The 72,089-nt window shown below is 43.7% G+C and overlaps 1 protein-coding gene across 1 annotated transcript; it reads right to left on the bottom strand.

Moving 5' to 3' along the window:
• Window positions 1-33,027: 33,027 nt before the first annotated feature.
• Window positions 33,028-33,951, bottom strand: LOC141167486 (olfactory receptor 11L1-like). The gene has a single exon (XM_073654887.1). The coding sequence runs from the start codon at window positions 33,949-33,951 to the stop codon at window positions 33,028-33,030; it is 924 nt and encodes a 307-aa protein (XP_073510988.1).
• Between the last annotated feature and the right edge of the window lie 38,138 nt (window positions 33,952-72,089).

Raw genomic sequence — 72,089 nt, forward strand, 5'->3', positions numbered from 1 at the left:
AGATGAGCGGTGTTCGACTAGAACTGTTCGCCAATCTCAAATTCGAGCTGTTTTTGGCGATGTTCGAGTTGTTCGACGAACCCGAACGATTTGCAAAAAATTCGGCTGTTCGAGGTTATGTTCGATAACTGTTCGTGCACCAAAAGCGTGTCCTGCATGTCTGGCGCTATTTAGAGCACCAATCATGCAGTGATTGTCTGCCACTCACTGTAATGCCACAGCCATGGTGGTTGTGGCATTACAGTGATTGCCCAAATCGATGGGAACAGTGCCAACAGTGAAACATGAAAAGCCGGCAATTCATCAGCGGCATACACCGGTACCCGACAATTTAGAACCGAAAGAATAGAGCTTCACACATAGATTAGATAGATAGAAACATGTCAGTCACACATATAAGAAGCACAGTGACAGTGTTGATTACTGTACTTGTCATTTAGTGTAAAGGATTTATTAAAAAAAATAATAGTGTTTTCATGCACCGTCTCTTTAAAAAAGCCGGCAGGCAATTCAGCAGCGGTACCCGACAATTTATAACAGACAGAATAGAGCTTCACACATAGATTAGATAGATAGAAACATGTCAGTCACATATATAAGAAGCACAGTGACAGTGTTGATTACTGTACTTGTCATTTAGTGTAAAGGATTTATTAAAAAAAATAATAGTGTTTTCATGCACCGTCTCTTTAAAAAAGCCGGCCGGCAATTCAGCATCTGTACCCGACAATTTAGAATAGAAGGAATAGAGAATCACACATAGATTAGATAGATAGAAACATGTCAGTCACATATATACGAAGTACAGTGACAGTGTTGATTACTGTACTTGTCATTTAGTATAAAGGATTTATTTAAAAAAATAATAGTGTTTTCATGCACCGTCTCTTTAAAAAAGCCGGCCGGCAATTCAGCATCTGTACCCGACAATTTAGAATAGAAGGAATAGAGAATCACACATAGATTAGATAGATAGAAACATGTCAGTCACATATATATGAAGTACAGTGACAGTGTTGCTTACTGTACTTGTCATTTAGTGTTAAAATAAAGGATTTATTAAAAAAAAATGGGCGTGGGGTTCCCCATAATTTTAGGCTCTAGCGGAGGTTAAGCAGACGGCTGGGGCAGATGTTTGAAGCCTGGGAAGGGGGTAATACCCACGGAGCTTCCCAGGCTACTAATATCAGCCCCCAGCGGAATACCTAGCCTTTACTAGCTATTAAAATGGGGGACCCCCCCAAAAAATGACGTGGGGTCCCCCCTATTTTAATAGCTAGCAAAGGCTAGGCAGACAGCTGGGGGCTGATATTAATAGCACAGGAAGGGAGCCATGAATATTGGCCCCCTCCCAGGCTAGAAACACCAGCCGTCAGCCGCCCCAGAAATGGCGCATCCTTAGGATGTGCCAATTCTGGCACTTAGCCTCGCTCTTCCCACTGCCCTGTAGTGGTGGCAGTGGGGTAATAGGGCTGGGGTTGATGTCAGCTTATAATGCCAGCTGACATCAAGCCCAGGTTAGTAATGGAGAGGCGTCTATAAGACACCCCCATTACTAACCCCATAGTCAAAGTTAAAAGAAACACAAACACCCAGAATAAAGTCCTTTAATTGAAATAAAGACACAATCCTTTATTGTTCTAAATTAAACCATACTTACCATCACGCCCATTCCAGCTGAAGCCAATGTCTTCTGCAATAAAAGTAAAATAATAAAGCAACCTCATCCTTACCTTTCCATGGTTCCCAGGACAGCTTCAGCTCTGCTACATCGAGATGACAGGCTGGACCGCAGCAGAACGCTGCCATCCAGCCTGTCATCCCGCAGACACTGAGAAGCGCAGGCATGCTTGCGCTCTGCAGTGTCTGGCTGTGACGGCATCCAGATGAGCCGAGTTCATGTCCAATGATCTCAGCTCACCTCATGCACGTCACTGACAGCGTGGGAGAATTCTCCTGCACTCAGCACTTCAGCGTGAGAATTCTCCCACGCTGTCAGTGACGTGCATGTGGTCAGCTGAGTTCATTGGACATGAATGAGCTCACCTCATGCACGTCACTGACAGCGTGGGAGAATTCTCCTGCACTCAGCACTTCAGCGTGAGAATTCTCCCACGCTGTCAGTGACGTGCATGAGGTCAGCTGAGTTCATTGGACATGAATGAGCTCACCTCATGCACGTCACTGACAGCGTGGGAGAATTCTCACGCTGTAGCGCTGAGTGCAGGAGAATTTTCCCACGCTGTCAGTGACGTGCATGAGGTGAGCTGAGATCATTGGACATGAATGAGCTCACCTCATGCACGTCACTGACAGCGTGGGAAAATTCTCCTGCACTCAGCGCTATAGCGTGAGAATTCTCCCACGCTGTCAGTGACGTGCATGAGGTGAGCTGAGATCATTGGACATGAATGAGCTCACCTCAAGCACGTCACTGACAGCGTGGGAAAATTCTCCTGCACTCAGCGCTTCAGCGTGAGAATTTTCCCACGCTGTCAGTGACGTGCATGAGGTGAGCTCATTCATGTCCAATGAACTCAGCTGACCTCATGTACGTCACTGACAGCGTGGGAGAATTCTCACGCTGAAGTGCTGAGTGCAGGAGAATTCTCCCACGCTGTCAGTGACGTGCATGAGGTGCGCCGAGTTCATTGGACATGAGCTTGTCTCATCTTTATGCCGTCACAGCGAGACACTGAGGAGCGCAAGCATGCCTGCACTTCTGAGTGTCCGCGGGATGACAGGCTGGATGGCAGCTTTCTGCTGCGGTCCAGCCTGTCATCTCGATGTAGCAGAGCTGAAGCTGTCGTGGGAACCATGGAAAGGTAAGGATGAGGTTGCTTAATTATGTTACTTTTATTGCAGAGGACATTGGCTTCAGCTGGAATGGGCGTGACGGTAAGTATGGTTTAATTTAGAACAATAAAGAATTGTGTGTTTATTTCAATTAAAGGACTTTATTCTGGGTGTTGTGTTTTTTTAAATACTTTACTAGAAATTCATGGTGGTCATGTCTAATATTGGCGTGACCCCATGAATTTCGGGCTTAGGGCCAGCTGATAATGACAAGCTGGCCTTAACCCCTTTATTACCCAGTGAGCCACCGCACCAGGGCCCTGGATGAGTTGGGTACAGCGCCAGAAGATGGCGCTTCTATGAACGCGCCATTTTCCGGGGCGGCTGCGGACTGCAATTTGCAGCGGGTGGGGCCCAGAAAGCTTGGGCCTCCCTGCGCTGCAGATTCCAGCTCCCAGCTGCCTAGTTGTACCTGGCTGGGCACAAAAATAGGGCGAAGCCCCACGCATTTTTTTTTTAAATTATTTCATGAAATTCATGGAATAATTAAGAAAAAAAGGGCTTCCCTATATTGTTGTGTCCAACCAGGTACAAATAGGCAGCTGGTAGTTGGGGGCAGCCCATCCCTGCCTGCTGTACCTGGCTGGACACAAATATAGTGCGAAGCCCCACGTCAATTTTTTTTTAATTATTTCATGAAATAATTTTTTTAAAAAAGGGCTTCCCTATATTGTTGTGTCTGGCCAGGTACAAATAGGCAGCTGGTGGTTGGGGGCAGCCCGTTCCTGCCTGCTGTACCTGACTGGACACAAATATAGGGCGAAGCCCCACGTCAATTTTTTTTAAATTATTTCAGGAAATTCATGAAATAATGAAAAAAAAATTGATGTGGGGCTTCGCCCTATATTTGTGTCCAGTCAGGTACAGCAGGCAGGAATGGGCTGCTCCCAACCACCAGCTGCCTATTTGTACCTAGCCGGACACAACAATATAGGGAAGCCCTTTTTTTCTTAATTATTCCATGAATTTCATGAATTTAAAAAAAAAATACGTGGAGCTTCGCCCTATTTTTGTGTCCAGCTAGGTACAACTAGGCAGCTGGGGGCTGGAATCTGCAGCGCAGGGAGGCCCAAGCTTTCTGGGCCCCACCCGCTGCAAATTGCAGTCCGCAGCCGCCCCGGAAAATGGCGCGTTCATAGAAGCGCCATCTTCTGGCGCTGTACCCAACTCATCCAGGGCCCTGGTGCGGTGGCTCACTGGGTAATAAAGGGGTTAAGGCCAGCTTGGCATTATCAGCTGGCCCTAAGCCCGAAATTCATGGGTTCACGCCAATATTAGACATGACCACCATGAATTTCTAGAAAAGTATTTAAAAAAAACACAAACACCCAGAAAAAAGTCCTTTAATTGAAATAAACACACAATTCTTTATTGTTCTAAATTAAACCATACTTACCGCCACGCCCATTCCAGCTGAAGCCAACGATCTCCTGCAATAAAAGTAAAATAATAAAGCAACATCATCCTTACCTTTCCATGGCTCCCACGACAGCTTCAGCTCTGCTACATCGAGATGACAGGCTGGACCGCAGCAGAACGCTGCCATCCAGCCTGTCATCCCGCAGACACTGAGAAGCGCAGGCTTGCTTGCGCTACTCAGTGTCTGGCTGTGACGGCATCCAGATGAGCCGAGGTCATGTCCAATGAACTCGGCTCACCTCATGCACGTCACTGACAGCGTGGGAAAATTCTCACGCTGAAGCGCTGAGTGCAGGAGAATTTTCCCACACTGTCAGTGACGTACATGAGGTGAGCCGAGTTCATTGTCGGCTCATCTGGATGCCGTCACAGTCAGACACTGAGGAGCGCAAGCATGCCTGCGCTTCTCAGTGTCTGCGGGATGACAGGCTTGATGGCAGCGTTCTGCTGTGGTCCAGCCTGTCATCTCGATGTAGCAGAGCTGAAGCTGTCCTGGGAACCATGGAAAGGTAAGGATGAGGTTGCTTTATTATTTTTCATTTATTGCAGGAGATCGTTTGCTTCAGCTGGAATGGGCGTGATGGTAAGTATGGTTTAATTTAGAACAATAAAGAATTCTGTCTTTATTTCAATTAAAGGACTTTATTCTGGGTGTTTGTGTTTTTTTTTAACTTTGACTATGGGGTTAGTAATGGGGGTGTCTTATAGACGCCTCTCCATTACTAACCTGGGCTTGATGTCAGCTGGCATTATAAGCTGACATCAACCCCAACCCTATTACCCCCTGCCACCGCACCAGGGCAGCGTGGAAGAGCGAGGCTAAGTGCCAGAATTGGCGCATCCTATGGATGCGCCATTTCTGGGGCGGCTGACGGCTGGTGTTTCTAGCCTGGGAGGGGGCCAATATTCATGGCTCCCTTCCTGGGCTATTAATATCAGCCCCCAGCTGTCTGCCTAGCCTTTGCTAGCTATTAAATTAGAGGGGACCCCACGTCATTTTTTTGGGGGGTCCCCCATTTTAATAGCTAGTAAAGGCTATGTATTCAGCTGGGGGCTCATATTAGTAGCCTGGGAAGCTCCGTGGGTATTACCCCCTTCCCAGGCTTCAAACATCTGCCCCAGCTGTCTGCTTAACCTCCGCTAGAGACTAAAATTACGGGGAACCCCACGCCAATTTTTTTTTAATAATAAATCCTTTATTTTAATACTAAATGACAAGTACAGTAACCAACACTGTCACTGTACTTATTATATATGTGACTGACATGTTTCTATCTATCTAATCTATGTGTGAAGCTCTATTCTGTCTGTTATAAATTGTCGGGTACAGATGCTGAATTGCCGGCCGGCTTTTTTAAAGAGACGGTGCATGAAAACACTATTATTTTTTTTGATAAATCCTTTACACTAAATGACAATTACAGTAACCAACACTGTCACAGTACTTCATATATATGTGACTGACATGTTTCTATCTACCTAATCTATGTGTGATGCTCTATTCTGTCTGTTATAAATTGTCGGGTACAGATGCTGAATTGCCGGCCGGCTTTTTTAAAGAGACGGTGCATGAAAACACTATTATTTTTTTTAATAAATCCTTTGCAGTAAATGACAAGTACAGTAAGCATCACTGTCACTGTACTTCATATATATGTGACTGACATGTTTCTATCTATCTAATCTATGTGTGATGCTCTATTCCTTCATGTCTAAATTGTCGGGTACCGGTGTATGCCGCTGCTGAATTGCCGGCTGGCTTTTTTAAAGAAAGCGTCTTCTGAGCAGTTTGTGAGCTTTTGGACACCTTTGAAGGTGTTTTCTATGTGTTCCTATGTGTTTTTGTTTGCCTGCCATTGGTTTTAACGGTGTTCTAAGGTGTTCGACGAACAGTTCGACGAACAGTTCCTCGAACATCCCGGTGTTCGACGAACCGAACCGAACCCGAACACTACGGGGGTGGCTCAACACTAGTTAACAGCAGCTCAGATTAGAGAACAGGTCAATGCCACACAGAGTTCTAGCAGCAGAAACATCTGTTCAACAACTGTTAAGAGGAGACTTTGTGCAGCAGGCCTTCATGGTAAAATAGCTGCTAGGAAACCACTGCTAAGGACAGGCAACAAGCAGAAGAGACTTGTTTGGGATAAAGAACACAAGGAATGGACATTAGACCAGTGGAAATCTGTGCCTTGGTCTGATGAGTCCAAATTTGAGATCTTTGGTTCCAACCACCGTGTCTTTGTGCGATGCAGAAAAGGTGAACGGATGGACTCTACATGCTTGGTTCCCACCGTGAAGCATGGAGGAGTAGGTGTGATGGTGTGGGGGTGCTTTGCTGGTGACACTGTTGGGGATTTATTCAAAATTGAAGGCATACTGAACCAGCATGGCTACCACAGCATCTTGCAGCGGCATGCTTTTTCATCCGGTTTGCGTTTAGTTGGACCATCATTTAATTTTTCAACAGGACAATAACCCCAAATACACCTCCACGCTGTGTAAGGGTTATTTGACCAAGAAAGAGAGTGATGGGGTGCTACGCCAGATGACCTGGCCTCCACAGTCACCAGACCTGAACCCAATCGAGATGGTTTGGGGTGAGCTGGACCGCAGAGTGAAGGCAAAAGGGCCAACTAGTGCTAAGCATCTCTGGGAACTCCTTCAAGATAGTTGGAAGACCATTTCCGGTGACTACCTCTTGAAGCTCATCAAGAGAATGCCAACAGTGTGCAAATCAGTCATCAAAGCAACAGGTGGCTACTTTGAAGAACCTAGAATATAAGACATATTTTCAGTTGATTCACACTTTTTTGTTAACTATATAATTCCACATGTGTTAATTCATAGTTTTGATGCCTTCAGTGTGAATGTACAATTTTCATAGTCATGAAAATACAGAAAAATCTTTAAATGAGAAGGTGTGTCCAAACTTTTGGTCTGTACTGTATATTTATAGTGTCTATATACATGTATATAAGACATATGAATCTCACAGTGATCATTACACGTGAGTTAGATATAAGTTTATAATTATATAAATAAACTAGCTATTGAACCCGCTCTACGCCCGGGTGGTGAGCATTTTTATTGGTATATGGTCTCCCATGCAGGTACATGCTGTTCCCCTCCTGGCATTTGTGCTGCCCCATCCTTTCCCCACCATCCTATCCTGGTATGCATGGCACCCCTTATCCCCATCCTGGTATGCATGGCACCCCTCATTCCTATCCTGGTATGCATGGCACCACTCACCCCCATTCCTGGTATGCAGGGCACCCCTCACCCCCAATCCTGATATGCATGGCACCCCTCACCCCCAATCCTGGCAGGCATGGTACTCCTCCACCCCCAATCCTGGTATGCATGGCACCCCTCAACCCTAATCCTGGAAGGCATGGCACCCCTCATCCTCAATCCTGGTATGAATGGCACCCCGCATCCCCAATCCTGATATGTGTGGTACTTCTTATCCCTATCCTGGTATGTGTGGTATTCCTCATCCCTATCCTGGTATGCATGGTACCCCATACCTTATACCTATCCTGGTATGTATGGTATCCCTCATCCTGCTATGCATGGCACCCCTCACCCCCAATCCCAATATGCATGGCACCCCTCATCTCCAATCCCGGTATGCATGGCACCCCTCATCCCCAATCCCAGTATGCATGGCATCCCTTATCCCCAACCCCTGTATGCATGGCACCCCTCATCCCTAATCCCTGTATGCATGGCACCCCTTGATTCTTAAAGTTACTGTGTGAGCACTAATAATGCGTCCACACTCCTAATGAGTCCCCAGCCTATTGCTGTTAGTCACTGGATACTTAAACCCCCTCCACCCAGTAGGAGGTGCCTGAGCAACACTTTCAGTGTGCTCCTTGCATCTGAGTTGCCAGGTCCTGTACTTCTGTTTGTGAGTTTTATGTCCACTCGCTACTTCATTGCATGTACCTTGTGTATATCTGGTTCTGCTCATTCTGTTTCCCTGCCTCCGTATCTACCTTCTGTGTTCTAGCTATCTTTGTGTGTTTCCCAGTCTGTTCCATGTGAACAGAGCCTTGTCCTGTCTGCCTGCGGCTCTGCTCCGCTCTGCTTGTCCACTGCATTGGCAGTTTCACTTTGCTCTGCTTGTCCACCGCACCTGCGGTTTCACTCTGCTCTGCCTTGTCCATCGCGCCTGCGGTTTTGCTTTGCTCTGCCTTGTCCACCGCGTCTGCGGTTTCGCTCTGCTCTGCCTTGTTCACCGCACCTGCGGTTTCGCTCTGCTCAGCCTTGTCCACAGCGCCTGTGGTTTCGCTCTGCTCTATCTTGACCACCGCGCCAGCGGTTTCGCTTTCCCCTGTCCTGTCTACCGCACCTGCGGGTTTTTGCTTTGCTCTGCTCTGCCTTGTCCACCGCGCCTGCAGTTTCGCTCTGTTCTGCTTGTCCACCGTGCCTGCAGTTTCGCTTTCCTCTGTTTGTCTGCCACGCCTGCAGTTTCGCTCTGGTCTGCTTATCTACCTCACCTGTGGCTCTGTTCCTGTATCCCAGTCTGTATTGGTCCCTATCCAGCCTGCGTTTCTGTCTGCCAGTATCCTCCTGTCAGCATATCAGCCGTGCCTGCCAGTACCCACCTGTCTGGGTACCAGCCGTGCCTGCCAGTGCCCACCTATCTGTGTACCAGCCGTGCCTGCCAGTGCCCACCTGTCTGCATACCAGCCGTGCCTGCCAGTTAGGACCTGTCTGCATACCAGCCGCGCCTACCCCTTCCTGCATTCCCTGGTGTGGGTCAACAACTGTGACTGGGGTCTGACCTGGAGTGGCACCTGGTCCCTCTGCTCGGTTCCTCCCAGGTTCACGCAGTCGATTGAGCCACCGTGTGACCTTGGTCGGACCGAGTTGATACTTAGACACGCCCCTCCAGGCACTCCTCGGTTCATGGTCCAGTGGGATCACTAATCACGCTCACGCCAGTCAGTCCGGGCGTGTGCGTAACACATGGCTCCCTCATCCCAAATCATGGCATGCATGGCACCCCTCAGACCCAATCCTGGTATGCATGGCACCCCATATCCCCAATCCTGTTATGCATGGCACCCCTCATCCCCAATCCTGGTATGCATGGAACACCTCATCCACAATCCTGGTATGCATGGCTCCATCATCCCCATCCTGGTATGCATGGCACCCCTCATACGTATCCTGGTATGCTTGGCACCCCTCACCCCCAATCCTGGTATGCATGGCACCCATCACCCCCAATCCTAGTACGCACCCTCCCCTCACCCTAAATCCTGTTACGTATGGCACCCCTCATCCCTATCCTGGTATGCATGGCACCCCTCACTCCCAATCCTGGTTTGCATGCACCCCTCAACCCCAATCCTGGTATGCATGGCTACCCTAACCCCCAATCCTGGTATGCATGGTGCCCCTCATCCCCAATCCTGGTATGTGTGGTACTTCTCATCCCTATCCTGGTATGCATGGTACCCCATCCCTCATCCCTATCCTGTTATGCATGGTATCCCTCATCCTGGTATGCATGGCACCCCTCACCCCCAATCATTGTATGCATGGCACCCCTCATCCCCAATCCCGGTATGAATGGCTACCTCATCCCCAATCCCGGTATGCTTGGTACCCCTCATCCCCAATCCTGGTATGCATGGCTCCTTCATCCCCAATCCTGGTATGCATGGTGCCCATCATCCCCAATCCTGGAATGTGTGGTACTACTCATCAATATCCTGGTATGTGTGGTGCTCCTCATCCCTATCCTGGAATGCATGGTACCCCATCCCTCATCCCTATCCCGGTATCTATGGTATCCCTCTTCCTTGTAGGCATGGCACCCCTCACCCCCAATAATGGTATGCATGGCACCCACATCCCCAATCCCGGTATGCATGGCTCCCTCATCCCCAATCCTGGTATGAATGGCTACCTCATCCCCAAACCCGTTATGCATGGTACCCCTCATTCCCAATTCTGGTATGCATGGCTCCTTTATCCCCAATCCTGGTATGCATGGCTCCCTCATCCCCAATCCTGGTATGCATGGCTCCCTCATCCCCAATCCTGGTATGCATGGCTCTCTCATCCCCAATCCTGGTATGTATGGCTCCCTCATCCCAAATCCTGGTATGCATGACACCCCTCATCCCAAATCCTGGTACGCATGGCTCCCTCATCCCCAATACTGGCATGCATGGCACCCCTCATCCCCAATCCTGGTATGCATGGCACCCCTCATTACCAATCCTCGTATGCATGGCACCCCTCATCCCCAATCCTGGTATGCATGGCAACCCTCACCCCCAATCATGGAATGCCTGGCACCCCTCATGCCAATCCTGGAATGCATGGCACCCCTCATCCCCAATCCTAGTATGCATGGCACCCCTCATTCCCAATTCTGGTAAGCATGGCTCCCTCATCTCGAATCCTGGAATGCTTGGATCCCTCATCCCCAATCCTGGTAAGCATGGTAGTTCTCATCCCCAATCCTGGTATGCATGGCTCCATCATCCCCAATCCTGGTATGCATGGCTCCCTCATCCCCAATCCTGGTATGAATGGCTCCCTCATCCCCAATCATGGAATGCATAGCTCCCTCATCCTCAATCCTGGTATGCATGGCTCCCTCATCCTCAATCCTTGTATGAATAGCACCCCTCACCCCCAATCCTGGCATGCATTGCACCCCTCAGCCCCAATCCTGGTATGCATGGCACCCCTCACCCCCAATTCTGGTATGCATGGCACCCCTCATCCCCAATCCTGGTATGCATGCCACCCCTCATCCCCAATCCTGTTATGCATGCCACCCCTCATCCCCAATCCTGTTATGCATGGGCCCCTCATCCCCAATCCTGGTATGCATGGCACTCCTCATCCCTATCCTGGTATGCATGGGCCCCTCATCCCCAATCCTCATCTACATGGTACCCCCAATCCCAAATCCTGCTATGCATGGCACCCCTCATCCCCAATCCTGCTATGCATGGCTCCCTCATCCCCAATCCTGGTATGCATGGTACCCCTCATCCTCAATCCTGGTATGCATCGCACCCCTCATCCTTAATCCTGCTATTCACGGCACTCCTCTTTCCCAATCCTGCTATGCATGGCCCCCTCATCCCCAATCCTGGTATGCATGGAACCCCTCATCCCCAATCCTGGTATGCATGGCACCCCTCATCTCCAATTCTGATATGCATGGCACACCTCATCCCCAATCCTGGTATGCATGGCAACCCTCACCCCCAATCATGGAATGCATGGCACCCCTCATGCCAATCCTGGAATGCATGGCATCCCTCATCCCCAATCCTAGTATGCATGGCACCCCTCATTCCCAATTCTGGTAAGCATGGCTCCCTCATCTCGAATCCTGGAATGCTTGGATCCCTCATCCCCAATCCTGGTAAGCATGGTAGTTCTCATCCCCAATCCTGGTATGCATGGCTCCATCATCCCCAATCCTGGTATGCATGGCTCCCTCATCTCCAATCCTGGTATGCATGGCTCCCTCATCCCCAATCCTTGTATGAATAGCACCCCTCACCCCCAATCCTGGTATGCATTGCACCCCTCAGCCCCAATCCTGGTATGCATGGCACCCCTCACCCCCAATCCTGGTATGCATGGCACCCCTCATCCCCAATCCTGGTATGCATGCCACCCCTCATCCCCAATCCTGTTATGCATGCCACCCCTCATCCCCAATCCTGTTATGCATGGGCCCCTCATCCCCAATCCTGGTATGCATGGCACTCCTCATCCCTATCCTGGTATGCATGGGCCCCTCATCCCCAATCCTCGTCTACATGGTACCCCCAATCCCGAATCCTGCTATGCATGGCACCCCTCATCCCCAATCCTGCTATGCATGGCTCCCTCATCCCCAATCCTGGTATGCATGGAACCCCTCATCCTCAATCCTGGTATGCATCGCACCCCTCATCCTTAATCCTGCTATTCACGGCACTCCTCATTCCCAATCCTGCTATGCATGGCTCCCTCATCTCTAATCCTGGTATACTTGGCTCCCTCATCCCCAATCCTGGTATACATGGTACCCCTCATCCCCAATCCTGGTATGCACGGCACCCCTCATCCCCAATCCTGGTATTCATGGCTCCATCATCCCCAATCCTGGGATGTATGGCTCCCTCACCCCCATCCTAGTATGCACGGCACTCCTTATCCTTATCCTGCTATGCATGGCACTCCTCATCCCTATCCTGGTATGCATCGGCCCCTCATCCCCAATCCTGGTATACATGGAACCCCTCATCTCTATCCTGGTATGCATGGCACCCCTCATCCCAATCCTGGTATGCACGGCACCCCTCATCCCCAATCCTGGTATGCATGGCTCCGTCATCCTCAATCCTGGGATGTATGGCTCCCTCACCCCCATCCTGGTATGCATGGCACTCCTCATTCTTATCCTGGTATGCATGGCACCCCTCATCCCTATCCTGGTATGCATGGTACTCCTCATCCTGGTATGCATTGCACCCCTCTTCCCAATTCTGGTATGTATAGCCTCCTGATCCCAGAAACCTGGTATGCATGGCACCCCATCCCTCATCCTGGTATGCATGGTGCCCCACATTCCTATCCTGGTATGTATGATACCCCTCATCCCTATTATTGTATGCATGGCACCCCTCACCCCCAATCCTGGTATGCAAAGTCCCCTCACCCCCAATTGTGGTATGTGTGGCCCCCTCATCCCTTTCATGCTGTACACACATACAAAAAAATAAACACTTATACTCACCTTTCTTCCCTGTGCTCCAGCGCTGCGGTGTCCTGTTCTGCTGGAGGCCGGGGGAGGAGTGCAGCACCGGAGCTGTCCATTTTGCTGAAGACACACTGCAAATGCGTCTTCAGTAAAATGGCGCCGGATAGCGCTACGCACCTGCGCCGATACGAAGTCTCACTCCTGCCTCAGTCTCCGGCTAAGAGTAGCGTCGCGGCAACGCTCCTTCCGGTCAGGTAAGTATCTAAGTATGGCGCTGAAGATTGCAGTATGCGTTAAGTGGCTACGCATACCGCAATCTCCTACGCCATACACTCCTCTTACCTGTAAGGGCTGGATGCCTGCTTCTGTCTGGAGCCAGACTATGCGTCGCGCATGAGCAGTCTATAAAGGCTTCAGACAGAGACACACATCCCCGGTTATATTATAGATATTTAAAAAATGTATATCTGACTTACATCCAATGACAGTACTTAGTGCTTTCTTGCATGCTCACGAGCGCAAGTAATTGTAGTAATGCTAGACATTTGTATCTGATTATGAGATCAAATAATGCCGGAAGGTAACGCTAGAGTAAACAGACCGCTATGTTCTTTTGTTTTAAATCCATTAAGAACCAATTAATTTTTTAGTTTTTTATATTTACATTTTCTTTGCCTTTTTTTAACAGCCATAACGTTCTTATTTTTCGATTGACTTAGATATTTAAGGGCTAGCTTATTGACCAGTTAAATGCTAAATGTTATAAAATGGTGAAAAAAATTATATTCTGCCATTTTTCGGTCTTGTTTTAACAGCGTTCTTTGGGAGGTAAATATGACGTGGAAAAGTCATTGTCCAATGGAGTCCGATCAATTACGGCAATAACAAATATGCATTCATTTTCTTCTATTTGACAACGTGCATACATTGAGTATTTGGTGAATTTTAAAACCAAGAGTGGAACAATCAGAGGAAAAGTATAATAGAAACACGTCACCACTACTGCATATTTCACCCACTCTTGGTTTTACCTTAAAAATACTGAGGTTAAAAACTCACCAAAAAATTCTGTGAAGCACCTATGGTTTCAAAATGCTCCAAACAGCTCTAGATGGATTCCTTGAAGGGTCTAGTTTCCAAAATGGGGTCACTTTTGGGGGGGGGTTTGCTGTTTCGGCTTGTCAAAAAAATCTGCAAATGGAACACAATCTGTTCCATCCAGACTTGCACTACAATAATCAAATAGTGCTTTTTATATTACGGACTCTGTCATAAGTCTAAACAGTAGTGTTGAGCCACCCCCGTAGTGTTCGAGTTCGGTTCGGTTCGTCGAACACCCGTGTGTTTGCCGAACTGTTCGTTGAACTGTTCGTCGAACACCTTCGAACACCATTAAAACCAATGGCAGGCAAACAAAAACACATAGAAACACATAGAAAACACCTTCAAAGGTGTCCAAAAGCTGACAAACTGCTCAGAAGACACAACTAACACATGGAAAAGTGACAAGTACATATAGTCATGCGAAAAGAAAAGAGGTGGAGGAGTAAAAGGAGGGGGAGACACAGATATAGGCATGTCATGCCCTTCTAAAATCCAAAAAGTGAGAAGCCGACACGTTCAGTCCGCTCCTGCCCGTGCCACCTCCGCGTCGCCGGGTTTGTGCCAGAGCCGCGGTGAACCCTGACGGCCAGCCCCCCTCTCCCAATACTGGTGCCTGTCCGCTGGTGGGTCGAGCGAGCCCCCCTGTGGTGGAGGCAGCTCTAAGCTTTTTAATTTAAATTGTCTCTCTAATTTGAATGAATACACTTTAAATCCATTTACAAGGATCTATTGGAGGGCAAGTCTCATGCCAGCAGCCGCGTAATTCCAGCTCCAGTAGCATCCACTAAAGCTGCTGCAGTTAAAAAGCTTTTATAAGGATCGAGCTCGGCTGTCCACCGCAAGGCATCCTACTGCCAGTCCCAGCCCCTATGCCTAGGGGTGCCTCCTGATGCTCTTCACTGAGTATCCCGTGGTCCCGAAGCATTTCCTTTGAAAAAATTAAGTGTCCAAACTACAGGTGGTGTAGCTTGCTTAACAGCCGGGATAATCCGCTGACTAGCAGACACTGCTACTAGGCACAAAGTATTTCCTGGGCTAGATGCAGTTAAAAATTTGTAATTAGATACTCTCGTTGGATGCTGAGAAAGCATTCCATAGAGTCTCCTGGCACGCCATATATGATTCTCTTAAAAAGCTTGGGGTAGGGGTCTAGGGGACCCTTTTATAGCCAAAATCACGGCCCTGTATCGCAATACGTCACCTAGGCTGAAGATAAATGGAACTGTAGCACCCTGAAGGCACGGTTGCTACAGAAGTATTGCACCTCACCCAGAGGTGTGATATCTCACTCTCAGGTAAGGATGTAGTGTGGATCAGGACCCGACACCTGCATGCATTACACCACATTGCCGTGGGGCAGGGCGACCAATATGCCCCTGAGATGGGCACGACAGTCCCTGTCCCTGGCTGGAGTGGGGGGAGGGAACACTGAGGAAGGTGAACCCTGTAGTGCAGGAGCAGGGAGGAAGCAGTTCCTGGGTGCATTGAGAAGGGAGTATAAAAGGTGGGCACCATCTTAGTTCAGTGCAGAGAAGTCTGAGCAGAAGTGGCAGGGAGCAGGGGCTCTGCATGTGCTCTGCTCCGGAGGCGGGCCTAGTAACAGAGGCCCAGGCCTGGAAGAGGGAGAAGGAAGGAAGAGGAGCGGAGAAGGCTCCAGGAACGAGGAATGAAGGGATCCCAGGGGTGCGGACGGGCGAGTCGCCACCGCACGCCCGAATCCACCTGCGTGGAGGGGTCAGGCCAAAGGGGGAGACCGGTCCCCGAAACTAGTGGAGGCAGGAAACGACCCTCAGCTAGAAACAGTAGGCTGTGACATTTTATGTGGCGCAGCCCCTCGCTACACCCGCTAGGAAGGCACCACATAGGGTCAGGGAAACTGGCGCCAAGTTTACCAAGAGGAGGCCCGAGGCAGCCAGACAGAAGGGTTGGTAAGAAAGGCCAGACAAAGGACACACAAAGGGGGTGCTGTGAAGCGCTCCAAAGTTATCTGGGAGTTGTCTGAGCCCCTCACCTGGTGAGCACAGTACGACGTGGGCAGCCGTTACCTGCAGACGTGGTCTGGATAATAAGAACTGTGAGTAAAGGCCCTGGACTGCATCACTGACTCCGTGTCATTACTGCTGCTGCCCTGCACCATCACCCCCATCCTCCGCATACACTGCCCTGAGGCTATACTCCTCCCGTGGGGAGTTATGCTATGCTCTGCTGCACCCACAACACCAGCCTCAGTGGTCTGCCCTGGAGCGGCGGTTCACTCTGACCGCAATCCACGGGTGGCGTAGTCGGACATTTAAACATCAAAACCACATAAATAGTTCCGCCACTGGTTTGACCGCCCTGAGCCACGGAACCGGGTCGCCGCCACGGAGACTACAACCACCAGCATCCACCAAAAAGGGTCCGGCTCCGGGTGTCCCAAGGCCCAGGGGGCGCGTCAGAACATTTTCATCACCTTTCACAATCACCAATGGGACAAGGCAGGGATGTTCTCTGTCCCCTCTCTTATACATCCTAGTGACGGAGCACCTGCTCTCATCAATTCGCCATAACCCCAATATTAGGTGCATTGAGGTGGGAGGCACCGAGTACAAGTGCTCTCTATTTGCTGATGATGTCCTAGTATATATCACTCAATCACATATATCCATCCATGCTGTTATGGCTGAAATAGATCACTTTGTTACATGGTCAAATTTTAAAATCAATGCAGCGAAGTCTGAGGCCCTCTATGTCTCCCTCCCCAAATCCATATAGGATTCCATCCAGTCCAACTTTCCCTTTGCCTGGCTCTCACAGGGTATCAAATACTTAGGAATTCCTATTCATAGAGACCTCTCCCATCTATGTTATCTTAATTTTGGGCCCTTTATTGAACAACTCCATAAAGACCACGGTTGGCAAGTTAGAACTGTAAGATTCACTACGTGAACCACTGGTGTTTTGTGGAAAAGCACATGTACACTGTGTTCCAAATTATTATGCAAAAAGTGTTTAGGAGTGATAAGGGAAGAATTTGTTTGTTTGTCAGTTAAACTCATTGATGGTGATGTGTGTCAGGGCTCTTTATATGACTGTAAGCAATTGCAGACACCTGTGCTAATTAGTTTGGCAGGTGTGTCCAATGAAAGGCAAGACTACTTAAGAAGGCTGTCTCACATTATTAAGCAGCCTACATTTTCTGCCAAAATGGGAAAGAAAAAGGATGTGTCGGCTGCTGAGAAGAAACAAATTGTGGAGTGTTTAGGTCAAGGCATGACTACAATCAACATTGTGTGATGATCAGGATGAAGTGTCTTGGCAATCAAGAAGTATGTAGCTGATTCACAGTACACACGTGTGCGTGCTGATAAGGGCAAATTGAGGACTCTTTCCTACAGGCAATTACGTCAGGTTGAAAGAGCAGCGGCAAAAAAGCCTTGTCATAGCAGCAGACAAGTTTTTGAAGCTGCTGGTGCCTCCAACGTCCCCCGAACAACAAGATGCAGGGTCCTTCAGAGGTTTGCAGCTGTGCATACGCCATCCTGTCGACCTCCTCTATCCACTTCACACAAGCAGAAACGGCTCCAGTGGGCCAAACATTACATGAAGACTGATTTCAAAACTGTTTTGTTCACGGATGAGTGCCGTGCAGCGCTCGATGGTCCAGATGGCTGGAGTGGAGGATGGCTGGTTGATGGACACCCCACGCAAACACGGCTACAGCGCCAACAAGGAGGAGGTGGAGTAATGTTTTGGGCTGGAATCATGGGGAGAGAGATTATCGGCCCCTTTAGGATCCCTGAAGGCGCTAAAGATGAACTCCATAATGTATGTGGATTTTCTCAAACAGCACTTCCTGCCATGTTTCAAGAAGAAGAACCGTGTATTTCACAGCAAGATCATTTTTTGCATGATAATGCACCATCTCATGCTGCACATAAAACATCTGCATCTCTGGCTGATATGGGCATAAAAGGGGACAAACTTATGGTGTGACCCCCATGCTCCCCTGACCTCTACCCCATTCAGAACCTTTGGAGCATCATTAAAAGGAGTGTCTATGATGGCGGGAGGCAGTTCACATCTAAGCAACAGCTCTGGGAGGGTAATCTGTCCTCATGCAAAACATTTGAAGCAGAAACCATCCAAAACCTGACAAATTCAATGGATGAGAGAGTTCAGAAGCTCCTTTCGAACAAGGGGTCCTATGTGAAAATGTAACATCACCTAGAATAAAGTTTTGAGTTGAAAACTGTTTGATTTCAGTTTCTAACAACCTGCTAATGGTTATAATTTCAAAAATGACCATTTTTTTGGTCTTTGTTAAAATGAAACGGTTGATCGAAAAGGTTGATCGAAAAGTTTGGGGGATCTAAGAGTGTGGCAACCCAGTAGTCATGATTACTTCGAATTCTGACAATATGAGGGTCATGCTGCAGGTAGTGCAGCAAGAAGGCACTTATGTGTCTTGCGCATCTCGGAGCCCCAAAATTATTTTCCGGGCTAGATGCAGCTAAAAATTATTATTAATTTTAAATCTGGTGAAGCTTTAGTATAGATGGCCTAATAGGATCAGTGCTGCACACTGCTACAAAGCCCAAATTATTTTCCAGCCAAGATACAGATAAACATGATTAGTAATTTGAAAGCTTAAAACGGTTGGTAGGGTGATTTTAACCAATCATCAAGCTTTTACTCTCCCCAGGATGACACAGGGGTAGAAAAGTCATTTCGGATCCATGATTTGTTCATCTTTATGAACGTGAGTCTGTCTACATTATCAGTGGAGAGCCGTGTGTGCTTATCTGTCAGCACACCACCAGCAGCGCTGAACACACGTTCAGACAGAACGCTGGCTGCGGGGCATGACAAGATCTCCAAGGCGTAAGTGGCTAGCTCCGGCCATTTATCCAGATTGGAAGCCCAAAAAGAGCAAGGGTCCAGTGACACAGTCATGGCTTCAATGTTTACTTGGAGATACTCCTGTACCATCGTCTCTAGGCGTTGACTATGTGTCAGACTTCTTGTCTCCTGTGGCCTTGCAAAGGATGGGCTAAAAAAGTGGTGAAATGATTCCGCAAAATTGATGTTACCAGCAGATACTGTGGTTCTGTTACGGTTTGAGTGCTGAACACTTGACGGTCCCACGGTTGGCAAGTTGGAACTGTGAGATTCACTACGTGCACCACTGGTATTTTGTGGAAAAGCACATGTAAGATTCTGCAACAGTCTCTGCTGATACTCCTGAATTCCTGCATCCCTTTCTATGGCAGGAATAATTTCTGCAAATTTACTTTTGTGCCGGGGATCTAACAGTGTGGCAACCCAGTAGTCAGGATTATTTCTAATTCTCACAATTCGAGGGTCATGTTGCAGGTAGTGCAGCAAGAGGGAACTCATGTGTGTTGCGCATCCAGGAGCACCAAGTCCCTGTTGTGTTGGTGGCGAGGTAACAATCATGCTTCCTTCCTCTGTCCTCTCCCCCCAAACTCGCACAACAGAAATGTGATCAAGGTCTCCCTCATCTGATGAGTCTTCCATCAATTCGTCCTCCACTTCTTCCTGGGCTCCTGCACCTTCCTCACTAGTTTGGCTGCTACCATGCACCCTGGTAAAACCATCTCCCCAACCCTCACATGCCTGCCGCCTTGGTGCTGCCAACCGTCTGGACTTTGCAGATGTTAGCCCATCTGCATACAACTCCTCCTCCTCTACTTCCTCCACCTCCTCTTGTGCCACCACCTGACTCCGAATTCTGTTTAACATGTGCTCCAGCATGTAAATCACTGGAATAGTCATGCTGATAATGGCATCGTCAGCACTAAACATCTTCGTCGCTATTTCAAAACTGTGCAGAAGGGTGCATAGGTCCCTGATCTGAGACCACTTCTCCAGCGTGATTTGCCCCACCTCTGGATCTCGTTGTCCCAGGCTATACGTCAGAACGTATTGCACCAGGGCTTGTCGGTGCTGCCACAGTCGCTGCAACATGTGCAGAGTTGAATTCCATCGGGTAGGAACATCGCATTTTAGCCGGTGTAGTGGCAGGCCCAACGACTTCTGTAGAGATGTAAGTCGCTGAGCTGCGGGATGCGAACGGCGGAAGTGAGCACACAGCGACCGTGCCCTCTGCAGAAGGCCATCTAGTCTGGGATAGTGGGCTAAAAATTGCTGGACAACCAGGTTCAACACGTGAGCCATACAAGGCACGTGTGTGACATTGCCCCGGCGAAGGGCCGCACCCAGGTTTGCAGCATTGTCGCACACGGCCTTCCCTGGTTTCAGGTCCATTTGAGACAACCATTCATGAAATTGGTTCTCCAGAGCTGACCACAACTCCTCAGCTGTGTGACTCACATTTCCCAGACATTTCAATGTAAAAACCGCCTGATGACGTTGAGCCCTACTGCCAGCATAGTAAGGAGGTGTGCAGGATCCCTTCTGCGTAGTTAGAAATCTTGTGGCATGACCAGACAGGCTTTGGGTGCAGGTGGAAGACCGAGAGGAGGTTGAGGAGGCAGAAGCAGTGGAGGAACTTTGACATAAAGAGGATTGACGCACAACTCGTGGGGACGGCAAGACTTGGACAGCAGCCCCTTGTCCTGCTGTCACCATAGTTACCCAGTGCCCAGTCAGCGACATGTAACGCCCCTGTCCATGCCTACTCGTCCAAGTGTCTGTGGTGAAATGCACCCTGTCACACACAGAGTTTCTCAAAGAAGCGGTGATGTTGTGTGCGACATGCTGGTGGAGCGCAGGCACACCTTTCTTTGAGAAGTATTGCCGACTGGGCATCTGGTACTGGGGCACTGCGATGGACATAAGGTCTCGAAAATCCTCTGTGTCCACCAGGCGGAAAGGCAGCATTTCTGTAGCCAAGAGCTTGCAGATGGTGAAATTCAACCTCTTAGCTTTCTCATGGCTAGGAGGAAATGGTCTTTTACTTGTCCACATCTGAGGGACCGAGGGCTGGCTATTGTGCTTAGACAGGGTTGATAAGGGTGTCCCCGGCAAACTGCCGGTCTGTGAGGAAGATGCAGGCGGACATGTTAGGTTGCCTTGATCCAAAGGTGGTGCTATCGATGTCGGACAGGGCTCAACACCAGCTGGTGTTACCACCTCCAAAGAAAATGATGACCTGCCAATCACGCTGGCTGTTGCGGGTAAAGAGGTGGCAGGTCTGCGCTCCAAAACAGGTGTGACTGCTCTCCCCCTAGTCACAGAGGATGAAGAGGCCGCGGATGCACAAGATATGGCAGACGGTGGTTGGCCCGGCCGGCTAGGCCGCATTGTAGCACACTGAGCTTCCCACTGCAACTTATGCTTCATGTCCATGTGCCGGTTCATGCATGAAGTACTCAAACTATGTATTTTTTGGCCTCTACTTAGCTTTTGCTGACAAATGTTACAGATAACATGAGTTGGGTCATCTTTATCGATCTGAAAAAATGCCCAGGCTATGCAAGGCTTAGCACCCATGCGACCTGAAGAGCCACCACGACTTGTTGTGAGAGGCAGAGTTGTGTTTGAGGATGCAGTTGTTGACGTGCTTCCAGTACTACGTCTCTGTCCAGGAAGGCGCAACCTGACCTCGTCGTCACTAGCATCTAACTTCACCTCCTCTGCTGACCTCATCTCTTGGCTGACTGTGGGTTGACAGTAAGTGGGATCTCCAACCTCATCATCATCACCCTGTGCATTATCACACCCGTCGTCCTCAGAGCCAACCTGTTCCTGCCCTGACAAAAAACTAAAGTTGTCGCTCCAATCAGGTATTTGAGTCTTATCATCGTCTTCCTCATTGTCTCCACCAACAGGAGTTACAGTTTGGGAATGAGGGTCTACATTATGGTCAGAACCTTCTGCGTCTGGTCCTGGATCCGACTCATAAAGATTCTGGGCATCAGTGCAGATCATTTCCTCGTCTGGATTCACAGAAGCTCTGGAGTCGACCTATGATTCCCAGGCTATAGTATGAGTAAACAGCTCTGCAGACTCAACCATCTGTTCTACCTCATACTCAGATGGGCAGCTGGAGATTTGGGAGCTGTGAGGAAGCAAGTGCGATTGGGGTGACACCTTTGAGGACTGGAGTATTTGTGATGTTGAAGTTGATGTGGAGGAGAGCCCACTTAAAGGAGCACATGATATCCGTTGAAGCACCTGCTGTTTTTGTGCCTCATCTGGAATTTGTAGCGATTGGCGTGGCCGTAAGAAAGCGATCTTATCACATTGTCCGCTAAAAGAAGTAGACATTTTAGTTTGGCTGGAAGATGGTCTTTCTTCTTCAGATGTTACTGTTGCTTTAACATCTACCCCACGAACACAACCTTTTTTCCCCTTCCCAACACGCCTATTCCCCTTTCCACCAGCAGCAGGCCTTTTTCCACTCATTTTGGTGGTTAACTAATTCACAACTCTGGAGTTGTTTGCACAAAAAAACAATGGATGGGAACCGAGCAGAGCTGAGTGGCCAAACTGTGGTATTAAGCCAAAATTATTGGCTGGGTTAGATGCAGAAAAAAATTATATTCAATTTGCAACCTGATGGAGGTCAGTATAGATGGACTAATAGAACAAGTCCCACACACAGCTAGAAGCCCAAATATTTTTTCAGGGGTAGATGCAGAAAAAAATTTTATTCAGTTTGCAACCTGATGGAGGTCTGTATAGATGGATTAATAGAACAAGTCCCACACACAGCTACAAGCCCAATATTTTTTCAGAGGTAGATGCAGAAAAAAAATATATTCAGTTTGCAACCTGATGGAGGTCAGTATAGATAGACTGATAGAGAAAGTCCCACACACTGCTAGAAGGCCAAACATATTTTCAGAGCTAGATGCAGACAAAAATTTATTTTGAATTTGCAACCTGATGGAGGTCAGTATAGGTGGACTAATAGATCAAGTCCCACACACAGCTAGATGGACAAATATTTTTTCAGAGGTAGATGCAGATAAAAATTATTTTTAATTTGCAACCTGATGGAGGTCTGTATAGATGGACTAATAGAGAAAGTCCCACACACTGCTAGAAGGCCAAATATTTTTTCAGAGCTAGATGGAGATAAAAATTATTTTTAATTTGCAACCTGATGGAGGTCAGTATAGATGGACTAATAGAGAAAGTACCACACACTGCTAGAAGGCCAAATATTTTTTCAGAGGTACTGTAGATGCAGATAAAAATTATTTTTAATTTGCAACCTGATGGAGGTCAGTATAGATGGACTAATACAACAAGTCCCACACACAGCTAGAAGCCCAATATTTTTTCAGAGGTAGATGCAGAAAAAAATATATTCAGTTTGCAACCTGATGGAGGTCAGTATAGATGGACTAATACAACAAGTCCCACACACAGCTAGAAACCCAAATATTTTTTCAGTGGTAGATGCAGATAAAAAATATTTTTAATTTGCAACCTGATGGAGGTCAGTATAGATGGACTAATAGAGAAAGTCCCACACACTGCTAGAAGGCCAAATATTTTTTCAGAGCTAGATGCAGATAAAAATTATATTCAATTTGCAACCTGATGGAGGTCAGTATAGATGGACTAATAGAACAAGTCCCACACACAGCTAGAAGCCCAAATATTTTTTCAGAGGTAATGTAGATGCAGATAAAAATTATTTTTAATTTGCAACCTGATGGAGGTCAGTATAGATGAACTAATAGAGAAAGTCCCACACACTGCTAGAAGGCCAAATATTTTTTCAGAGCTAGATGCAGAAAAAAATTATATTCAGTTTGCAACCTGATGGAGGTCAGTATAGATGGACTAATAGAGAAAGTCCCACACACTGCTAGAAGGCCACATATTTTTTCAGAGGTAGATGCAGAAAAAAATATATTCAGTTTGCAACCTGATGGAGGTCTGTATAGATGGATTAATAGAACAAGTCCCACACACAGCTAGAAGCCCAATATTTTTTCAGAGGTTAATGCAGAAAAAAATATATTCAGTTTGCAACCTGATGGAGGTCAGTATAGATGGAGTAATAGAACAAGTCCCACACACAGCTAGAAGCCCAAATATTTTTTCAGAGGTAGATGCAGATAAAAATTATTTTTAATTTGCAACCTGATGGAGGTCAGTATAGATGGACTAATAGAGAAAGTCCCACACACTGCTAGAAGGCCAAATATTTTTTCAGAGCTAGATGCAGATAAAAATTATATTCAATTTGCAACCTGATGGAGGTCAGTATAGATGGACTAATAGAGAAAGTCCCACACACAGGTAGAAGCCCAATATTTTTTCAGAGCTAGATGCAGATAAAAATTATATTCAATTTGCAACCTGATGGAGGTCAGTATAGATGAACTAATAGAACAAGTCCAACACACAGCTAGAAGCCCAAATATTTTTTCAGAGGTACTGTAGATGCAGATAAAAATTATTTTTAATTTGCAACCTGATGGAGGTCAGTATAGATGGACTAATAGAGAAAGTCCCACACACTGCTAGAAGGCCAAATATTTTTTCAGAGCTAGATGCAGAAAAAAATTATATTCAGTTTGCAACCTGATGGAGGTCTGTATAGATGGATTAATAAAACAAGTCCCACACACAGCTAGAAGCCCAATATTTTTTCAGAGGTAGATGCAGAAAAAAATATATTCAGTTTGCAACCTGATGGAGGTCAGTATAGATGGACTAATAGAATGATGCTATGCCCAATAGATTTTACTTCACTAGGTGCAGTAAAAAAATTGGTATTCTATACACAGGTGGTATATCTTGCAACACAGATAGGCTACTCCACTGACTAACACACTCTGCAATAGGCCAAAAAGGATTAGCTTTGCTAGATTCAGCCAAATGCTGTGAAAAAAACTTGCACAGCACTAGCACAGACCTGCCTGGCAAAAACTGATAGGAACTGATGTAACCTAGTCCTGAAAAGGACTCCAATTACAATTAGTCTTTACTCCCACAATCTATCTATTTAAGAGCACAGACCTGCCTGATAAAAGTCGTAGGAAATGCTGTAACCTAGTCCTTAAAAGGACTGCAATCACAACTATTCCCTACTCCCAAGCTATCTGTAGATTTGTGCGAAAATTGGCTTGAAATTAACAAGGTATAGCGCACACAGCAACAGCGGTGCCGTCTAACACGCAGCTGCAGCAGTGAGAAAATGGTGGCGACGGGGAAAATGGCTGGGTCTTATAGGGCAAGGACATGTGACATACACTGCCAATGACACATGCCCTTGCTTGTGTGAAAAAAAGCACTTCGCTCCGTGTGTGCGCTGCTGATAGGCTGACAGATTGCACCTCCCCACTGTAAATGCGGGAAAGAGAAAAAAAAAATGGAGATCTTCATTGTTCCTGCAGAGATCCATCCCCTGCCCCTCCCCCCACCCCGCTGTACACTCAAACTGCGTATTAACATTAATTTTCATCATTACTGAGAAAAAATCCAGTTATGATTTTGGTGCACGAACAGTTATCGAACATAACCTCGAACAGCCGAATTTTTCTCAAATTGTTCGTGTTCGCCGAACGGCTCGAACACCGCCCAAAACAGCTCGAATTTGAGATTGGCGAACAGTTCGAGTAGAACAACGCTCATCTCTACTAAACAGCAGCTTTTTTTTGACACATATGTTTTTTTTTCTCCCACGTTTGGGAGAAATTGGTAAACAAATTATAGAGTACATTTTCTTCTATTTTCACTTGTGAAAATTAGAAACATGGGACTAAAACAACATTTTATTGGAAAAAAATGCATAGTTACAAAGCTCTGTGAAGCACCTGCATTTAATTTTTTAGTCAACTTAGGGCACTTGAACTTGTGTTTGCTTGATCGCTTATACGATATGCTGCAGTACTACAGGATTGATAATTTATTATAGATGAGCAGGTTATTCGAAATTCAAATTTGACGATTTCAACAAATTGTTACCAGAAATTTGATTCACGTTTGTTAAATTTGCGCAAATTTCAATACTGTAATGCTTGTAATTGCTCGTAAAATTCACATAGTTACATAGTTACATAGTTTATAAGGCCGAAAAAGGACAAGCGTCCATCCAGTTCAGCCTATTTCTTGTACACTGCAGCTATTTTGCAGCGTTGATCCAGGGGAAGGCAAAAAAAAAACATGCGGTATAGGCCAATTTACATCATTGAGGAAAAATTCACTTCTCGACACCAATCTGGCAGTCAGATTAAATCCCTGGATTAATTAACTAAGCATAAAATGTAATTTTATTGTTCCCAAGTAAGGCGTCCAGGCCTCTCTTGAACTCATTAAGTGAATTGGACATCACCACTTCCTCTCCCAGAGAGTTCCAGAGTCTCACGGCTCTGACCGTAAAGAATCCCCTTCTATGCTGGTGCAGGAACCTCCTTTCCTCCAGATGCATAGTGTGCCCCCTCGTCTTTGTCACCATCTTTGGTATAAACAGGTCATGGGAGAGATCTCTGTACTGCCCCCTGATGTATTTATACATGTTTATGAGGTCTCCCCTAAGCCTTCTCTTTTCCAACGTAAATAGGCCTAATTTTGACAACCTCTCTGGGTATTCTAGTCCCTCCATTCCCTTTATTACCTTAGTCGCCCTCCTTTGTACCCTCTCTAGCTCCAATATGTCTTTCCTGTGCACCGGAGCCCAGAACTGTGCACAATATTCTAAGTGCGGCCTTACCAGCGCTTTATACAGCGGAAGAACAATGTTCTCATCATATGCCCCTATTCCTCTTCTGATGCATGCCATGACTCTATTTGCCTTCGCAGCTGCTGCCTGACACTGGGCACTCCAATTTAATTTGCTGTTAACCATGACCCCCAGGTCCTTCTCCATGTCAGATTTCCCCAACGGTTTCCCATTTAATATGTATGGGTGACTGCTGTTTTTCTTTCCCATGTGCATGACCTTACATTTATCGGCATTGAACCCCATTTGCCATTTTTTGGCCCAACTCCCCAATTTATCTAAATCCTCCTGTAGCTGTGTCCTATCCTCATCTGTATTAACTACTTTACAAAGTTTAGTATCATCTGCAAATATTGTTATTTTACTATGCAACCCTTCTAGTAGATCATTAATAAATATATTAAATAATATAGGGCCCAAGACAGACCCTATATAGGGCCCAAGACAGACCCTATATCTCATGGGTGTGAGGAATGAGAAAGAGAGAACTTCACTGACCAAAATAGATTACGCTTTATAGTCTAGAAAGAAAGAGGATCCCATTGATCAAAAGAGCTTACACTAAACAGAAGAGAGAGACAGAGGATCCCAGTGACCACTGATCATAAGAGCTTACACTCTACAGGAGAGAAGACCCCACTGACCATAAATGCTTACACTCTACAGGAGAGAGAGGACCCCACAGACCTTAAGTGCTTACACTCTACAGGAGAGAGAGGGCCATACTGATAATAAGAGCTTACACTCTACAGGAGAGAAGACACCACTGACCATAAATGCTTACACGCTACAGGAGAGAGAGGACCCCACTGACCATAAGTGCTTACACTCTACAGGATAGAGAGGACCCCACTAACCATAAGAGCTTACACTCTACAGGAGAGAGAAAGACCCCACTGACCATAAATGCTTACACTCTACAGGAGAGAGAGGACCCTACTGACCATAAAAGCTTACACTCTACAGGAGAGAGAGGATCCCACTGATCATAAGTGCTTACACTCTACAGGAGAGAGAGGGCCATGCGGATAATAAGAGCTTACACTCTACAGGAGAGAGAGGATCCCACTGACCATAAATGCTTACACGCTACAGGAGAGAGAGACTTAATTAATGACTTTGGAGATGGAAAATGACTCTGCTGCATAGACTATGCTCCACCATTAAGAACACTAATCTGATCAGCACTGCACAAGGTATGAAAAGCCACTTGATGTCATAACTGCAGGGCATTATGGGGAATCCCATGCAACAATGAAAAGTGACATTTGCCTGCTATCTGATGCTTAAGCAGAGTGGGAAATGGTGGCACGCAAGTTTTTTTATGTGAACTGTATATTAAATCTTCACAATAGTATCCCTTTCCAGGATGTGAACACAACATCCTTTTGCGAGAAGGAGTTCAGTGAAAGTGAAATAGTTTTTGTGCACAATCAGCTGCATTTATTGCTCACAGATGTCTGAAGAATATCTAATAATTAATTTTCAATGTGTCAGTATAATGTGATATTTGTATCAATATTTTTTATGTCATAGTTAAGGATGTTTTAACCTTTTGAAATGCGTTCCTTTTTTTATAACTTTATATACCAAAAAAATGAAAGAAAAGATCTTATGAGAATTCTGGAGCTCGTGGTTCTTTTTGTATTGAGTCAGGTGACAGGTTCATGTATTATATTTCAATCATCAATTGTAGAAAGCCTAAAAGCAAAAATGGAACTTAATAGATCAAGAACAAAATTAGATGTTTTCCCTTCCAGGATCAAGAAAAAACATTCTCTGACACAACCCGCCACGTTAGCATCTGCACTTGAAGAGATGCTGGATTGATTTTGCTATGTCTTAAATTAAACACAACCAATACCATTACCACTCGCTAAATATAATAAATTTACTTTTCCATTTCTATGATGGGTTTTTGCATTATACAACTTGAAAAGGATTGAATACAATGCTAGTAGGCTAGAGATTATTACATGAATCTTTTGAGTGTTATTGATGGCTTTGAAATACTTATAAATGATGGCAAACCAATTTGTTGTGCATTAACTATTTTAGAAAAAATATGGTGAAACTTCTGAATTCGAATTCCAGAAGATTTTCTTATATCTATTGGAAAGATTTCAGTGACGATGAAGTGAATTTTGACCCGTTTTAAGTAAAGATATTAAATTACAGTAAAATATCAAAGCCAAAAATACCTCTTCAGCTACAGTGACAAGAAATGGGATAATCCATTATACAATAGATCATAGAGAAGGGAGACGCATAGGTTTGCAATTGGTCTATTCTTCCCTTCATATTTTAGTTCCTGTATGGAAAGTCCATTATCGATATAATTGCATCACAAACTTGGTAAGTCAGAATTTTTTCATAAAAGGATGGAAAAATAAACAATCCAACATAAAAAAGGAAATATGGCATTTCAAATTCATATTTATTTTAACTTTATGCTAAAAAGCATTAACAAGATGTGCATCCTGAAATTACACATTTTGTATCCTTTCACATCCTTATTAGTTGGAAGTAATATTCCAAATTTCTAAGTTTTACCAATTTTGTCTTCCATGTGGGTTTTTGTCTGCAAAGTCTGTCTTTCTGAATAAAGATCTAGCTATACTAACTGGGATTATTATTGATAAATTACTAGTTTATTCACTTAGAGAGAAGTAACAGGATAAGCCGCTTCCACTGATGTAATGGAGACTCCAAGTGATTGGAGGGATAAGAAATGTATGAGATGACAGAGAAGTTGCTCAAGTACAAAAATATTTATAAAAAAAAGTTTTAATAAATATCTTTGTACTAGAGGAACTGCACTGTCATCTTATATATTTTTTATCCCTCAGATCACTTGGAGTTTCCATTGCATCAGTTGAAGCTTTATCCTGTTACTTCTCCCTTGGTATACTACACTGAGTCCTCCAAAGGAACGTTCCAGGTCACCAGGTTAGCAGCAATTCACTTCTGAGACCAAAGATCGGATTTAACAATATCTAGGGTGGTGCCTTAGTTTCCACAACCCTATAAGGTGAGTATATAAATTTTACCATACTTACTTTACCAAATCTATTCCACTTACCACTATGCTTAGATAGCGCTCCTTTCTTTCCCCTATACCCTATGAAAATTCTTAGACTACTTTGCTGAGAGATGAAAGACAGCTCTCCAGAAAGCGATTCCAGTTGAAAGACTTTTATTGCTTTATCACATATTAGAACCTGGAGCCGGCGAAGTGGGGAAACCTTCTTGACGACTTCCATTTTGCACCTGGCTGGTGATTCAAAGGGTTCAAAAACAAACTGCTCGTGGAGGGATTAGCTCTTAAATAGAAAACACACCACGTCACATCAACAAATTAAAAACTCATATAATACATTATAAGAACACAGTAATTTCCACTTCATCATTAAGACCACTAATACCCTGAGCTTTTAATTGCAGAATCCACCTTGTCTCTTTACACAATAGTCTATTATTCAAATGGCCACATCTGATCGGTAGTTCAACCTTTTCTAGTCCTGCAAAACTCAAAACTTTGGGATCAGAATTATGTGCTTTTTTTCATGGGCTCAATAAGTCTAACAGAACCTTCACCTGTAATAATTGATCTGAAGTGCTCTCTAAATCTAATATACAGAGGTCTTATGGTCTTACCAATGTAGAATTTTTTGCATGGACAAAAGATCACATAAACTACGGATTGTGTTTTACTTGAGATAAATTGATTAACTTTGTGTACTATTGGGCCAATTCTGATAGGATTTAATGTAATTTGCTGACTGCAGAAGGAGCAGTCCCCACACTTATGATTATCTATAGGTTTTATTCTCTTTAGGGGTACAATACGATTTCTTACCAAGATATCTTTTAAATTATTGCTTCATTTATATGCAATTAATTAAGTAATTGTAGTTCCGCAATCACAGCCAAATCTTTATCTGACTCAATCACATGACAGTTTTTTGTTATAGCAGACCTAATGATTTTATCCATGGGGCCATATTTAAAGCTAAAAATAAACCTTTTACCCTTCTTACATCTGTTCTTTTATTTTATTAAATCTGTTTGTTGAAAAACGCTTGGTCTATTTTCCGCCTCATCCAAAATATGCTTTGGGTAACCTCTATTTAGAAAACTTTGTTTTAACTCCTGTGCCTTTAATTCAAACCATGTATCTATATTATTAATTTTACGTAGCCAGAGAAATTGATTGAAGGGGGAGTGACATTTTTATATGATTAGGGTAAAAGCTCTTGAAATGAAGGAGTGAATTAGCCGAAGTAGTTTTCCTATAAAACTCTGTATTTAAACGGCCATTTTCTATTCGTACTTTTACATCCAAGAAATTCAATACTCTTCATTTGCCAGCTCCGCATGCGCAGGAGAATTCTCCCACGCTGTCAGTGACGTGCATGAGGTGAGCTGAGTTCATTGGACTCGGCTCATCCGGATGCCGTCACAGCCAGACACTGAGGAGCTTCACTGAGGAGCTTCTCAGTGTCTGCGGCATGGCAATATGGATGGCAGCGATCTGCTGCGGTCCAGCCTGTCATGTCAATGTAGCAGAGCTGAAGCTGTCGTGGGAACCATGGAAAGGTAAGGATGAGGTTGGTTTATTATTTTTCTTTTATTGCAGGAGATTGTTAGCTTCAGCTGGAATGTACGTGAAGGTAAGTATGGTTTAATTTAGAACAATAAAGAATTGTGTCTTTATTTCAATTAAAGGACTTTATTCTGGGTGTTGGTGTTTTTATTTCACATTCACTTTCACTATGGGGTTAGTAATGGGGGTGTCTTATAGACGCCTCACCATTACTAACCTGGGCTTGATGTCAGCTGGCATTATAAGCTGACATCAACCCCAGCCCTATTACCCCACTGCCACCACTACAGGGCAGTGGGAAAAGTGAGGCTTAGTGCCAGAATCGGCGCATCCTATCGATGCGCCATTTCTGGAGCGGCTGATGGCTGGTGTTTCTAGCCTGGGAGGGGGGCAATATTCATGGCACCCTTCCTGGGCTATTAATATCAGCCCCCAGCTGTCTGCCTTTGCCTATGCTAGCTATTAAAATAGGGGGAACCCCACGTCATTTTTTGGGGGGGTCCCCCATTTTAATAGCTAGTAAAGGCTAGTTATTCAGCTGGGGGCTGATATTAGTAGCTTGGGAAGCTCTGTGGGTATTACCCCCTTCCCAGGCTTCAAACATCTGCCCCAGACATCTGCTTAACCTCCACTAGAGACTAAAATTACGGGGTACTCCACGCCAATTTTTTTTTAATAAATCCTTTATAATTAACACTAAATGACAAGTACACTAACCAACACTGTCACTGTACTTCTTATATATGTGACTGACATGTTTCTATGTGTGATGCTCTATTCTTTCTATTCTAAATTGTCGGGTACCGGTGTATGCCGCTGTTGAATTGCCGGCAATTCATGTTTCACTGTGAGCACTGTTCCCATCGATTTGGGCAACCACTGTAATGCCACAACCACCATGGCTGTGCCATTACAGTGAGTGGCAGACAATCCCTGCCATTGGTTTTAACGGTGTTCGACGGTGTTCGACGAACCGTTCGACGAACAAGCCGGTGTTAGACGAACCGAACCCGAACACTATGGGGGTGGCTCAACACTAATTCTATTTTATCACAGAAAAAATAAATGTATGCACTACTTTTTTTCCGTACATCTCAGAATACCCCGTTATATATACCTTGATGTTGCGGTATCCTGCTATACAGTTTTCGACATCTATTGAAGCCAGTGAAAATTCCTTCAGCCACTCAATATCTTGTAAACCCTGTAAAAATTCATTGGTGTCTTTAATATATGAGGGTACATCTCTTAGGAGGGGTCGTAAGAGCAAATCTATGTATTTAGACAATGGCTCAATTAAAGATCCCACTCCTGAGATAATTGGACGGCCCGGTGGGGTGGTTATAGATTTGTGGACTTTAGGTAAAAAATACCAATGGGGCTTTTTGGGGATTTCTGGGAATAACTTCTCTACTATCTTCTTGGATAGTATGCCTATTTCTACTTGTCTCCACAAAAAAGACCGTAATTTTAGTATATTTTTTATGAATAGGGACCTGTTGTAATAGGATACATGTTCTGTGGTCTGAAAATTGCCTTTTAGCTTCATTAATGTAATATTTTCTGGTTTAATGTATAAGGTTACCACCTTTGTCCACTTTCCATATAATTACATAGTTCCAATTCTTTACTTTTTTCTTGGACTATTCACATATCAATTGCTTCCTGTATGGCTTTAATAATGTCTTTATTTCTCAGGCTATATATGATGGGGTTGATTAAAGGAGTAAACACTGAATATAGCAGTGATAGGATCTTACTCATGGTGAGCGTTCGTCCTTTTGTTGGGACAACATAGACACTGAACATGGTCCAGTAGAATATGGAGACTACAATGAGGTGGGAGCTACAGGTGGAGAATGCTTTCTGTCTACTGATATTAGATGGAATCTGTAAGATGGCATGGATAATCTTCACATACGAAATAACAATTATTAAACTGGGAATAATTACAAATGGAATACTTAGTAAGTATAATTGTAGTTTTATGGGAAATGTATCAGAGCAGGAAATTTCCTGTAAGGGAACAAGATCACAAAGCAAATGGTCAATGATTTTCGACCCACAAAACTTTAGTCTTGATGCTGAAAAAGTGTCAACAAATGCAGTGGAAAAACTGATCAGCCAAGAACTGACGACCAATCTCATACAATGTCCATTTGTCATGATACAGGAGTAACGGAGGGGATTACAGATGGCCACATATCGGTGATAGGACATCACCATGAGAAGAAGACATTCAAACATTTCAGCAGCACAGAAAAAATAAAACTGAATCATGCAGTTAATAAAAGTAATTGTCCCCCCATTGTTTAGTAGTGTTCGGAGCAAGTTGGGGACAATATCTGAAGTTATCAAGATGTCACTGATGGACAGTTGTGAGATGAAGAAGTACATTGGAGTGTGGAGATTATTGCTGGTGGACACTAGCAAGACAATTAGGAGATTACCACATAACGTGGCCCAAAATGCTACCAAAAGCAAACAGAAGAGTAAACCTCTTTGCTTTAGACTTCCTTGAAAACCAAAAAGGACAAACTCTATGACATCAGTCAGATTGTCAGGCTGCATTTTACAGTAGAAAAAAAAAATAAAAAAAATAAAAATACATTGAATACATTACAATACTGGATGTCCAGAAATCAAAGTAAATTAACTCTTTTATTATGAGATACACCCCAGGAGCTTACTATACCATATGCACTTTTAGAATATCCAGAACGATGAGATAATATATTTATTATCACATGCATTATTTTTTAACATATGTGCACTGACTTACTGATACGCATGTGTTTGCTATTTTTGCTTTAACATATACATTGCTAATACAAGTGTAGCATCATGTAACTTGATGCACGTACCATACTGAAGCAAAATTTTGTAGCACCAGCATCTCTGTTTTCTGCCTCCGATGGTAAAGACGCCGACAAACTCACTGCCACGGCCCCTGTCTAGCACTTTCTGGTTCAGCTGGTGATGTCTGGGGTGCGCACACAGCGAGCAAATCCCCTAGTACTGTGCTTAGGGCGCGGTCATGTCCTCTGAAAGAGACAACGTGTGCCGTACTAAAGTATCTTGAGTCAATGACTGGGAAACACTGATTATTTAAGGCATCTCCACATGATGGGAGGTGCCTGTGCAATGTAATAAGTTTGTTTCTAACTCTTTTACCTCAGCAAGTGGATGCGAAAGAAGAAATATGTATGGATATCCACGCTCCTCCATGTGGAATGATGATCCGATGATCAAAAAGGTTGGAAACTAGTATTTAATGATTAAAACTACATTCATACGCGTTTCGCGAACGTCCTGTTCTCTTCCTCCCATTTATATTTCTAACAATTTTGTCAGTTCTCAGGTCCCAGTGCTTGTATTCCTGTATACCTGTCTGTATATCAGTTGTGTCCACCTGCCTGCCAGTACAGCTGCTGCCCGACAGTGCATCAGCCGTGCCTGCCTGCTTGCTTATATATCAGCTATGCCTACCAGCACCAGCCTGCCTGTTTATCAGACGTGCCCGCCAGCACCAGTCTGCCTGTACACCAGCCGTGCTCACCTGTACCTTCCTGCCTGTGTGTCTGGCGTGCCAGTCACTATACCAGCGGTGTCAGCCAATCTACCATTCCTGGCTATTACTGCATCCTGTCCTTGGGGGTCAGCTGCCTTCCACTCAAGGTCAGTCGCAGAATAACACCTGGTCCCATCTCCTTCATCTCTCTTCAAATTTTGGTATTGCCAGTCGCCGTGCATCCGAGGTTGGACTTGGTGAGGCATCTAGTCAAGCCCCTCAGGGTCCTCCTCGGATCATGGCTCAGAGGTTCCACCACCCAGTCCATTACAGAAATCTTGTTATATGAAACTTGAACCCAACTTTACATGTTCAGTGGGTTGTTCTTTGTTAAATGTCTGGTTACAGTTTTATGCATCTTGGTAAACGCGTTGTGTGAGGCTAAAAGAAACTTGCTCTAAGTATTCAAGTCACAATGTGGATATTCTAAGCACATACTGTATGCCATACATTCTATGCCTGAATATTTTGCTTATGCCATCATATTTTCCTTTTGAGGCTCATTTTTAAAACATATTTCTTTACTTTTCAGACATATTAAATAAAAAAGACCAATATCTAATTTTGGCTTTTAGAACTTAGAAAAAGAAACAAAATCCACAAATACACTATGTGAAGCCTTAATGCTAAATTGTATTGTCTTAACTAGAGATGAGCGTTGTTCTACTCGAACTGTTCGCCAATCTCAAATTCGAGCTGTTTTGGGCGGTGTTCGAGCCGTTCGGCGAACACGAACAATTTGAGAAAAATTCGGCTGTTCGAGGTTATGTTCGATAACTGTTCGTGCACCAAAATCATAACTGGATTTTTTCTCAGTAATGATGAAAATTAATGTTAATACGCAGTTTGAGTGTACAGCGGGGTGGGGGGAGGGGCAGGGGATGGATCTCTGCAGGAACAATGAAGATCTCCATTTTTTTTTTCTCTTTCCCGCATTTACAGTGGGGAGGTGCAATCTGTCAGCCTATCAGCAGCGCACACACGGAGCGAAGTGCTTTTTTTCACACAAGCAAGGGCATGTGTCATTGGCAGTGTATGTCACATGTCCTTGCCCTATAAGACCAAGCCATTTTCCCCGTCGCCACCATTTTCTCACTGCTGCAGCTGCGTGTTAGACGGCACCGCTGTTGCTGTGTGCGCTATACCTTGTAAATTTCAAGCCAATTTTCGCACAAATCTACAGATAGCTTGGGAGTAGGGAATAGTTGTGATTGCAGTCCTTTTAAGGACTAGGTTACAGCATTTCCTACGACTTTTATCAGGCAGGTCTGTGCTCTTAAATAGATTGTGGGAGTAAAGACTAATTGTAATTGGAGTCCTTTTCAGGACTAGGTTACATCAGTTCCTATCAGTTTTTGCCAGACAGGTCTGTGCCAGTGCTGTGCAAGTTTTTTTCACAGCATTTGGCTGAATCTAGCAAAGCTAATCCTTTTTGGCCTATTGCAGAGTGTGTTAGTCAGTGGAGTAGCCTATCTGTGTTGCAAGATATACCACCTGTGTATAGAATACCAATTTTTTTACTGCACCTAGTGAAGTGAAATCTTTTGGGCATAGCATCATTCTATTAGTCCATCTATACTGACCTCCATCAGGTTGCAAATTGAATATAATTTTTTTCTGCATCTAGCTCTGAAAAAATATTGGGCTTCTAGCTGTGTGTGGGACTTGTTGTATTCATCCATCTATACAGACCTCCATCAGGTTGCAAACTGAATATATTTTTTTCTGCATCTACCTCTGAAAAAATATTGGGCCTTCTAGCTGTGTGTGGGACTTGTTGTATTAGTCCATCTATACTGACCTCCATCAGGTTGCAAACTGAATATATTTTTTTCTGCATCTACCTCTGAAAAAATATTGGGCTTCTAGCTTTGTGTGGGACTTGTTGTATTAGTCCATCAATACAGACCTCCATCAGGTTGCAAACTGAATATATTTTTTTCTGCATCTACCTCTGAAAAAATATTGGGCTTCTAGCTGTGTGTGGGACTTGTTCTATTAATCCATCTATACAGACCTCCATCAGGTTGCAAACTGAATATATTTTTTTCTGCATCTAGCTCTGAAAAAATATTTGGCCTTCTAGCAGTGTGTGGGACTTTCTCTATTAGTCCATCTATACTGACCTCCATCAGGTTGCAAATTGAATATAATTTTTTTCTGCATCTAACCCAGCCAATAGTTTTGGCCTAATACCACAGTTTGGCCACTCAGCTCTGCTCGGTTCCCATCCATTGTTTTTTTGTGCAAACAACTCCAGAGTTGTTAATTAGTTAACCACCAAAATGAGTGGAAAAAGGCCTGCTGCTGGTGGAAAGGGGAAGGCGTGTTGGGAAGGGGAAAAAAGGTTGTGTCCGTGGGGTAGGTGTTAAAGCAACAGTAACATCTGCAGAAGAAAGACCATCTTCCAGCCAAACTAAAATGTCTACTTCTTTTAGCAGACAATGTGATAAGATTCCTTTCTTACGGCCACGCCAATCGCTACAAATTCCAGATGAGGCACAAAAACAGCAGGTGCTTCAACGGATATCAAGTGCTCCTTTAGGTTGGCTCTCCTCCACATCAACTTCAACATCACAAATACTCCAGTCCTCAAAGGTGTCACCCCAATCGCACTTGCTTCCTCACAGCTCCCAAATCTCCAGCTGCCCGTCTGAGTATGAGGTAGAACAGATGGTTGAGTCTGCAGAGCTGTTTACTCATACTATAGCCTGGGAATCAGAGGTCGACACCAGCGCTTCTGTGAATCTAGACGAGGAAATGATCTGCACTGATGCCCAGAATATTTATGAGTCGGATCCAGGACCAGACGCAGAAGGTTCTGACCATAATGTAGACCCTCATTCCCAAACTGTAACTCCTGTTGGTGGAGACAATGAGGAAGACGATGATAAGACTCAAATACCTGATTGGAGCGACAACTTTAGTTTTTTGTCAGGGCAGGAACAGGTTGGCTCTGAGGACGACGGGTGTGATAACGCACAGGGTGATGATGATGAGGTTGGAGATCCCACTTACTGTCAACCCACAGTCAGCCAAGAGATGAGGTCAGCAGAGGAGGTGGAGGAAGATGCTAGTGACAACGAGGTCAGGTTGCGCCTTCCTTGACAGAGACGTAGTACTGGAAGCACGTCAACAACTGCATCCTCAAACACAACTCTGCCTCTCACCACAAGTCGTGGTGGCTCTTCAGGTCGCACGGGTGCTAAGCCTTGCATAGCCTGGGCATTTTTTCAGATCGATAAAGATGACCCAACTCGTGTTATCTGTAACATTTGTCAGCAAAAGCTAAGTAGAGGCCAAAAAATACATAGTTTGAGTACTTCATGCATGAACCGGCACATGGACATGAAGCATAAGTTTCAGTGGGAAGCTCAGTGTGCTACAATGCGGCCTAGCCGGCCGGGCCAACCACCATCTGCCATATCTTGTGCATACGCGGCATCTTCATTCTCTGTGACTGGGGGGACAGCAGTCACACCTGTTTTGGGGCGCAGACCTGCCACCTCTTTACCCGCAACAGCCAGCGTGATTGGCAGGTCATCATTTTCTTTGGAGGTGGTAACACCAGCTGGTGTTGAGCGCTGTCCGACATCGATAGCACCACCTTTGGATCAAGGCAACCTAACATGTCCGCCTGCATCTTCCTCACAGACCGGCAGTTTGCCGGGGATACCCTTATCAACCCCGTCTAAGCACAATAGCCAGCCCTCGGTCCCTCAGATGTGGACAAGTAAAAGACCATTTCCTCCTAGCTATGAGAAAGCTAAGAGGTTGAATTTCACCATCTGCAAGTTCTTGGCTACAGAAATGCTGCCTTTCCGCCTGGTGGACACAGAGGATTTTCGAGACCTTATGTCCGTCGCAGTGCCCCAGGTCCAGATGCCCAGTCGGCACTACTTCTCAAAGAAAGGTGTGCCTGCGCTCCACCAGCATGTCGCACACAACATCACCGCTTCTTTGAGAAACTCTGTGTGTGACAGGGTGCATTTCACCACAGACACTTGGACGAGTAGGCATGGACAGGGGCGTTACATGTCGCTGACTGGGCACTGGGTAACTATGGTGACAGCAGGACAAGGGGCTGCTGTCCAAGTCTTGCCGTCCCCATGAGTTGTGCGTCAATCCTCTTTATGTCAAAGTTCCTCCACTGCTTCTGCCTCCTCAATCTCCTCTCGGTCTTCCACCTGCACCCAAAGCCTGTCTGGTCATGCCACAAGCTTTCTAACTGCGCAGAAGGGATCCTGCACACCTCCTTACTATGCTGGCAGTAGGGCTCAACGTCATCAGGCGGTTTTTACATTGAAATGTCTGGGAAATGTGAGTCACACAGCTGAGGAGTTGTGGTCAGCTCTGGAGAACCAATTTCATGAATGGTTGTCTCCACTGGACCTGAAACCAGGGAAGGCCGTGTGCGACAATGCTGCAAACCTGGGTGCGGCCCTTCGCCGGGGCAATGTCACACACGTGCCTTTTATGGCTCACGTGTTGAACCTGGTTGTCCAGGAATTTTTAGCCCACTATCCCAGACTAGATGGCCTTCTGCAGAGGGCACGGTCGCTGTGTGCTCACTATCGCCGTTCGCATCCCGCAGCTCAGCGCCTTACATCTCTACAGAAGTCGTTGGGCCTGCCACTTCACCGGCTAAAATGCGATGTGCCTACCCGGTGGAATTCAACTCTGCACATGTTGCAGCGACTGTGGCAGCACCGACAAGCCCCGGTGCAATACTTTCTGACGTATAGCCTGGGCCAACGAGATCCAGAGGTGGGGCAAATCACGCTGGAGGAGTGATCTCAGATCAGGGACCTATGCACCCTTCTGCACAGTTTTGAAATGGCGACGAAGATGTTTAGTGCTGACGATGCCATTATCAGCATGACTATTCTGGTGATTTACATGCTGGAGCACATGTTAAACAGAATTCGGAGTCAGGTGGTGGCACAAGAGGAGGTGGAGGAAGTAGAGGAGGAGGAGTTGTATGCGGAAGGGCTAACATCTGCAAGGTCCAGACGGTCGGCAGCACCAAGTCGGCAGGCATTTGAGGGTGGGGGAGATGGTTTTACCAGGGCGCATGGTAGCAGCCAAACTAGTGAGGAAGGTGCAGGAGCCCAGGAAGGAGTGGAGGACGAACTGATGGAAGACTCATCAGATGAGGGAGACCTTGATCACATTTCTGTTGTGCGAGGTTGGGGGGAGAGGACAGAGGAAGGAAGAATGATTGTTACCTCGCCAACAACACAACAGGGACTTGGTGCTCCTGGATGCGCAACACACATGAGTGCCTTCTTGCTGCACTACCTGCAACATGACCCTCGAATTGTGAGAATTAGAAATAATCCTGACTACTGGGTTGCCACACTGTTAGATCCCCGGTACAAAAGTAAATTTGCAGAAATTATTCCTGCCATAGAAAGGGATGCACGCATGCAGGAGTATCAGCAGAGACTGTTGCAGAATCTTACATGTGCTTTTCCACAAAATACCAGTGGTGCACGTAGTGAATCTCACAGTTCCAACTTGCCAACCGTGGGACCGTCAAGTGTTCAGCACTCAAACCGTAACAGAACCACAGTATCTGCTGGTAACATCAATTTTGAGGAATCATTTCACCACTTTTTTAGCCCATCCTTTGCAAGGCCACAGGAGACAAGAAGTCTGACACATAGTCAACGCCTAGAGACGATGGTACAGGAGTATCTCCAAGTAAACATTGCAGCCACGACTGTGTCACTGGACCCTTGCTCTTTTTGGGCTTCCAATCTGGATAAATGGCCGGAGCTAGCCACTTACGCCTTGGAGATCTTGTCATGCCCCGCAGCCAGCGTTCTGTCTGAACGTGTGTTCAGCGCTGCTGGTGGTGTGCTGACAGATTAGCGCACGCGGCTCTCCACTGATAACGTAGACAGACTCACGTTCATAAAGATGAACAAATCATGGATCCGAAATGACTTTTCTACCCCTGTGTCATCCTGGGGAGAGTAAAAGCTTGATGATTGGTTAAAATCACCCTACCAACCGTTTTAAGCTTTCAAATTACTAATCATGTTTATCTGTATCTTGGCTGGAAAATAATTTGGGCTTTGTAGCAGTGTGCAGCACTGATTCTATTAGGCCATCTATAATAAGCTCCACCAGATTTAAAATTACTAATCATGTTTATCTGTATCTTGACTGGAAAATAATTTGGGCTTTGTAGCAGTGTGCAGCACTGATCCTATTAGGCCATCTATACTAAAGCTTCACCAGTTTTAAAATTAATAATAATTTTTAGCTGCATCTAGCCCGGAAAATAATTTTGGGGCTCCGAGATGCGCAAGACACATAAGTGCCTTCTTGCTGCACTACCTGCAGCATGACCCTCATATTGTCAGAATTCGAAGTAATCATGACTACTGGTTTGCCACACTCTTAGATCCCCCAAACTTTTCGATCAACCTTTTCATTTTAATAAAGACCAAAAAAATGGTCATTTTTGAAATTATAAGCATTAGCAGGTTGTTAGAAACTGAAATCAAACAGTTTTCAACTCAAAACTTTATTCTAGGTGATGTTACATTTTCACATAGGACCCCTTGTTCGAAAGGAGCTTCTGAACTCTTTCGTCCATTGAATTTGTCAGGTTTTGGATGGTTTCTGCTTCAATTGTTTTGCATGAGGACAGAATACCCTCCCAGAGCTGTTGCTTAGATGTGAACTGCCTCCCGCCATCATAGACACTCCTTTTAATGATGCTCCAAAGGTTCTGAATGGGGTAGAGGTCAGGGGAGCATGGGGGTCACACCATAAGTTTGTCCCCTTTTATGCCCATATCAGCCAGAGATGCAGATGTTTTATGTGCAGCATGAGATGGTGCATTATCATGCAGAAAAATGATCTTGCTGTGAAATACACAGTTCTTCTTCTTGAACCATGGCAGGAAGTGCTGTTTGAGAAAATCCACATACATTATGGAGTTCATCTTTAGCGCCTTCAGGGATCCTAAAGGGGCCGACAATCTCTCTCCCCATGATTCCAGCCCAAAACATTACTCCGCCTCCTTCTTGTTCGCGCTGTAGCCGTGTTTGCGTGGGGTGTCCATCAACCAGCCATCCTCCACTCCATCCATCTGGACAATCGAGCGCTGCACGGCACTCATCCGTGAACAAAACAGTTTTGAAATCAGTCTTCATGTAATGTTTGGCCCACTGGAGCCGTTTCTGCTTGTGTGAAGTGGATAGAGGAGGTCGACAGGATGGCGTATGCACAGCTGCAAACCTCTGAAGGACCCTGCATCTTGTTGTTCGGGGGACGTTGGAGGCACAAGCAGCTTCAAAAACTTGTCTGCTGCTATGACAAGGCTTTTTTGCCGCTGCTCTTTCAACCTGACGTAATTGCCTGTAGGAAAGAGTCCTCAATTTGCCCTTATCAGCACGCACACGTGTGTACTGTGAATCAGCTACATACTTCTTGATTGCCAAGACACTTCATCCTGATCATCGCACAATGTTGATTGTAGTCATGCCTTGACCTAAACACTCCACAATTTGTTGCTTCTCAGCAGCCGACACATCCTTTTTCTTTCCCATTTTGGCAGAAAATGTAGGCTGCTTAATAATGTGAGACAGCCTTCTTAAGTAGTCTTGCCTTTCATTGGACACACCTGCCAAACTAATTAGCACAGGTGTCTGCAATTGCTTACAGTGATATAAAGAGCCCTGACACACATCACCATCAATGAGTTTAACTGACAAACAAACAAATTCTTCCCTTATCACTCCTAAACACTTTTTGCATAATAATTTGGAACACAGTGTACATGTGCTTTTCCACAAAACACCAGTGGTTCACGTAGTGAATCTTACAGTTTTAACTTGCCAACCGTGGTCTGTATGGAGTTGTTCAATAAAGGGCCCAAAATTAAGATAACATAGATGGGAGAGGTCTCTATGAATAGGAATTCCTAAGTATTTGATACCCTGTGAGGGCCAGGCAAAGGGAAAGTTGGACTGGATGGAATCCTATATGGATTTGGGGAGGGAGACATCGAGGGCCTCAGACTTCGCTGCATTGATTTTAAAATTTGACCATGTAACAAAGTGATCTATTTCAGCCATAACAGCATGGATGGATATATGTGATTGAGTGATATATACTAGGACATCATCAGCAAATAGAGAGCACTTGTACTCGGTGCCTCCCACCTCAATCCACCTAATATTGAGGTTATGGCGAATTGATGAGAGCAGGTGCTCCATCACTAGGATGTATAAGAGAGGGGACAGAGAACATCCCTGCCTTGTCCCATTGGTGATTGTGAAAGGTGATGAAAATGTTCTGACGTGCCCCCTGGGCCTTAGGACACCCGGAGCCGGACCCTTTTTGGTGGATGCTGGTGGTTGTAGTCTCCGTGGCGGCAACCCGGTTCCGTGGCTCAGGGCGGTCAAACCAGTGGCGGAACTATTTATGTGGTTTTGATGTTTAAATGTCCGACTACGCCACCCGTGGATTGCGGTCAGAGTGAACCGCCGCACCAGGGCAGACCGCTGAGGCTGGTGTTGTGGGTGCAGCAGAGCGTAGCATAACTCCCCACGGGAGGAGTATAGCCTCAGGGCAGTGTATGCAGAGGATGGGGGTGATGGTGCAGGGCAGCAGCAGTAATGACACGGAGTCAGTGATGCAGTCCAGGGCCTTTACTCACAGTTCTTATTATCCAGACCACGTCTGCAGGTAACGGCTGCCCACGTCGTACTGTGCTCACCAGGTGAGGGGCTCAGACAACTCCCAGATAACTTTGGAGTGCTTCACAGGACCCCCTTTGTGTGTCCTTTGTCTGGCCTTTCTTACCAACCCTTCTGTCCGGCTGCCTCGGGCCTCCTCTTGGTAAACTTGGCGCCAGTTTCCCTGACCCTATGTGGTGCCTTCCTAGCGGGTGTCACAGCCTCCTGTTTCTAGCTGAGGGTCGTTTCCTGCCTCCACTAGTTTCGGGGACCGGTCTCCCCCTTTGGCCTGACCCCTCCACGCAGGTGGATTCGGGCGTGCGGTGGCGACTCGCCCGTCCGCACCCCTGAGATCCCTTCGTTCCTCGTTCCTGGAGCCTTCTCCGCTCCTCTTCCTTCCTTCTCCCTCTTCCAGGCCTGGGCCTCTGTTACTAGGCCCGCCTCCGGAGCAGAGCTCATGCAGAGCCCCTGCTCCCTGCCACTTCTGCTCAGACTTCTCTGCACTGAACTAAGATGGTGCCCACCTTTTATACTCCCTTCTCAATGCACCCAGGAACTGCTTCCTCCCTGCTCCTGCACTACAGGGTTCCCCTTCCTCAGTGTTCCCTCCCCCCACTCCAGCCAAGGACAGGGACTGTCGTGCCCATCTCAGGGGCATATTGGTCGCCCTGCCCCACGGCAATGTGGTGTAATGCATGCAGGTGTCGGGTCCTGATCCACATTACATCCTTACCTGAGAGTGAGATATCACACCTCTGGGTGAGGTGCAATACCTCTGTAGCAACCGAGCCCTCAGGGTGCTACAGTTCCATTTATCTTCAGCCTAGGTGACGTATTGCGATACAGGGCCATGATTTTGGCTATAAAAGGGTCCCCTAGACCCCTACCCCAAGCTTTTTAAGAGAATCATAAATGGCGTGCCAGGAGACTCTATGGAATGCTTTCTCAGCATCCAACGAGAGTATCTAATTACAAATTTTTAACTGCATCTAGCCCAGGAAATACTTTGTGCCTAGTAGCAGTGTCTGCTAGTCAGCGGATTATCCCAGCTGTTAAGCAAGCTACACCACCTGTAGTTTGGACACTTCATTTTTTCAAAGGAAAAGCTTCGGGACCACGGGATACTCAGTGAAGAGCATCAGGAGGCACCCCAAGGCATAGGGGCTCGGACTGGCAGTAGGATGCCTTGCGCTGGACAGCCGAGCTCGATCCTTATAAAAGCTTTTTAACTGCAGCAGCTTTAGTGGACGCTACTGGAGCTGGAATTACGCGGCTGCTGGCATGAGACTTGCCCTCCAATAGATCCTTGTAAATGGATTTAAAGTGTATTTATTCAAATTAGAGAGACAATTTAAATAAAAAAGCTTAGAGCTGCCTCCACCACAGGGGGGCACGCTCGACCCACCAGCGGACAGGCACCAGTATTGGGAGAGGGGGGCTGGCTCTGGCACAAACCCGGCGACACGGAGGTGGCACGGGCAGGAGCGGACTGAACGTGTCGGCTTCTCACTTTTTGGATTTTAGAAGGGCATGACATGCCTATATCTGTGTCTCCCCCTCCTTTTACTCCTCCACCTCTTTTCTTTTCGCATGACTATATGTACTTGTCACTTTTCCATGTGTTAGTTGTGTCTTCTGAGCAGTTTGTCAGCTTTTGGACACCTTTGAAGGTGTTTTCTATGTGTTTCTATGTGTTTTTGTTTGCCTGCCTTTGGTTTTAACGGTGTTCGAAGGTGTTCGACGAACAGTTCGACGAACAGTTCGGTGAACACATGGGTGTTCGACGAACCAAACCGAACTTGAACATTACGGGGGTGGCTCAACACTAGTCTTAACTAAAATGATAAATGTAGAGTATAGAGATAATCAAATCCATCCACCTCAAATCGTCTTCAAGTTAAATTTCTTGATATTCACAGGTCCTGCAAAAATCAAGTAATTTGTGACTTGATTTGTACAAATTGCAAAATAGAAATATTTATCTTTTTTTGGCACATGTTGCAACAGTTCAATATTACACTTGTACACTCCACCCAAACACAGTGACCTGTTTCAGATGTTTGCTTTTGGGATGTGAACCAGCTTAGCTAACCTGTTTTACTTGTTCAATTTAGCAATGCATGTGTCACACCAATACTGATGGAACAAGTGGAGGATATTTTGGAATATATGTCACATCACTCATCTTAGTCACAGCAGAATCATGATTCCTTTAACAATGACACAATTTGAGTTGTCAATTTGAGTAAGTGTTCTGCACAGAATAGTATGCCTGATCATTACTGACTGAGAGGGATAATTTTTGGACCTTTTTTAATTAAAAAAAATAAAAGAAAAATCTGTAAGAGCACTGTGTTTCTAGAGAGGCAATTTTGACATAACCAAGGCTGTTTTTGCATTAAAGAGACTTAAAGGGATTGGGTACAGTCCTAGGAGACCTCCGAGTGTTAAACACATCTTTTAAAGCCAATTTGATTTTTTTTTTTAAATCGCCAAAACCGGCAAATTTAAATTAAAAAAAAAAAAAACGACCATATCTAGGATAGAATACAATTGAAATGAGATGCTCTTTATGCCACAATAATTGCTGAAATGTTTGTAGAATACATATTCTATATGTTACCACTATAGTAACAATCAGGGATGTTAAGCATGTAAGATGCCAGTGACTTCATCATATAAGGTATGTGCCAGTTATCAATACAAAACTAAATATTTGTCTCTTTCTTTTTTTTTTTAATTCTCACAAATTTTTAGAATGAGGCATGATTTTGGAATTTACTGATAATATTCACAAGTCAAAGACATCTTCTATTTAACGTTCAGCACAATTATGAAAAATGTCATAATTTAGCCCAATATGAATAATCTTTTACTGCATGTCCTATCTCAGGAATGATTGTTTATACTTACGTAAGCTCTTTCCATGTTCTTGTTAATATTGTTCAAGATCTTAGAAGAAGCAAATCACAACATCGAAGAAAAAAATCTTTCTCAGTTCAATCAGTTTGTGCACGATGTTATGACATAGGTAACTTTCTGTACATTTATATATCATGTGTTCTTATCTTTATACAGATACTGTAAGAACACAGGAGATTTACATGTCTCCTATGTCTCCCAAGATTCAGCCAAAAGAGAAATCTAGAAATAATTCTGATTTCATTTCTACACTTAAGTTCAAATGTAGTATTTTTGTCTTGTATAAGTAAAGCTTTATAAAAAAAATAGCTTTTTTCCATCACCCTATTCATTGTTTTAATTAATCCTGGCAAAGTTTTACTTGTTTGCCTTATACCCTTATAACCCCTTAATGGTACATGAGAGATATCTCCTTAATGGAGCAAGTCAGGATGTGTGGAGCAGGCTCAGGAGCTGAGAGTGGTCCACAAAGGGTAGACAGATTCCAGCTGTGTTGTGCTGCTAGCATCTGCCTCTAGTAGTAGAAAATGGGAATGGCAGTCACAGTAGGAGAATAATAATCCTCAAATTCAAGTGAAATGGATGTGCAGAACCTTCAGACTTTGTGTGACTTGAACTATTTGATTTGTGATCATCTGCAGAAAAACACCTTAATAACAACATTTTTTTTTCATTTTGACATATTACAAACATTAAGAACAGGTTAAGTTCCCTTTCTACTGTCCTAGGTTTTCTGCTGAAGAAAATACTGAAACCAAGGTTTGTCTGTCTGAAAATGAGTGCTTAAGGAATTGTGAAGTCAAGTAGCCATGAGCATCAAAATTGTGTATTTTTTAATGTTTTTTTTTTAAAAAAACAAAAACAATAGAATATTCCCAACAGTCCAGTAATTTAAATGCAGCAGGCTACCTTGCAAACTTTGTGTTTTAAAAAATGTTACATTTTTGCAGTCTTTTTTTTACAGTCCACCATTACATCTGTACAAGAAACACAATTACAGTAGTCTGTTGCAAGGGTAGGCTTATCTTCTCACATCCAAAGTTCGGTTCGTTTCTCAAACAGTTCGTCGAACATATTCAAACCCCATTGGATTCAACGGGAGGCAAAACCAAACGCATAAACAACAAATTCAAACGGGCCCAAAAGCTTCCAAAACAGCTCAAATTAGGGACAGACACTGGGAAAAGTGGCATCAATTGACCCACAGTACAAATTTTATAATTGCACAACAGCAGCATTAACAGCTTTGAATTAAACATCAAATTAAGACGATGTGGGTGAATGATTGGTTTAGGTCTTCTGTGCTGTGAGCCCTGATACCCCATGATGCAATAGTTCAAGCTGCTTTTCTGCTCAGCCACAATCAGGTGGCAAAAATATCTGTTTTGTAGACTACTATTGTTAGAAAAATGTAAGGATAGCAATACAGGTAGTTTACTGAGAGTAAGTGCAGGCCTGCCAGTCTGGTAGCCCTGATGCTACAAGCAACATACACAAAGGAGACCCAACTTCTACACATTTCAAAAAATTATTGCCACATACCACTAAAGTGGCATCAATTTCACAAGAGTAGAAATCGTATAATGGGGACCTACACCCTTCCACTAAAGGCAACACACCAGAGGCAGACCCAACCAGGAGTCCCTACATACAAAAAAATTAGGGCCCAACACCAGGAAAATTTGGATCAATTTCACCAGAGTAGAAATCATATAATAGGGACCGACACCCTTTTCACTACAGGAACAACATCAGATGGAGACTTTACCAGGAGTCTTGTCTCCACATTTCAAAAAATTAGAGGCAGACACCACCAAAGTGAAAAAAATTTCATTAGAGTAAAAAATTGTATAATGGGGAATGACTCCCCTCCCGCTACAGGAAACACACCAGATAGAGACCCAACCAGGAGTCTCGACATTTCCAGAAATTATTGGTAACATCAACAGCAGGCACAGAAGCCACGACAACGATGTCACAGAATGCATTAATGTGAGATTACTAAAAACTACACTATTGTCTAGTCTGCACAGTCTGCGATTGGGGTGCAAAAGTTCTTGGAGATCCATGACTTGTTTATCTTTAGGAAAGTTAGGCGGTCTTCACTTTCAGGGGACAGTCGGATGCACTTTTCCATCAGGATACCACCAGCAGTGCTGAAGACATGTTCTGAAATAATGCTGGCTTGGGGCATGATAAAACCTCCAAGGCGTGACAGGTGAGCTCAGGCCACTCTTCCATTTTTGAAGACCAAAATTTAAAAGGGTCCAAATCCTCCCTGATGGTATTGATATTGAGCTTGAGATACTCCTGCACCATCCTCTCCAGTCGTTCACCACATGTCAGACTTGTACTCTGCTGTGCTTTTGCATGAACTGATCCAAAAAATGTGTGAAAGGACTCACATTGCTACTCACACTTACGCTGCTGCTGCTAATGTTTTTGCATTGATGAATTGACAATACTGGGGTTGGAAGTCTAGAGCTGCTATGCACACCTCTCTTAAGGTTGTCTAAAAGAGTGTTCCCTTTCCAGGGCAGGAAGCATCTGGCAAAATTTACTCTTGTACCATGGATATAATACAGTGGAAACCCAGTAGTCAGCATTGTTTCGAATCCTAACAATGCGGGGATCATGTTTCAGCAAGAAGGTGCTCATGTGTTGGCACTTCCATGAGGTCCAAGCCCGTGGTGTGTTGGTGGCTGGGAAGCACTGAAGCTTGCTTCCTCCGTCAACTCCCGCCAACCACAGACAACACAGAGGGGATCATTATCCTCTATATGTCCTGACTGTTGCTTCCCATCACCTCTTCCTCCTCCATTTGTTCCTCAGCTCCTGCACCTTCACTAACAGTTTATCTGGTACCACCAGCACCCCTCAATGAAATCCACCCTCCCTTGGCACTTGACTGTGTGCTGACAGTCTTGAACTTAGAAACATTGTTATACCTTCCACATTCTCTTCTGCTTCATCCTCTTCCTCTGGGACCACCACCTCTTCCCACAGACTATTCAAAGTGTACTACTCCATCATGTAGATGTCCAGAATAGTGATTCTGATGATGGCATTGTCAGCGCTTACCATCTTAGTATCCATTTTGAAACTGCCATTGCCATCCATTGGAGAACATGCTATTTCTGGCACTCATCTACAAGCTGTACAACTGTGCGGCTGCCTATGAAAGGGAGTGGAGTAGCCCCTCCAATAACAGAAGTTGTCAGTTTTCTTTGGATAGGATGTGACAGTGTTGGTTCACTAGTGCTTTCACTAACATTACGACCTACCCCATGAACACCTTGAACACCAGCTCAAGACTATTCAACAAGCTGAGATACACTGGCTGAGCAGAAGGTTCACTCACACCTGGACTGTGCCTTTACTCAGGCAGAACACAAAGTTCATCAGCTCACCATTTTCAGCTGTAGTTAATACTTGGCAATGAGAAGAAAAGTGCTTCTGACAGGCTCATACTGTAAATGTACGGAGCTATGCAGATGAGAGACCAGTGAGCAGTGAGTGGAGTATTAATTAATTTACTTTCTTATCCTAAGTTTATAATACTCTGGAGTCTGGAGGGACCTCAGAGCAGAAAAACTAACATTTACTTAGCAAAAAAAACAGAGAATAACTTCACAATAATTCAAATTTTACTGTAAATTCCACGGAATTTGGCAAAATTAAACTTTGGCAGTTTCATTCATCTCCAATTGCTTGTAAAAAATGTATCACTTCTACATTTAGAAAATGACAAGCTATTAATTCTCCCCAAATAGGGATATTTTTTTCATTACGACATGTGAAAAAGTCACGTCTTTTTCCATTTGCACTGCCTTTATATAAACACCAGCAAGTCAGGTATCTGGCTCCAAAAAGAGATCATTATAGACCATTTTTACAATTTAAGGAGGCTAAAAAGTCTGTTACCTGCACTGTGTTCTTAAACAGGCTAATGGTTACAACCTGTTACCATATAAACTTTACCTAGACAGATACAAGGAGTTAACTATGACATTTCTAAGGCTGTGTGTTAGCAGAAGATTTCAGAACATTGAACATATTTTCTGTGCAATTTTAGATCTAGTAGTACTTATGATTCTCGGCAAATGAATTATTGCAAATCAAAATTGTGACTCTAAAATTAAAACTTTACAAACTGGATCATCTCTAAGAACAAGTGATCAGAAAGCTGCAGATTCAAACCCCATATATACAGTATATACATAAAAATTCAAATCAACCCCAGTTAAAAATAAAAAAAATTAAAAATTAAAAATTTTAACATATTTGGTATCTTCATGTTAGTAATCCGATCTACAGTATCAACATTTAGTTGGTTTAACCCATTCGGAAAACATTGAAATCTAACTGTTGATATCTTAATAAAAACACAAGATTTAGATGTATTAAAATGTAATGCTTTTTATGGAAAGAAAGTATTGGATCACAAACTGAACTTTGGACTAACACGATGAACCCAAAAGTTCACGGATTCGCTCATCCCTACATATGGGCTGTATTTTCAGTAGATGAGCAAATTCAAGTGAAATTGATTTCTTCTCGAATTTAAAAAAAAATCATCAGAATATTGAATTTTTTCAATACTTTTCTCATGAATTCAGCAAAGTGGTGTCCAGCTACGGCCTTCATTTTGTTAAATCGTAGAAGGTAAGTGCAAAGGTCCCCCAAGCCAATTTTTTCACCTTCCCCATCACATGCATCCTACTTTGCCTCTACTCCAGGCTGTGGCTTCTGACATGAAGTGGCCTTTGACATCACTGTGCTCCATGTCATCATGGTACATGTCATGACAATACAACGCACGTTGTCAGAGTCCCTCTACAGGACACTATGAAGTCAGAAGCTCCGGTAGACATGGACTGGAGGGGGAGCCATGGCTTGGACTGGAGGATGCTCTTGACAGGGGAAAGTGAAAAGAAGAGGCACAGAGATCCAGACAATGGGCTGTGATGAAGGAAAGACAGGTGATCTGTATGGTGAGTATTACTACACCGAAATTTGATTTGCGTCAAATGAAATTGCAGTGAATTGTAATTCTGAAATGCCTCTATTTGGCCAGAAAATATGTGTATAACATTCTGAGGTGTATTAGGTGTGTATAAAGCCCATTTTTAGCTCTGTGGTGCAAACACCGACTTAGTAATATCCAAGTCACCTCAACCTATCTGGATAGGGGAAACTAGCTGATAACAAATGTTAGCCATCAGTTATATTTGGATGGCATGTACAAGTTTAATATTGGACTATTACAACAACAAAGTGTGCAAAAGAAAAACACCTACTATATACTACACACAGTAAAAACACTCACATTACACCACATTCTCAGCGTACCTATGTACCTACCTGTTAAAATGCATAGAAAGTACACTACATTCACAGTACACACACCCACTACCTGCAGAGTTCACACAATACATCATATGGCCAGATCAATCTTTCTCAACCTGACAAGATGGTCAATTGTGACTGCACACATGCACATAATATCTCTGCAAGTACTGCGAAGATCAGAGCAACCAAGATGAAATGGAGTGTGGGAAGGTAAGTTTACTCTACAGCTGGAGAATCCAGAGTAAATATTCTTTATTAGTTAATCTTATCAGCAAAGTGGTGAACTTAAAAACATGTCAAGATAATGACATTTTCACAACGCAAGGCTGGGCGGTCAGAGACCAGCCCGGCTCCCAACGCTTTTCTGAAGTTTCTACCCTTAATCATGATGACAAGGTTATGGCCATGGTAAGTTTAAATAGTGATTTGTTTCTTTGTGTACAGCGGGTGCCTAATTTGATTATTCTACCTATGTTAAAAGCAGTTGGACCTTCCTATGGTTTATGGCTCCACAACATGTTCTGCTTGAATGGCTTCTTCAAAGTGCTCCATAATAGTGTTGATGTCCAACTAATACATTCTATGTCGTGACCTGCCCCCCCTCTGCCAGATATTTAGATGCTTCTCTACCTACAATACAAACCATAGACAAGAAGGTAAATTCACTTTAAAAATATTTTACCATGGAGCAGCTTACTTTTAGTTATTTCAATCTAAGGGCTTAAACCGATTGGAAATAAAGAGCCAGATTTTCCCGAGTTTCCATAAAAACATATTTTTTTACGGTATGCAGGAGATTTATTTTAAAGGGAATATGTCAGGAATGACACCGGCAGGATCATACAGTATCCCACTGCTGCCACCAATTTGTCAGGGATTCACGCACACACGATCCCGATTACTCACTACGTAGTTTTCAGAAAGTGAGCAGTGAGAATATGGCATACACACCTCCGACTTCCAAAGCATGGAATATGTGCATATGCCCCCATTCGATCACTGCCAGCTTCACGATAACCCAATTAAGATTATTCTCAGCCAGCACCAATCAGATTTAAATATTCAAATAAAAGACAGGCCTGATTGGATGACTGATTCTTGGTAGCGTATATGGCTTCGAGGTGAATGATTACAAAACAGAAGAAACAGAACTATTAAATGTTATATTTAATCCAAAGGGAGGCAGTGTTTCTGAAAAAATACACAAAAGATTTTACAAAGGGGGAATATACAATACATATACAGTTACATAAAATAAAATGGATTAATAGAAGACTTACTAGACCAATCGCAGAGACTATTCAGTTTAGCTGGAGGAAGCACTCCAATTGATTTGTCCATTATGGAACGGGACCCCTGATTACGCATAAATATACATTCCTGGTATGAGTATAGATCCAGGTTCAGCTGGATTTTTTATGCCGATGGGGAGCCCTGCCCACACACCCCCCTGTTATGACCTCACATGGGCTGGTCTCCGCCCTTCATGGTTTTATTAAATCTCTAACTTCTGCGATAACTTCTCGCTGGTTGATCGCAGAAGTTAGCAAGTGATGCCATATTTTTTATTGTGAATTTACCTTTCTTTACCAGAGACGAGACATGACCTGGCTACTTTCCCTTATTTTAGTACTTTTGCGCTATACCTCACCTGCAGGTCGTACAGATATGGATAAATACGTGTATTGTTCCTTAGCTCACCCTGCTGCTAAAAATATGTGTCCTTTCGCGATCTGAATTATAGAATTTCCGGTATTCCATATTTCTTGTCAGTGCCTGCGACACTGCAGCTTCCACATATGTGTAAATGGAAACGTCCTGGCTATTGTGCAGAGTAATGAAGATTTCCTTTGAGTCTTAACGAGCGGTTTCCTATTTAGTCAGGTGTCTACTCATCACAGGTCTCAACCTTTAAGCCTGGATAATTGAGTTTGTCACCTCTGGTGTGTACTGCTATTTGCATAGAGCCAGCTGTCTAGATTGCAAAAACCTTGCCCTTTGACAAAGGGTATAGAAGAGGGGGGGTAGTGGAGGGATTCCAGTGGGAGAGAGAAATTCTTAATATTTTCTATGACAGAATCTGTCACAAATTTTTTTTCTATCTCATCAGAGAGCAGCATAATTTAGGAAGAGACCCACATTCCAGCGATGTATCACTTAGTTTACTGGGAGCAGCAGTTGTGACACAATCAGAGTTTTTAATGGCAAAAATGTAAACTGGCACATTCAGGCATGCTTTGCTGTGAAATAAAGAGAGCCTTGAGATTTTAAATAGGTCCAACATAGAAATATGTTGCTATTAATAAAAACCAATTTGGAATCCTAAGGCTAATTATTCTCTCAGCACAACCCACCTAACTGTACTTATCCTTTACCAGATTGTTGGAAGCCAAAATGAACAATGTATGTGTCCTAAGAACACTAAACTCACAATTGAATCCATGAACTCTGGACAACACCAAAAGCCTACATTAAAGAGATAAACTATGTGAGGCAGGAAAACAATTATGTGTCCTGTAAGTATATTGCCTTTTGTTCTGTTGATAGAATAAAGAGAGTACCTAAATGGGAGATGGACATCTTTGTCTGACCTCTTGGAAGGTACATAACCCCTGAGGTGGTGGCTTGCTTCCAAGCCTAAATGGAATTTAAACCTGTCCTCAGGCCTTTTTGACGCAAGGACCTTTTGGCTACATACAAAAACGCCATCTGCAGGAAGATGAAAGCCACTGCAATTATGTTTGACCCTTGACCCTTTAATCACCATTTTCTCCCTCAAGCAGACAGAGATCGCAAGCTCCATATTACAAAGGAAGAACTCAATTGCTTTCTAAATGAAGCTTATACAGTGGTGGCCAAAAGTATTGGCACCCCTGCAATTCTGTCAGATAATACTCAGTTTCTTCCTGAAAATGATTGCAATCTCAAATTCTTTGGTCTTATTATCTTCATTTAATTTGCTTGCAAGGAAAAAACACAAAATGGAATGAAGCAAAAATCAAATCATTGATCATTTCACACAAAACTCCAAAAATGGGCCAGTCAAAAGTATTGGCACCCTCAGCCTAATACTTGGTTACACAACCTTTAGCCAAAATAACTGCGAACAACCGCTTCCTATAACCATCAATGAGTTTCTTACAATGCTCTGCTGGAATTGTAGACCATTCTTCTTTGGAAAACTGCTCCAGGTCCCTGATATTTGAAGGGTGCCTTCTCCAAACTGCCATTTTGAGATCTCACCACAGGTGTTCTATGGGATTCAGGTCTGGACTCATTGCTGGGCTCCTTAGAAGTCTCCAGTGCTTTCTCTCAAACCATTTTATAGTGCTTTTGGAAGTGTGTTTTGGGTCATTGTCCTGCTGGAAGACCCATGACCTCTGAGGGAGACCCATCTTTCTCACACTGGGCCCTACATTATGCTGCAAAATTTGTTGGTAGTCTTCAGTCTTCATAATGCCATGCACACGGTCATTCAGTCCAGTGCCAGAGGCAGCAAAGCAACCCCAAAACATCAGGGAACCTCCACCATGTTTGACTGTAGGGACCTTGTTCTTTTCTTTGAATGCCTCTTTTTTTTCCTGTACACTCTATGTTGATGCTTTTTCCCAAAAAGCTCTACTTTTGTCTCATCTGACCAGAGAACATTCATCCAAAACGTTTTAGGCTTTCTCAGGTAAGTTTTGGCAAACTACAGCCTGCTTTTATATGTATAGGGGTAAGAAGTGGGGTCTTCCTGGGTATCCTACCATACAGTCCCTTTTCATTCAGACGCCGACGGATAGTACGGGTTGACACTGTTGTACCCTCGGACTGCAGGGCACCTTGAACTGGTTTGGATGTTAGTCGAGGTTCTTTATCCCCCATCCGCACAATCTTGCGTTGAAATCTCTTGTCAATTTTTCTTTTCCGTCCACATCTAGGGAGGTCAGCCACAGTGCCATGGGCTTTAAACTTCTTGATGACACTGCGCACGGAAGACACAGGAACATTCAGGTCTTTGGAGATGGACTTGTAGCCTTGAGATTCCTCATGCTTCCTCACAATTTGGTTCCTCAAGCCCTCAGATAGTTCTTTGGTCTTCTTTCTTTTCTCCATGCTCAACGTGGTACACACAAGGACACAGGACAGAGGTTGAGTCAACTTTAATCCATGGTAACTGGCTGCAAGTGTGATTTAGTTATTGCCAACACCTGTTTTGTTCCACAGGTGAGTGACAGGTGCTGTTAATTACACGAATTTGAGAAGCATCACATGATTTTTCAAATAGTGCCAATACTTTTGTCCTCCCCCTTTTTTAGGTTTGGTGTGGAATTATATCCAATTTGGCTTTAGGACAATTCCTTTTGTGTTTTTTCATTGAAGACAAATTAAATGAAGATAATAATACCAAAGAATTTGTGATTGCAATCATTTTCAGGAAGAAACTGAGTATTATCTGACAGAATTGCAGGGGTGCCAATACTTTTAGCCACCACTGTATCTTCCATAGAGAAATATTCAAGGAGAAATCTTTTAAATGTTCAGCCTTTTTGATGGACCTTTCTCTGAAAGAACTCGAAAATAAGAGATCCCTTTATTCATCCATCTGTCAGATGTAAATGTATTTTCATGTTTTGCTACAAAAATTTTATGCTTGGGAATGAAGTCCACTGTTATCGGTAGAACTACCAGATTTTTCAGCATATTTTAAATCTGCACTGCTGACATGCATTTAAAATTTGGTGAGGGACAAAATACAGTAAGTTGACAAGAATAAACACCAAATAAACTTTTTGTTTTTTTGTGATTATTATGATTAATGTAATTTTGTATTTTTCTTAGATATGCTTTATCCTCCAAAATGTAAAGTGCTGTGGAATATGTTGGCACTATAGAAATACAAAATATTATTATTAATTAATATTATTATTATAATTATTATTATTTCTATTACATTATATTCACCCCTAAAAATGTTTTTTTTAAATCCAGAAATATTACCATTCTTGTTTCATATAATTTGACCTGTTGTTATAAAAGAGAGAACAGTAAAATAACATCAGTCTTTCTCTTATGCTGTCTATTGATTACCATAAAAATCTTGCAGCCTCACTGTATTGTCTGTTTTTGCTCTATTAATGACAAATAATATATGTTTGTAATTCACTGATTTGCAATATTTATTCAATAAAAATAACTTTAAGTTTTGTTCATGTTTCACTTTTTTGGATCTATGGGCATGTGCTATGCAAAAACTAAAAAAAACAACAACAACTTTACTAACCCCCATTAAACCACAGCTTCCTCTTTGCCAATGAGCCCAAGCTGTGTTTACATGGCAGACACATGTGACTGCTTCAGCCAATCACTGGACTCAGTTGTCATGCCAATGTAGATTTCACAAGACCACTGAGACCAATGATTGGCTGCAGCTATCATGGCTGTAGATTTGACATCACAATTTCTACTGTGTCAGCAAACATTGTATCAGTGGCAGAACGGCAGCGTTTGAGTGGAAGGGGGTATCTAAGGCTAATTTTCTTATTTTTACATAGAGAATGCTCGTAGACTAAAAATAATTTTAATTTGGAAAATCTGTTTAAAAAAAGTCTGTATTTTATATAAGCTATGTAAACTGTCCTTTTTAATGAATCTTAGGACCAATTCAAAATAAAGATGTGAAGTGAAGGAGGAAGGAAAAATAAAACTTCTCAGCTAAAAGCTGGATGAGACTGGTCATGTGGCAATTCTGGCATATCCCATATTGGCCGATCCGGTAATGAGTCACATGGCCCATTACACTTTTTAACAACTATAATGAGACAGAATTGTGTCATCAGTATAAGGACTTTTTACGTTATATGTGCATCATAGATGGAATTTCACCTCTTGACCCTGGGCATGGAACTGCTCCTTAAAAATATCTCTGACATTAGTGAACTGGTCTGTCCGTGCATTACTGCAATCAATTTATAATCAACTTCAAGTTGAAAATGTTTTTTCATGGTGATATATCTCATGTAAATCAACAAGAGTAAAAAAATATATTTTCTTATGTGACAAACATGATACAGTACGCCTTATGTCACCTCTTCATTTTGTGGCGTTGAAATTCAACTGTGTGCTGACTGGGTAAAAAAAAACTATTTTTTCCAGTTACTAACAAGAGTAAAAAAAAATATTTTTTCTGCGAGAAACGTGATACAGTACGCCATATGTCACCTTGTCATTTTGTGGCGTTGAAATTCAGCTGTATGCACAGTAAAAAATCTATTTTTTTCCATGACAAATGTAATTCAGCAGGCTAGATCTGAGTATGAAATTGTTTGGAGCATATCTTCTCTGTTATACATGCCTCATCCACACTAAAAAACACATTTCTTATGTTACTGACATGATATGGTAGAGAAGATCTCTGCTTGAAAATTTTGTAGCATATCTTGCATTCTTGTATGTTATGCAGGCCTCATCCACACAAAAATTTTTTTTCTTCTGTTACTAACGTGATACAATAGGGGACATCTCAGGGTGCCAAGAGAGGGTGTATTATCGAGATTGAATGGGGCTGGTTATACAAGACAAACTGTTAGTGAAGGTGCTAGAGCTGAGGAACAAATGGAGGAGGAAGAGGTGATGGGCGAGCAACTGTCAGGAGATGAAGAGGATAATCATTCCCTCTCTGTTGTTTGTTGTTTTCGGGAGGGGACGGAGGAAACAAGCATCAGAGTTACCCAGTTACCAACATAGAGTGGGCTTGAACCTCTGGAAAGAGGCTGACCTATGAGTGCATTCTTGCTGCACTATCTGCAACATGATCCTCATATAGTTATGATTCGAAACAGTGCTGACTGTTAGAGCCACGTTATAAGAGTAAATTTTGCCAGATGCTTCTCGTCCTGAAAAGGGACCCGTGAATGCTGGAGTATCAAAACAAACTTTTATACAACCTTAAGAGAGATTTTCCCCAAGACAGCAGTGAGGCACACATTGTGCATCGCAGCTCTTCACTTCGCACCTCCGGCGCGTCAATTCGTCAATGCCAAAATATTAGCAGCAGTAGTGTAAGTGGCAAAAGCAATTTCTGTGAGTCCTTTCACACATTTTTTACACCAGCTCATGCACCAGCATAACAGAGTACAAGTCTAACACCTGGTGAACGACTGAAGAGTATGGTGCATGAGTGCGACAATACAGAGTAAAATCTTAATTAGCCAGACGATTAGATTTGGTAATCCAAGAGAAATACATTATTGTGTTTTATTACAGATATCTGGCTGTGTTTTATTAATGTTCTGCTTGCCGTCAGTTTATGTACACTAATTTAACTTGTAAAGTGTCCAGCATTCCACTAATCTAAGTAGTATCTAAGCAGCCTCTAGCCATTGTTCGGGAATCGTCTAGGGCATATTGTCTAAAGGCCCCATCACACTTAGCGACGCTGCAGCGATCACGACAACGATATGACCTGTCAGGGATCGTTGCTGCGTCGCTATGTGGTCGCTGGTGAGCTGTCAAACAGGCAGGCTCACCAACGATCAGGGGAGCAGCGACATCGTGGAAAGAATCTTTCCACGATGTCCTGCTCCAGTTACAAGCCTGCTGCTGAAGCAGGAGCAGGCAGGTAACCATGGTAAACATCGGGTTACTAGGGGCACACGCGCACCTAGTAACCCGTTGTTGACCATGGTTACCACTCTGCTACAGTGAGCGGGAGGTTACCGCTTGGTTTAGCAGGCTCGTAACCATGATAAACAACGGATTACTAGGTGCGCGTGTGCCCCTAGTAACCCGATGTTTATCATGGTTACCAGCCTGATCGCTGCTCCCGCTGGTCACACACAGCGATGTGTGCTGACCAGCGGGAGGGCAATTACCAAAAAATGGTCCAGGACACTTTGCAGTGATCAGCGACCTCACAGCAGGGGCCTGATCGCTGAAAAGTGTCACACATAGCGACATCGCTGGTGAGGTCGCTGTTGAGTCACCAAAACCGTGACACAGCAGCGATCTCGATATGTGAGACAGGGGCTTAAGTGTTGAAAGGAGGTCTGGCGAGGTCTTCACTGCAGGGAGTCCCACATGTAGACTCAGGTGATGTGGTCGACATGAGAGAGATACCTCCACTAATTCACACTTTGCTTTTGGGGGGAGGGTGAGAGCAATTCTATTCATTGAGAGACCTGAGCCCAGAGAAGCAGAAGGGACATGTGTTTCTGCAGCTGAGAGTCGGGAGGCAGAATCAAGCAGAGACAGTCCTGGGACAGAAATTCAGAAAGACTTTAGGAGAATGAGAGACATCCTTCAGGAAAGTAGATAGATTACATGGCATCCAAAGAGACAAAGATTTGTATTCTTCATGATTATAGCCTAAGAGTGTTGGCCTTGACGGGAAAGATATGGATTTGCTCCATTTAACCATCAGAGAGAAGAATACATGGGTACTTTCGGGGAGTCCAGGAGAGTATGTAGAAGTCACCTGGCCCCATGGATATGTTGATTTGGGGTTGCTAGGAGAGACCCACCGGTCGCCTAGAACCCATGGAGACATTTGAAGTTGCCAGGTTGGGACCCTCGAGTCTCCTGGCCTTGTACCTCGATGGACTGCTAGCTTCCAAAGCTTGCCGCTACCTCCTCTCTGTGAGAGCCCGCCAGAAGCGGAGGGTCACTGGTTGAGGTAGTCAGCCCTTGAAGTCTCCAAAGTCGCAGCTGTTTAAGCCAAGGTGGGTGGAGCAGAAGGGTGAGAACTGTGTAACATTGTTCCATCTTGGGTGTATGCTGGGACTGTTTATTGTCCTTTTTATGTGGGTCAATAAAGTATTGCCACACTGTTTTACCCTCACCCTGTGTTGTCTGGGTAGCGTTATGCCCATGGAGGACCCCAGGTCTTCACAATGAGTATCTACAACACCATATCAATACCATCAGAAATGGTTTGTACCATTTTACATTTTGGTCTTCAAAAATGGATGAGTAGCCTGAGCTTGCCTGTCACGCCTTGGAGATTTTATCATTGCCGGCAGCCAGCGTTCTCTCAGAACGTGTCTTCAGCGCTGCTGGTGGTGTCCTGATGGGTAAGTGCAGCCGGCTGTCACCATAAAGTGTGTCATGGATCCCAAAGGACTTTTGCACCCCAAACGCAGACTGTACAGACTGGGTGATGCTGAAGTTTTTAGTATGCTGCACTGATCTCGCATAATTGCAGTTTATGATATGTTTAGTGTGGCTTCTGCGCCTGATGTTGCTGCTGCTGCCTCTGATGTCTGTCACTAATTTTTTGAAATGTGAACACTCCTGATTGGGTCTCCATCTGCTGGGTTGGCTGTAGTAGAAATATTGTCGGTTCCATTATAATATTTCTTCTCTGGTGAAATTGATGCCACTTTGGTGGTGTTAGGCGCTAATTTATAAAATTTGAAGGCTCCTGATTGGGTCTCCATCTGCTGGGTTGGCTGTAGTGGAAGAGGTGTTGGTCTCCATTATAATATTTCTACCCTGGTGAAATTGATGCCACTTTGGTGATGTTAGGCCCTAATGTTCTTAATGTGAACACTCCTGATTGGGTCAACATCTGCTGAATCTACTATTTCTACTCTAGTGAAATTAATTATTTGGTGCATATATTGTAATCACAGGGGTACACATTATTAAATCAAAATTGGTTTTCTTACTACCGTGGTATATAGAGCAGGCTATATTTCATCTTTTAATTCTTTGGTGCTGATTTTGTTCTCCATACAGGGGTATACATTAGTGATGGGTGAGCACTAAATATGCTCAAATTAGTGGTCCAGCGGTTACTCAAAACCTACCCAAATCTGCCGGAGCTGCTTGTGAAAGTAGGCTGCATGTGTGCATGTGTTTCAGAAAGTCAGCTACCGCTTCCGCCACATTGGCAGTGGTTCAGCAGGGTTTGCAGCTTCCAGCTAACCGACTGCTGTGCGATGTGACCATAAAATCAATGTTGGAGATGTCGAGAAGGATTTGTGAGCAGTAGAGGGCAGTTTTTGAGTACCAGCTTCAACATGCCCATCGACATTCAGGTCAGTCTCCGCACAGAGCTGATGAGTGGGCATTGATGTCTGACATCTGTGCCATCCTCCAAAACTTTGAGAACTCCACCAAGATGGTGAGCCATAATTAGCATCACCATCCGCTTATCTCTCTTCTGAAATGCTTGATGCTTTTACAATTAAAGAGGAGACATTGCAGGCGGAGCAAGGAATCAGGGTGATGCTACACAGCAGAGACTCATCTCACCTCAATGCAGATTGGGTGATAATGAGGAGGAGAAAATGTCGTCCTCTTGGTGAGGATTGGGAAGTGTTGGCTGTCTTGGAAGTCTTGATACCCCTCTTTCAATCTGTGGGAAAGGGGTATGAGTTTCGCTTAATGATGACTTCAGTGGCTTAAACCGTGGCTTTGCTTATGCACATTATTTCTCAAAGCGCATTGCAGGTCAGGCAATTGCCCAACTCTGTAGTCATGAATTTCTAGCCAAAAAGATAGATCTTTGTGTGTCGAAGCACCACTGAGAAGTGTGAGCTGATGTTAGACGGACTGCAATTGCTTATGGAACAAGCTACTTTGGAAGATTTCCTTGGAGAAATTATACAGTTTCCCTTATTTTCAGTCCTTTCATCAAGCTAAAGAATATGGCTGTGGTGAAATTCAACTCTCATTAAGAAGCCATGTCAGACTGAAGAACATTGGACCCACAAGAGGATTTGATTCTGAGGGTCAACCTTTCTTTCCCACTCAAGAGCCCAAGAGCCCCATAGCAGGTGCAAGGTTTTCACTATGAACTCTCCTGTAGGAGAAGCCAGAGCCCACTGTAGGATTCTCCAGTTCTCTGAAGGGCACGTTAAACCCTGCCGAGAAACAGCCTTGGCTGATTTTTTACTGTGGACTGGCTCTAGCAATCTATGCGAGTTAAGATCTGCAATCTGGCACCTTTTCAAAGCCCAATTATAATAATATTTTTATTTATTTGGCATCAAAATTTTCCACAGCGCTTTACAATTCAGACAATTTACAGACATTATTGACACTGTCCCCATTGGGGATCATAATCTACATTCCCTATCAGTATGTCTTTGGAGTGTGGGAGGAAACCGGAGAACCTGAGGGAAACTCACGCTAACAAAGGGAGAACATACAATCTTGCAGATGTTGAATTTGAACCCAGGACCCCAGCTCTGTAAGGCTGCAGTGCTAACCACTGAGCCATCGTGCTGCCCTTTTGGTTCACCATCTAATATCTAACAAACAGGTCATTATGGAGAAACTTGCACCCACTGCCACTCAATGTCTTCAGCTCCTTTGTGAGAAACTTATGTTTGGGCAAGCACTCAGTCTACCAAATAAAATTCACGAGAAGGAAATTGTGGATGGCGTCGATTCTGTTATTGGGTGCCAATACCAAACCATGGCATACCATAATTCACTGGAAATATTCCTGGCTGGTTGGAGACATGCTCTTTTCCACAGAAAGGTACCCGAAGCAAGCTAAGGAGATGGTGGCCTCTATCATCATGACCTGCAAGTTTTAAATTAGGAACTCTTCTGAAGGAGAAGCCAGGAATCCCCTGTTCTCTGGTGAGCCCGTCCAACTCTGCCAAGAAACAGCCCTGAGTAAGAAAAGTCTGTGTGAAGGTTCCCGGACACTCTATTGCTGCTTTTTTACTGCGAACTGGCTCCAACAATCTATAAGAGTTAAGATCTGCAATCTAGCACCTTGGCAAAGCCCAATTAAAATAATAATAATAATCTTTATATTTATATAGTGCCAACATATTCCACAGAGCTTTACAATTCAGACAAAAATTACTGATATTATCATCACTGTCCTCATTGGGGCTCACAATCTACATTTCCTAGTATGTCTTTGGAGTGTGGGAGGAAACCAGAAAATCTGGGGGAAACCCACGCAAACACAGGGAGAACATACAATCTCCTTGGAGATGTTGTCCTTGGTGGGATTTGGACCCATGACCCCAGCTCTGAACCCAGATCTAACAAACATGTCATTATGTAGAAATTTGCACCTACTACCACTCATTGTCTTCAGTGACTTTGTGAGAAACTAATGTTTGGTCAGCCACTCAGTCTACTAAATAAAATTGATGAGAAGGAAATTGTGGATGACTTTACTTCTGGTACTGGGTGCTAAAACTGAACCATGGCGTGCCATAATTCACTGGAAATATTTCTGGCTGGCTGGAGACAAGCTCATTCCCACAGAAAAGTACCAGTGTCAACACACGGATGAAATGGGAGATAGAGGAGGAATGAAGGATCTAACGGTAGGGAACAAGGGAAGGGACATCTCCTGACACCAACCTCTGTCTGTCCCTAAGCTCCCCTATTGTCCCTGGATGGGTCCTTTTCCCCATGCGCAATCATGCCTAAGCCTTGTGCCTGGCCCTGGACTTATCCTGACTAGTGCACAGACCAGCGAGACACTAGTCCCACCACAATAGGACAACACAAGGAAGGGAAAATAAACAATGGGAAGATAACAACATAAAATACACTTATCTCTCCAACAGAAATGTTACTGCTGCAATCACAACAAATACTATAGCTTCTCCAGAGACTTTCTCCATCAAAGAGGTCAGCATAGAATGAACTATAACCGGCGGTCAGCTGATGGATCATGTGGCTATTTAAAAGGAGGTGGGAGTGGCACCAAGGAACATCAGCTGACCACTAACAATAGGCTTCCAGCAAAGAATAACATTAACCCCTGCAGGACCAAAAGGAAAAAAAACTACATTAAAATTACAGCATAACTAGAGCTGCCACAAATCTCCAAATTATTCATGACAACCAGCAAGCTAAGGAGATGGTGGCCTCTATCATCATGAAGGATTTATTGTCTAGGAGACCAGCCACCACTTCTGTCTACCTTGTGAACATTTTAACATTGTGTTGAAGCTTGCAATGATTAAGAGGTTACATTGGTGAGTGTGGTTTTTATGCTAAGGATCGTGCTCATTTTTATAGTTTTAAGTGAGCACACAGGGACCATGGATTCTGCAGCAGCGAATCAAGGCCGGTATATTGGTGGAGAAATTTCTGTACAATCAGGTTGAGGATGCGAGCCATGCAAGGCACGTGTCTGAGGTTGCCCTGGTGTAGGGCCGCCATAAGGTTTGCACCATTATCACACACGGACTTTCCTTGCTTCAGGTTCAGTGGAAACAGCCATTGCTCAAACTTGGCATGGAAAGCTGATGTGAGGCAGTGAGGAAGATCATATGCAAGGGGCGGTATGTATCCCCAGGATGCGTATAGAGACATATTGAACCTGCTGGAGTGCATTGCAATCACAAAAACAGCTGTGCTTGCAGTGAAAAATAAAAGTAAAAGTAAAAGTTTGGACTTGATCAAGCTATTTGACCAAGTCGGATTTAAGAAAACCTGATCTGGGCTTTTATTTTTTGAGTGATCTACAGGATGGTAATGGGGAGGGTCATTCGCTCCAGCCTGGGTTTTTCAACTGGCTCATGTCCGGGATTCAAATTTAAACCTCAGCAAAGGTTTGGGGGTGTCAGTGGTTTGTTTTGCTAGCTGCAGAGCAGAAGGTTCTGTGCAAAGCAAGCCTGTGTAGAGTCATAACACAGGCCTGTGAAGGCAACATAATAGGTGCATTACTGAGCAAAATGGCACTGCTGTCGCCCATGGAAACTAGTTTACACTGACTATTTGTACCAACCGCACAGTGTGAACACCATCGCACTACACTGTCCACAATTCTTGATCACTTTGACTGTCATATCCAAGGCATATTAATAGAAACACTGCCTGATTGCAGTACGGAGGTGGGGGGGATTATATCTGCACTGTTGGAATGTGTGTCTCATTAAAAACCCTAGAACGCATACCTGGGGCCTCGCAGGCCTGCTAGGTTACTTGTTTTCTATTTTCTGCAAGATTACTTTAGTTAGAATTTTGAAACTCTAGGTATTCCTCAGGTATATAGTTGTTAGTAATTTACAGTTGTCCATATATTTTTATGTTATAGGCATTTCAGTAAAACAACTCTTTTTTGGGACTACTCCATATTCACATACCTGGGGCCTTTTAGGCCTGTACTTGGTTTACATGTGATCTTCAGTCTTTTTGTCTGTACTGTTACTTAGAAGGAAAACATATCGCTTCAGGAAGAAAAAAAACATGGACAAATATAATAAAAGAGGAACTATATGGTTATATTGCCCTTACTCTTCTGGCAGGGTGTACAAAATCATACGATGTTCCAATCAGAGAATTATTTCTGAACCCTTTTTCAGATCCACACTACAAAGCTACAATGTCCGTCAATAGATTTGAGAATATTCGGAGAAGCCTTCGTTTTGATGATAAGAGAACTCGTCCTGTGAGGTTGGAAACAGATAAATTAGCCCCTATTAGCTAAATATGGAATCTTTTCATCAAAAACTGTACAAAGCTTTACCATTCTAATGACAATGTGACAGTGGATTAGCAACTTCTTGCCTTTAGGGGACGTTGCAAATTCATTCAGTACATGCCCAGTAAACCTGCCAAGTATGGCTTAAAAATTTTCTGGATGTCTGATTCTACAAGCTATTATGGCATGAATGGTCTGATTTACTGTGGCAAAGAAGCTGATGCTCCAGTCCAGAAAGTCCTATGTTCTGACAAAGTAAAAAAAATTGCAGTACCAATTTTCAGTTCTGGAAAAAATATAACAATAGACAACTACTTTACCAATCTGGAACTGGGCAAATTTTTGCTTCAGAAAAAACTCACACTTGTTGGTACTATGAGGCTAAACTGCCGCAAAATTCTTCCAATCATGAAGCACAATCCCAAGTGACCACTTTATGACAGTGTCTTTGGTTTCTGCAATCAAGCGACAATGGTATCTTATAAAGCAAAGAAAGAAAAATCCGTGATATAACTGAGTACAATGCATCATGATGGAAGTATTGACACCGATGACAGGAAACAGAAACCTGAAATCATACTGCATTATAATAAAACAAAAGGAGGTGTGGACAAGATGGATGAAATGATTGGAGAGTATTCGTGCAAGAGGCAGACAAAACGTTGGCCTGTAGTCATTTTTTATAATATCCTTGATGTGTCAGCCCTCAATAGCTATATTGTTTATAGTGAAACTCATCCAGAATTCCATGCCAACAGGAAGGACAAGAGACGTCTATTCTTGATGGTACTTTGCTATGAACTTTTGATGCCTACCATGATGGAGCGAAGCAACACGAAATGCTTGCCAAGGCAAATTACTAAGCTATGATCCGATGTGGTATACATTTTCAGGAACATCCAGAACCAAGAGAAAAAAAAGAAAGCGCTGTTATATATGTCCAGGAAAGAAGGAAAGGAAATCTGAGCATTTCTGTACTACATGTGGACAAAATGTCTGCAAGGAACATTCTTCCGAAAAAATATGTGAAAATTGTTGGGGTAATAAGAAAAGTTGAAAAGGAAAATTTTTGAAAAATAAATATTCCTGCCCCATGTTTACTACAACTTTTCTATAAAAAATTTTTAGACCAAAAAAATCATTTTATATATATATATATATATATATATATATAAAGAATTATATTGAATGCATATATTGGCATTTTAAGCCGGTGTAATTACTTTTTTTTGTTTTATGCACATAATTATAATGTTTTGAAATATTCACATCTCAAATAAACTTTGAAAAGTATTTCTATTTGAGTTACTCTATGCTATTTGCACACAGGCCTCAAAGGCCCCAGGTATGTGAAAGTGTAGATTTCTATGGTTGCGCGTTCTAGGGTTAAGGCAGAGATTTAGGGTGCAGGTGGAGGAACTAGAGATGGTGGAGGAGGCAGAAGTACTGAAAGAAGTGTTAGATACAGAGATTTGTCCAACAAACCTTTAGAATTCCAAGACTTGTCTAGTGACACCTTGGTGTCTAGTGGTTTAGTTCTCAATCCCCTGGTGTGTAGTTCCCCTAGCTGTTTATTAGTTTAGTTTTACAATCCCTGTTGTCTATTAGCTTAGTGCTCTATGTTCTGGTGTTTGTTTCATTCTCCAACCCATCCATGCCCAACCCCAGGGGTCAATTTCTGGTAGCAAGGGTTTGGATTCTGCTTGGATCTTACTTCGTCCAGCTCCGGATCAACTGAAAAAAATTTTGGGCATCACTGCACATGTTTTTCCCCTCTTGAGTCTGTGAAGCTTTGTATCAGAATTGTGATGACCCAGAATACAATGTGTGAAGAGCTCTGCAGACTTGCCCATCTGTGGTTCTCCATGGACAGTTTGGGCAGTTTGAGAGTTGTGACATGGGGGAAAACAAGGGTAACTGGGGTGCCACCTCTAAGGACTGTACTGTGTGTGATGTTAAGGTGGAGAAAGAGGAAAAGGGGCCACTTGATGCGGCGCTTGTCATCTACTGGAGAACATGCTCTTTCTGGCCCTCATCGTATTTGAGTGGGTTTCCGCCGGGTTCTCCGGTTTCCTCCCACACTCCAAAGACATATTGATAGGGAATTTAGATTGTGAGCCCCAATGGGGATAGCGATGATAAGGTATGTAAAGCGCTACGGAATATGTTAGACCTATATAAAAATAAAGATTATCATTATTATTATCTGTAAAGCGTACCGCTGTCTCTGTATCACAGACTTGACCCTATATTGGATCTCTTCATACCTAACCGACTAGACATTCAGTGTCTCCCACTCACACTCATCTCGCCCCCTATCTGTCAGTGTCCCCCAAGGCTCAGTTCTATGACCCCTGCTCTTTTCCATCTACACCTTCGGCCTGGTACAGCTCATAGAGTGTCACTGCTTTCAGTATCATCCCTATGCTGATGACACACAGATCTACCTCTCTGGTTCTGATATCACCTCCTTACTAATCAGAATTCCAGAATGTGTGTCCACTATTTCATGTTAATTTTCTGCTAGGTTTGTAAAACTTAACATGAATAAAGTCAAATTCATCATCTTTCCACCTTCTCATTCACCACCCCAACTGACCTATCCATCAAAGTCAAAGGCTGCCCACTCTCCCCAGTCCCGCAAGCTTGACTTTGATCTGTCCTTCAAGCATCATATCCAAGCCCTTTTCACTTGCTGCTTACTCCAACTCCAAAATATCTCAGGTGTCCACACATTTCTCAACCATGAATCTACCAAAACACCAGTACACGGCCTCATCTCCCGCCTCGACTACTGCAAGCTTGTGCTCTGTGGCCTCCCTTCTACCACTCTCGCACCCCTCCAATCCATCCTAAACTGTGCTGGCCAACTAATAGACCTGACACCCCGCTATTTCCAGACTTCTCCCCTCTGTCAATCCATGCGCTGGCTCCCTGTTGCCCAGAGACTCAAGTTGAAAAGCCTAACTTTGGCAAACTAAGCCATTGAAAACCTGTTTCATCCATACATCTCTGACCTAGTCTCTCTGTATTTACCTGAGCGCAACCTCTCATCCTTCCAAGATCTCCATCTCTACTTCTCTCTTATCTCTTCTTGCCACAATCGCATACAAGATTTGTCCTGTGCATCTCCTCTACAGTGAAACTCTCTGCTCCAACACATCAGACTCTCGCCTACCGTGGAAACCTTGAAAAGGAAGCTGAAGACCCATTTTCTCTGACAAGCATACAACCTGCAGTAACCCTCGCTCCACCATACTGCTGCACGACCAGCTGTACCCTCACCTACTATATCCTCACTCATCCCTTGAATATTGTTTGTGAGCCCTCAAGGGCAGGATCCTCTCTCCTCTTGTAGCAGTCAGTGACCCCATTTCACATGTAAAGCGCTATGGAATAAATGCCGCTTAATAATAATAATAATAATTATACTACTTGTACTCTGGGTCAATTGATGACACTTTCCTGATGTCTGCCCCTAATTTGATGTGCTTTCCCAGATTTTGGGCCTCTTGGAAGGTGTTGTATATGCATTTGGTTTTGCACCCCAATGAATCCAATGGTGTTTGGATATGTTCAGCGAATATTCGACTAATAAATCGGCGAATATTGCAAAATCGACAATCGTAATCTGAAACGAATATTGAAATATTCGCTCATCTCTAGTGAATGTCCAGGTAAAATTTTGGAGTCAACAAGTCAGCTTATCACAAGGTCTATCAGTTCTAGTGTGACAAACAGAGCAGTGGAGGTGGCTCATATGCTTGGTAACAGTAAGTTCGCAGATATCCATGCAAGCACTGTGTGACGAAAGTTACACAACTTTGAAATGGTGACCCAAAAAAAAGAAGAAGCCTCAACTTTAATTTCGTCATAAGAAATCATTGGCTTGAGTTTACAAAAAAGTCCAAAATGTGGACAGCAGAAGAATGAAAATGGGCAATTTGGAGTGATGAGATGAAAGTCAATAGAATAGGCTATGATAGGTACAAATGGGTCTGAAAGAAATCATGGAAAAGGGGCTAACAGACAAATTGAAGGAACTGTCAAGTTCGGTGGAAGAAGCCTGATAATATGTGGTTGTTTCACAAACAAAGTCATTGGATACTCGACCAGAATCGATGGTGGTCTCAATGGTGAGCTATATGTGAGTATCCTACAAAACGAGTTACTTCCAACACATGAGTACTATGGGTATGAAAAGAACAACATTGTGTTCCAGCAGGACAGCAACCTGAAGCTTATGTCAAGATTGGCCAAGAATTTGTTAAATAACAATGAAGTAGAGGTTATGGATTAACCCCCACAATCCCCTGACCTAAACCCAAACAATTGTGGATAGAGTTGAAGTAAAGGCTATATACAAGTGAGTGGACCAGTATGTACCAACTTGGGGAACCTGTAGATGAGACCTGCAATCATATTTTGGTTGAGACATGCTTGAATCTGATCAAGAGCATTCCCAGAGCGATTTAGTGTTGAAAGCCAAAGGTGGATTTACAAAATGCTAACAAAACATTAAAAATTAAAATTTTGATTTTTAGGAGCAAAACAGTAACAATGCAGTGACATGACAAAAATCTGCATAATCATTTGCTAAATAGTCACAAGTCAAAGTTATGTATGAGATAGCCAAGATGATTGTGCATAAAAAGATGGTAGTCTCACGTTCAAAGCTGTAGTGGATGGTGAGATATGGAGCCGGAAAGTCAAAAGTACAAAATATTGTTGTTCCTTCGTTCATCAGTGTAAGTAACCTCTGTCTTATTTTGCTAGGTGCCACTCCATCTGCTAACTTACAGAGATACTTGAAAGGAAAATGGAAAAAGATGGCACATCCAGTCGTAAATAAAAAATCTTCAAGCATTATTGAGTATGCACAAAATGAAAAATCACAAACTGGTAATGGCATAGTCACGCTGATGCGTTTCTGGTGCACCCTTAGTCATAGAGTGGAGTCAATACAGTGCAGACACAACTTCATAAAACAAACCAGTGCCAGGACATATGAAAATCAATTACTTTATTATGCAAATAGCTAAAACAGAGATTTATACATGTATTCAATCGGACATGCAAAAAACACCGTAAAAACTAAAAAACAATTTCGAAGCAAATATGAAAATTTGATTCAAACTATCAATTAATAATCATTGTATGATTTCTATTGTTCATACCGTTGGGTTGTTAACTATCCAATTTAATAATCCAGAAAGTCTCTCTCATCAGAAGTTTCTTCTGCCAACTACCTCCACAATTTCGAGAATTAACCCTCTCTATTCCAAAAAAGACTAGACTATCAGTATCACCATTATGTCTTTATAAAAAATGTTTAACGGCTCCAGTATAGCTGCTGTTCCTAATATTAATAATATAAAGATGTTCCTCTTTTTTCCCTTTTTACTGCTGACATACCTCAGTTTACAAATAGTGCATTCAATACAATAATTCACATGACAAGTGTCACAATTCATAAAATAATTGATACTGTAGAAATCATTAATCTTTTGAAGTTGTTTCACAAACTTACTTCTTATATTTGTTCGCAAAAAATTTGTGAAAATCATTTATAGGTAGCCAAGTAGGTTTATTAGCATTGTTTGTATATAGACTCTGCGATATTATAATGCCAATTGATTTACCTCTTCTTGCAACAAGTCTACACCCATTATTTAGGGGTGTAGAAGACCATTTTGTGGACCGTTTTATTGATGACCTTATCTCCATTGTCTTTTTCTTTCAATCTGTTTTTTATCACAGCACACTCTCT

Source organism: Phyllobates terribilis, unplaced genomic scaffold, assembly GCF_046119375.1.
Source record: "Phyllobates terribilis strain yellow unplaced genomic scaffold, ASM4611937v1 Scaffold_11__3_contigs__length_659146591, whole genome shotgun sequence".
Taxonomy (NCBI): domain Eukaryota; kingdom Metazoa; phylum Chordata; class Amphibia; order Anura; family Dendrobatidae; genus Phyllobates; species Phyllobates terribilis.

Excerpts from the sequence above, each read along its gene's own strand:
- LOC141167486 (XM_073654887.1), bottom strand. The coding sequence starts at position 33,951 with ATGCAGCCTGACAATCTGACTGATGTCATAGAGTTTGTCCTTTTTGGT.